General features: G+C 38.5%; 1 protein-coding gene across 4 annotated transcripts; it reads right to left on the bottom strand.

Annotated features, from left to right (window-relative positions):
* Positions 1 to 23,854: 23,854 nt before the first annotated feature.
* Positions 23,855 to 56,828, bottom strand: LOC134527390 (uncharacterized). 4 transcript variants are annotated; one of them, XM_063360044.1, is made up of 5 exons: positions 56,775 to 56,828; positions 45,131 to 45,495; positions 38,560 to 38,627; positions 24,959 to 25,169; positions 23,855 to 24,677 (listed from the first exon to the last, which is right to left on the bottom strand). In XM_063360044.1, the coding sequence occupies exons 2-5, from the start codon at positions 45,461 to 45,463 to the stop codon at positions 23,994 to 23,996; spliced, it is 1,296 nt and encodes a 431-aa protein (XP_063216114.1). In that variant the 5' UTR covers positions 45,464 to 45,495; positions 56,775 to 56,828; the 3' UTR covers positions 23,855 to 23,993. The 4 variants fall into 4 exon arrangements, with proteins under 4 accessions (XP_063216114.1, XP_063216112.1, XP_063216111.1 ...); XM_063360042.1 differs by lacking the exon at positions 56,775 to 56,828 and adding an exon at positions 56,579 to 56,690; XM_063360041.1 differs by lacking the exon at positions 56,775 to 56,828 and adding an exon at positions 53,577 to 53,625.
* Positions 56,829 to 72,089: the final 15,261 nt, after the last annotated feature.

Below are 72,089 nucleotides of genomic sequence, written 5' to 3'. Positions count from 1 at the left end.
ACTACCGGCCTTACACTCCGCCCCGGGGGAGGGGGCAGCATCACAAACCAGCCCGCCCAGCCGGTCCGTGCAACAACCGCACCGCGAGGAGCATCGCGCCGCGTGGAGCACCGCGGCGGGCCACAGGGTGCCCAAGACAGTCGCCCGCCTCGCTGTCGCTACTGCCCCACTACGGAAAACCAATGACACAATGTGTGCCCGACACGCGAGGCCATCCGGCTGGCGCGAGGGGGGAGGCCGCACTTCCGGGAAACTCCATCTAGGGAGCAGTGGCATCGCTGGCCACTGCACCCCTACACTTTATCCAGCCCCCCACACGTGTGCGCCAACACGGCCACCAGGCCGCGGTGACGCCCCACCCGAGCGCACCACGTTCCAGGACATCGGGGAGCAACACCTCCCTCCAAGAAGCGAAGCCACTCATCGGGCGTCGGCGTCGGGGTCGATCCCACCTGCGTCTGCAGCAGTCGTCCAGCCGCCGTCTCACCCCCCTAGCACTAGTGAGGACGGCCCGCCTCATCCGTTTGGGGCCCGCCCCAGGTCGCCGGTGAGCGACGCCGCCCACCAGACATCGGCGCCGCCCCCGCCCGCAGCTGCAGAGCCCGACGAGGCACCGCCCTGTCCATCAGGAACCACTGGAGATGGCCCGCCTCATCCGTTTGCGGGCTGCCCTAGGTCGCCGGCGAACGACGCCGCCCACCAGGCATAGGCGCCGCCCCCACCCGCAGTTGCAGGGCCGAGTCGGGCCAAAACCCACCTGGGCCGAATGGGTCAGAGGCCGCGGAGCTGATCCAGATCCCAGTGGAGCTGAATGGGCATTCCATAGCCGTGCTAGTGGACACCGCAGCCACACACACACTTATGTCGCAGCCCACCTCATTCCTGAGGGGGACCTGGTGCCAGAGAACAACACCATCCAGCTGTCCACTACTGGAACTAGCATGCTAACGACTGGGCTTTAGAGACATTGTGAGCTGGACCAGCACCCTGGTTGTGAGGGACCTTCGCGATAACCTGGGGCTACCCTGGCTGGTGCAAGAGGACGCCACTGTTAAGGTCCACGCAGGGAGGATCCATGTGGGGTCCAGGGTCCACCGAACTGTATATGGGCGGAGAAACACCCCACCCCCTTCCCGGGCCGAACCCCCCCCCCCCCCCCCTCTTGATGATCTCCGCCACAATGTTCCCACTGAGTACCACAGATTGTTAGAGACAGTCCTGGAGCAGCAGCCCCCGGTGTTCTCCGCGGCAGACCAACTACGCCGCACCAATGTCACAAAGCATTGCATCCCCACCATCCCTCACATCCCGCCTTACGAGAAACCATTCAGGTTTAAGCCCCGTAAACTACTTGCCATCAGGGAGCAAATCGCAGAGATGTTGCGCGATGGCATCATAGAGCCTAGCGCGTCCCCATACAACTGTAGGATCGTAATGGCAGACAAAAAAGACGGCTCACTTAGATTGTGTTAATTTCATGCCAATCAATAACCTCACCATCCCCGCATCGCCATTCCTTATCAACATCTCAGATGCCCTCACGGGGTTAGGATTCGCCCGCATCTTTTTGACACTTGACCTGAAGTCGGGGTACTGGCAAGTCCCGGTAAGCCCCAAGGATTGCCCCAAGACAGCGTTCACGGCACCCGATGGGCGGCGCTTTCAGTTCTGCGCGATTCCATTCGGGCTGCAAGACGCCCCCGCGACATTCCAGACCATGATGGTCCGCGCCCTGGACAGGTACGTTGGCGATTCTGCAGGCGCGTACCTGGATGACGTGATCATCAGGTCTCGGACGTGGGAGGACCATGCGCACCATCTCTCGCTGGTCCTTGAACGACTCGCAACTCACGGACTCACATGCACGCCACACAAGTGTTACATTGGCGCCCATGAGCTAGAGTTCTTGGGGCACATCGTCAGTGTCGAGGGCTGCCGCCCCATCCCCAAACAGCTAAGCCTCATTGACAGGAAACAGGCGCCCAGCACCAGCAAGCAGCTCCAGAAGTTAATGGGGCAGTTAAACTGGTTACGTTCATTAATTCCCAATTTCGCCACAATCACCGCACCCATGACGGACCTTCTCTCCCCGAAAACAAAGTTCCGGTGGACGGAAGCCGCGGACCAATCACTCATCCAAGTGAAGCAACAGTTCCGTGAGTGCCACAACCAGTCACGCCTGGCCCCAGACGAGCCCATCTTTGTCCAGACGGATGCCAGCCAGGACGGTATGGGCAGTGTTCTCTATCAGGTGGGTGATGATGGGGAGCAGCGGGTAGCAGAGTATGCAAGTGCCAAGTTCGGCCCCGCAGAACGATGCTATCACGTGAACAATCAGGAGTGTCTCGCGGTGGTGTGGGCCCTCAAACGCTACCGGCATCACCTTGAGGGGAGACCATTCACCCTGCGCACAGATAGTCAGTGTCTGCAGTGGCTGGAATCTGCCCAGGGACGAAAATCGAAGTTCACCTGCTGGGCACTCATGCTCCAGGGCTTCACATTCCATGTCGAACACATCCCTGGGTGAGAGAACCAGCTGGCAGATGAGCTGTCCTGTCACCCAGACCCCGACACCATCTTCCAAGACATTGAAGGGTGGGATGACCTGATGCCACCGTCCCACCAGCCAGCTACCGGTCTAGCAGCATCACCTCCAGCGGTACTCTACGTCATCGGACGAGCAGATCCCACGGTACAAGCGGAGGCATGGCTCACCCTGGCCACTCTGGTAAATCATGTGAATCTGACCCAGCAGGATGACCCAGACACGCAGCGCAACCTGGCAGCATGCGGTGAACGCGCCCTCCCACACCAGCACAACCTGGATGGGGTCCTGCAGATCAGGGTGCCGGGTTACATGGACACCTGGCAGATCCATGTACCCCCCACTGCACGACAGCTGGTGCTGCAGTATTTCCACAACTATGACCTAGCAGGCCACCCGGGAGCAGATCAGACCCAATGGGAGATCAGGAAGCTGTTCCATTGGCCAGGCATAGCATGGGATGTCTGGGAATACATGTGCAACTGCCAGTTCTGCCAGCAGCACAAGGGCCACCGGGCCGATGGGATTGAGCAACAGCGCCCCAGGTGGCCGGAGGAACCATTCCACACTGTAACCCTCGATGTCATGGGCACCTACCCTCGCACGTCTTGGGGCAAGCGGTTCATCGTCGTGGTCATGGATGTGTTCACACGTTGGTCGGAGGCATTCGCCGTATCCAACGTACAAGCAGGGACAGTAGCAGCCCTACTGGACAATGAGGTCTCCCGTTATGGGTATCCGAGAGTGTTACTAACGGACAACAGGACACAGTTCTCAGGACGGCGGTGGAAGGCCGACTGTAGCAGGTGGGACGTAGAGCTCCAAACTACCCCGACTTACCACCCCAGGGCAAACACGACGGAGTGTCGCAACCAGGACATAAAAATCCAGTTGCGCCTCCATCTGGGGGAAGACCATTCCGAATGGGACCTCCACCTGCCCAAGCTGCTCTATTGCCTGTGACGGCGGACCAATGTGGTCACGGGCCACACCCCTGCTGAGCTTCATGGGCAGAATCTCGCCCTACTAGGGGAGCTCCGGGTCGCAGAAGCAGCAGGAGTAGTCACCTGTCCCCCTGTCACTGACTTCAGAGAAGATGCATGGAAACACCAGGGCTCGATTCCTAGCCACGCGCACTCCACAATCACCAAATCCATCGACACCATTGGAGCCCGGGCAAATGGTGTATGCCCGGTGTCACCACCTGTTGTCTAGCAGAAAGTGCTACTGCACAGGTCTGAGCCTCAAATGGGCCACACCTCCAGAGGTACTGCGACGTCTAGGGCCCAATTCTTACTTGATCCGACTCCCGAACGGTAGATCGACAAAGATCCACCGGGATCTCGTCCCACCCACAGGTGCCCCAACTGTCCCAGTGGGGGACAAGGACAGTGTAAATGACCAGCATACATCCACTGCTCACCCCACATCCCCAGAAGCTCAACACCCACCCAACAACCATTTGTCCCACATCACCATCATATCAACACTTAACCACCCCTTGTTCCACATCCCCATAAGCTCAACACCTAACCACCACTCTTACCATGTCCCCATCAGACCAACACCCATCTACTGCTCATCCCATGTCCCGTTCGAGCGGCACAACTTTGCGCGAGCTCGAGAGCCTGATGGATCGGCTGGACCCAGAGGGATTGTCCATAGAACTTTACGATGGGAACGACCCAACCCTGCTCAACCCCATGTCGGATCCGCAGATCACATTCCCTGATGGAATAGATGACGACTCCCAATCCAGTTCACCAGGATGGCCCAGCTGGGATCAACCACGCTGGCCATTGGACGCGAACCATGGCAGTTCAATGTTAGCGATGAACATGGAGGAGCCATTGCAATCCGAAGCCGGACCATCTCAGGAAGGGTGTCCATGCAACACGCGGCAAGTCTTGGTGGAACAGGGCTGCTAGAACAGCCCCAGGGCAACGGCAGTTACACCTAGCGGCCTAACGGGAGACAGGGATGAAGTCGAGCCGCAACAGGAGAGTCAAGGGGAGTCCAGCATCCCAGGGAAAGCCCGACACGAGGGACTGAGGCGCTCTACCCGAGCCCGTGTAGCCCCACGACACCTGGTGGACTACGAGTTGGAGCACCCACATGAGGAGACCAACCAACACCACACCCCGATGCACCCCACCTTCATGTAATGACCCTCCTCCCTTTGGACACCTGGTACATTCTCCCCATCATTGCCAGCCAAACCCCGAGCACAGAACCCTCTAGATACATTCCGAACATTGGTGGGGAACAGGCGCTGAGGCAATGCGTGTGACATGGGGCTTCGAGGGGCATAACAGCCTCAGTGAAAGGGCGGCATTTGACGTCGTCCCAAGTGCTTCCTTCGCTCGCACAGGTCGTTATGTCCCCTAGTCGCCTCACCAGGGTGGGGGAAATAAAGATGTCGGTATCTAAGATGGCAGTCTCCTGTAGATGTAAACCAAATGGCAGACATGTCAGAATAGAAACAAATTACTGTGAAATCACATCCAAGATGGTGGCCACAACGAAAATGGCAAAATGCTATAATGAAAAATGGCGGCCATAACGAAAAGTGCAACAGTGACATCATACACATTCAAGCTGGCGTAACGAAAAGTGCATTAGTGAGTGTGATGCTCGATTTAAAGATGGCGGATACAAAATGGCCACTGTGACATCAGAGGTAGGTAGGTCGGTCGGTCATTGACCCGCTCCACCGGCTACCTCTATCTGTTGGCCTGATTCGCTTCCTGCGCTTTGCTCGCGAGTGCCCCAGGTGGCACACGCCTGCCAGTCATAAGGGTAGTCACCCTTCACGCAGCACCAAGGCAGAATGCGTCTGCACACCATGGAACTTTCATTCATTATTTCACAATAATTGAATAGCAGCAATAGTGTCTTTTAGAATCCATTTCTATTTGATATACGTAACGGCCCCCCCCCCCCCTAATCACTAAATCGGTACCGCCAGTCGCTTAATAATTTTAATTGGCTCCTCCGGTACAGATTTTTGATTCACATAATTTTATTAGCTAAAACAGGCCTCGAGTGTTCCTCTAGGGTGGCGATTGCGCCTGTTGTCTGAGTGTATCATTAGTTTCCTTTGTAATTTGTATGTAATTAAGGTTGGCAGTCCGTCGAGCATCTTTCTTCATGTTTTAGTGCTTTAATGTTATTTTCCAGGGAACGTTCCGTGTTTTTTTGTTCTACGCCTGCCGTGGAAGGGATAGGCTCGTAAACTATCTGTAATTTGGGTTACCTTAACAAAGAGGACACGGTGCACTGAGATGATTCCCTGACTACAAAGTTGAAAGGTAAGGATGCGGTCAGCACTATATATTATGTATGTACCATCACTAAACCCATCACAACAGGTGTGGTGTTTATTCCATAGGTTAAAGCAGCCTAGTTCTTGTCACTAGGAACGCTAGTGCACACATATTATAGATGGCACTGCCACCATAGTAGTTTAATTTTTATCTGCTAGAGTGTAGTAGTACTTATTACCATGGCATCCACCATCTTGACAACCTATAATTCTAAATTTAGAAATTCGAAAAAATCCCAAAAATCATAGAAAAAATAATTTATTAATGTACTGAATTATAAGCATGATACCCATCCTTGGTCAGTGCAAAGAGTAATTAAAACTTAATATAATTGTTTACATTCTTTTTCCCCATTACCTTTGACGTCAGCCGGGGCTTCGCCACATGAGCCTGATCATCCTCCGTTCCTTTTCCTACCCGGCATTTGTATCGTGACGTACCTAGCCGTGTGAGATTTAAACTGCGCGCCACGAACTACAGCAAGAGGGCGCTTAGCTGCAGTGCGCCGCACCCCTATATGTATTAATAATTATTGTAACCCTTTTCTTTTCGCCCCAAAATAGTGTCACGACGGCTATGTATGCGAGTGCCTTTTGTTTCATTTAATTTGTGATGTTTTTGTAATAAAATACGTGCAAGCACGGACACGGACGCTCCCTAGCGGTCGACGACGGAACTAACATGTAACTTGTTTAAACTATTTTTTACCACTTAAGTAATAATTACAGACTGTCTGGTCGTGGATGTGTATCTGGTATTCTTATAAAGAGTTCATATTATTTTCTATAATAACCCGGGGCACACAATAGCTAAGATGTTCAACGGTAATTGTGTTCGGCGCGAAGGGCGCCATGTTGCCTGCCGCAAGCCCCTGTCTCAGCCCAGTCTCCTCCTTCAGCCGGCCGAGAGCAGACGTCTCTGCAGATACCCCGAGGACATCACCGTTGTTTCACCGAGAAGTAGTTCTGTTAAGTTGATTTATTCAAATAGTTATCATTCTATCCTCGGGGCCTCTCTCGTTTGGAGAGACTGTTTAATTAATAATTCTTATACTCTCTGGAGTTTTTAGTCATCCGTGTAATAAGTAACGACTTGAGGCGACCACGTGCGTGGTTCGCCTCCTCACCTAAATCGATTCGTGCCTCGGGCGTTTTCTATCAGTATCAAGGAAGGATTGTAAAAGGGCGTGTAACATGAGTAAATAAAACCAACTTAATTGAGTCACGTGTCTTTGTGTTCGGGGGGGCCACGTGGGTCCTTAACCAGTCAGCGGCGTGTGGGACGCCCTAAGAGCCCACTGCGGTTAATTAGAAGCGTGCCCGATGCTGAGAGCGGGCTCGGTCAGGAACAGGTGCTGGATTAAACATCAGGAGGGCTAATATCTCGCCCCACATGTGCCACGTAACGCCCTGAGTTAGAGTTTCAAGCCGGGTCCACGTGCCCACTCACGTGGTGGCGCCCACTATTTCCACCAGTAATTCGAACCTTAACATCAGTACGCCCTCACCTTTCATCGAGATTACTACAAGCAAGGACACTATAAAACACAACTGTCCGATGAAATAAATACCTATGTTACTATAACTATACCTACTATGGAGGCCTTCTTTTTTTGTTATTAGATATATTTCAAATAAGTAATGTATTTGTCAAGCGTATAGACCAAGAGTATTTGAACCACGAGACCACCTTTGGCAACATGTGTTATATATTTCAAAGAAATATATAGTAACATATTTCAAGCAGACAAGACAAGTCTCCAGCTATCAGACCTTAAGTATTGATATAATCTAATATAAGAAAATAGGCCAACTAAGCTCTTTTTTATGCTCACTATAGGATGAAGAATTCCTGAAAAATACTTGACGCATACAAAACCAAAAGATTTTGATTCTATAATATTCAGATATTACTAAATACTATACAACATAAATTTAACAAAAAGGGCATAGATAAGCACTAACATTCAACTAGGTATAATGTAATTGTCAATACACGGTAGGATACAGAAGCATCCGGCTCCAAATGATAAAACAGCAATTGAATACGTCAGAATTATTCTACAATAGATTTTGGCTTAATGGCTATGAAGCTACCAGACGAGCCTACAGAACTACAAGACTACAACAGCCATAATCACAGTATAAAAAAGCAAACTTTGCATGATTTGCTCTTACTGTAGAACCAAGAATCCCTGAAAAATACTACATACTACCCATACTACAAGACCAAGAGTTTTTTATTAATTAGATATTCAGTCCAAACTACAGACACGACTACACACATTTAACGAAAAAGCCAAACACCACGCAAACTATCAACTCAATAGGATACTATCCCATCAGCAGTATGTAATACTACAGACTTGATTATTCACAGGTAATGAAAAGAACATATTCACACAAACATTCAACTCGGTAGGCTATGAGGCTATGATCCCATTGGTACAATATGACAGACTTGGCTACACACATGTAACAAAAAGGACATACATACGCACGAACATTCAACTCAGTAGGCTACGACTACGTCAATAGGATATAATTGGTTGCAGGACACTATAGGATTTGGCTCCTTCTGCTCCAATGGCTTTTTCACTAACTGCTCAAATTGCATTTTGGCTACATCTGACTACAACATTGGCTACGAGACAACAACTGGCTACAATTGCTCCACATAGCAGCAAAAGTAAATTTATCTTGTGCAAAAAAAACTTGTTGCACTTAATTCCAATTCTAGCCAACAGTTGTCGCTACATGCTGTGTTGAACAGACAGTCTGTTTTATGTAGGATGCGGCATGCTCACTCTTTATCACGAGAGGAGGGCTTCGCTAGACCTCAAGGGGAAGGAAAATATGTGCACATGATGTGTTTCTCACTATCTCAAGACATAGTACCTAATAGACTGAGTAATGAATCTTGCAAAATCCATTTCGGTGAATATATTAAATATGCAAGCATAAGCCTAAATGTATTCACTATAATGGATTAGGCAAGTTTCTATTGGTTTTCTCACACACAAACCTACACAAAAACACACATACCTACAAACACATTCACCTACACATACACACCCACACTCCCGTAGTATGAAAAAACAGCAGTTCCCACAATAATGACTGGGATTTTTATTGACAGTGATGACTGAAAACTATTGTGGCTGCAACTTTTTAGTTTTGTGGTAAGCTGAGAAAATTGGGAGAAAACAAACGATGTGAGCATGTTACAATGACGTCCACAGAAATTGAGTCGAACTACTGTACAGAACTCAATTTTGAGCAAAACTTTCATTTTTATTAATATACTGTTACATTTTACAAACTTGGTAATCTCTCCTCGGTTATAACACTTTAATATCAAAACACAATCACAAAAGATATATTAACATCACAAAAGATATATAAACGTTATTAAATTTTCTCTTTAAATACTACTATGAAAATAAAACTATGCTAGCAAAAAGGTTTGCTAAAGTGAACAGTAACTTCACATATCACATTATCATATAAATTTATAGGGCTGATCGGTTGACCGAATTTTCGGTTCGGTTCGGTCATTTTAGTAAAAACCGAAGCCGAACCGAATTCCCAGAAAAAACCGATGATTCAGTTTTTATTAGGGCATTAAAAACTAACTTCAAGTATCTACCAAATAATGTATTTAACATTCATATTGGATAAGAAACGTACCGCTTGCATAATACATCAAAACACATTTAAGACGCATGCTAAGTTTTTCACTATAAAACGTTTAAATCATCTATTCTCTTAATGTTCGCCATTTTAACCATGGGATAGTAAAGTCTAAGCGTTTCTTACAGTTCACTATTTCCTATGTTTAACGTCGGAAGTTTCTGTCGGAATACTACTATTTTCTCTTAAATATATGGTTTTTTCTTATTTAAAGGATATATCACTTCCGTTACTAAAATAATATTTATTTAATTCCGGTTCGTAAGCTAAAACGGTAGAAGTTTCGTAGCATTGCTTAGTTCCGTTCGTATTCTGCAGGGCGCTCACGACGCATGGCGTCACTCAGTTCTATTTTCACATCACAGAATGCGCTATACGTGCGCTATGATCGATTAGTTGCCTTCCAAGTTCCGTTCCAAATGGCAGTTGGAGAATGAATGTGCATGTCGTCAGATGTAGTTTGTTTACTATTCGCGCGTGATTATTGCGGCTTTGCGTCGTTATAGTCTAGAGTATTTGATTTCTCGTAAAATAAAAATTCTTTTTTGCCACTACGTCTTGGTAATTGGAGGCAACTATGAACATCTGTGACGAAGGAATTAAAAATAATACCGCCCGTGTTCCGCAAAGATGATGATGTTACGCACGTGACGGAAAAAAAATCCTAGTAAATACCGCATACTAAATATGAATACTTTACTTGTGTATTTTGAAAATATGGTCATTATGATTCATTCTGCCTTTAATGCACTGGTAGGTTAAGACGTTTTCTTGGTTAAGACGTTTGTTTATGTTGGCTTGTCCATTAACTCCCGGCATAGAGGCTACAGTAGGAAGTTTTTATTTGTATATTGCTTTTAATCACATTATTGCTATTGAATTTTATTCCAGTACATTTCATAAATTCAAATTATGTTTGCCACAAATATCCTCAGTTACGAAAAGTAGTAAAAGAGGTTAAAAGGTCACGAAAAAATAGCAAGTAGGTAATGAGAATTTTTTATTAGTGAATATGGCGCCATGCAGTCATGTCTACCACGTCTGCGCACGTACACACGTACACAGTATTGTACCTTGAGTTTTCCAGTAGTGGTCTCATTTCCAAGAGCTTTGCTAGTTTTTTTTTTCATGACGATAATTAATATTCATGGTTTAATAGCCCATACAGCCAGACGTTGTCTGACAATCATGTTTAATGGAACATTTAAAAATAAATAGGGAAACTTTTTTCAAAGGTGGGAATTCTTTTCTTACAGCCATACAGGTTGCATTTGTTTACATTTTGACGCTCGTGAATGTAACTAGTACAAGCTGACCGAAAGTAGTTTCTTTATTATTTATTGTTACAAATTGTAGCAAAACGCAAGGATGGTAAGATAATAGTAACTCTTTTTACAATGACTGAACCAGAAAAAGAAGTTAACATCAATACGCCCGGCTGTTCCACTTGGGGAAATAAAGTGGCAATCTTTCCACTTTTTAAACAGCAAAATAAGATCAGCATATATGACACATTGAAGAAAGATGTCAATAATGTTCTACAGAGTAACCTTGGCAAGATAAAACCATTGTCTTTTACTACAGACATATGGACTAGTCGGTCCATGGACAGTTTTATTTCGCTAACATGTCACTTCATGGGGGATGATTTTGAGATTCAACGCTTGTGCTTAGGAATGTCGTGTTTCCATGGACCAAAAGATGGAAAAGCAATATGCGAAAAGCTAAAAGAAATTGTGAACACATGGCACATGGATCTTGAGGACAAAGAAATTCCTGTTTACATAGTTACTGACAATGGGCCAAATGTTGTAAACGCTGTTTCTCGTACTGCATGGATAGGTATTTCTTGTTTTTCCCATACACTGCAATTAGTAATTTCAAGTGCCAGAAAATACACCACAGGTATGGAAGAAATTCTCAAGAAAGCACGTCGTATTGTTGGACATTATTCCCAAAGCAGCCAAGCAAGAAGCAGACTCCAAACAATTCAAAAAGCTTTCAACGAACCCGTACTTGAAGTTGTTCAAGATGTTCCTACTCGTTGGAACTCTGAATATGCTATGCTTGAGCGCCTTTGTAAGCTGAGAAGTTCTATAACTGCTGAACTGGCTTCTGCAGAAACCAACTTAAGGAAACTGCAAGATTCTGATTGGGCTCTTCTGGAAGGTTATGTTGAAGTGCTGGCACCATTTGAAGAAGCAACTCGGGAAATAAGCAAAGAACAGTACCCAACATCATCATGTGTTATCCCCCTGCTAGATGGTGTGAAGGATAAACTGAATATATTTCTGGGTCAGGAAAATTTCAAAGGCAAAGTCTTTGCTGCTAATCTGCTAAAAGAACTAGATTCACGTTTTTCAGATGTTAGGAAACAGGAAACGTACCTATACGCCACAGTTCTTGACCCCAGATTTAAAAGTGTTTTATTTACAAACGAAGAGACCAGTGAAGTTACAAGAGGCTTGCAGGATGAGACCAGTGCTCTCCAAAACAATGATTTGGAGTACTCTGTAGACATTTCTTCGGATGAGCAGGAAGGAAATTCTGTCTGGGATAGTTTACGACGTGCTGCTAAGGTAGCTTGTAAAGAAAACCATGAACATGATGAAGTTACAAACTATTTAAGAGAGCCTATTATTAAGAAAGGTAATCCCTGCGCGTGGTGGGCAACCAACAAAAAGAAATACCCAGCACTCTCAACTCTTGCAATGCGGTATCTTAGCATCCCTGCGAGCCAGGTTTCTAGTGAACGAATGTTTTCAGCAGCAGGTAATATTGTTACAATGCGTAGGGAGTGTCTTAATCCTGACACCATTGAGAAACTTGTTTTCATTGAACAAAACAAACAGTACCTATCTCATCTCAACAAAAAGTGACAATACTCTATGATACAATACTTGAGTGATTCTCTGGATTTGACTGATATGAAAGTGAATGTGCCTGCTATAAAACTGAATTTGTATTCAGGGTTATGTTCATAAATGCTGTGATTTTTTATTGTTACTTTTACACACAATTAAGTAACATTTGGAAGATACATTGTTTTTATACTTCTCTGTTAAATTTATTTAGGGGTCTGACTGAAATGATAGTGAAGGTGATTCCAAGGTTTTCTCTTTATGAATGTTATAAATTATTTTTTTACATGTGATACTTGTAAGTTTCACTGATTTTATACTTATGTCTTAAATAGATTTAGGTGTTAAACTCAAATGAAAGTGAAGCTGGCAACAAGGTTAATGTAATACTAATTATTAATGTTCTAAACTGTTTTGTTCTGTTCCTTTTTACACATATGGTTGTTTCAGTAGCATATAAACTTATTTATAAATACAAATAGTAGTTGAAAATAACTTTTATATTGCTGAGAAAGTGACTCCCCTAAGAAATTAAACTTTTGCAAGATATTGCAAGTAATCAAATACTATAGTGGAATTTTTTTTGGTATGACAGCTCAAAGAAAAATTTTGAAGTAGTGACCGAACCGAACCGAAAACCGACATTTTTAACAAAAAACCGAGCCGAGCCGAACCGAACTGAAAATGTGGGAACCGATCAGCCCTATAAATTTATAAAATCATAAAATGATTTGGATGCCAACACTAATCTGACCATAACCGAAAAAATGCCAGTGTCTAAAAACAAACAACACTTCAGTATAATGCTGAACTGTTTGCCATATCATAAACTGCAACAACGTATCACAAATACTTAACTACAATGACTAATACTAAGAAACAATACACAGCCAACAGCAATGCATCCACTAGGAGCAGTAACCATTGAGGAGATACAACTGGATGCGAAGCATACTCCAATTTGTTTTAGGACAATTATTTGGGAAGTTCGAGACATTTACACTTCCTTCACTTGAATGTGTTACAAACACTGGCAAATAATGCCACAACTCAGCTAATCAGACACAAGGAACTGGGATAATATATTAGTAAAAAAGGAGTGCCTGTACTGTACAAATAAAAATATATTTATTTCAAGATCACACAAATCACCACAGCCATCATATTTATAAAATACTGATATTTCTCTACCTATCTAATTAATAAAAGTCTTAAAAACCAACAAATCCCACATCCAAATATGTACACAAAATGCAAGAAATATTATATTTACAGATATACAGTCAACATGGTTCCCACTCCTTTTAGCTAAAAAAATTCAAGCACTTATCGAGCACATTCAAGGACTTTTTCAAAAATTTCAAGGACCCAAATATTATGAAAATTTTAGTACGTATATTTTGAACACGTGCAGATTTTTTTTTTTTCTTTGTCTATTACTTACAAACAGCTTATCGGAGGAACAGAAACATTTCAAACTGGCAGAGTTTAACATTATACCGAACTTTTATCAGAACAAAAACATTGATGACACCATAACTGCCGGTAAAAATAGTACATAGAAGATATCTTATCGTATGCCGTCGAAAAACAGGGCATTAATCTATGTGAAAATATTTGAACGTACCATAAATATCGTAAAATTAAATTGCGGTGCCCCACTTTTAACTTGACCCAAATAAATGCAACGTAATTATAACTCTTGTAAACAGCGTAAAATTTTTATCAAGCACTTTTAAGCACCTAAATGTTTTTTCAAGCACTTTTAAGGGCCCTTGATTACTTCAAACCATTTCAAGCACTTTTCAAGGACTTTCAAGGAGCGTGGGAACCCTGAGTCAACCTTACTACAACTACGGTTCACAATGTCCAGAAAAATTGTACTTTAACATAAATACTATTGGTTTTTTTTTATGAAACTGTAATCATACTGGTCCATAACATTTGTCTGAAATCTGTCAGCCCTATGGTCATAGCATCATAGGTTTGTTTTGACCTTTCAACTCTAGTGTCACCCTTGTGTGTTGCCGGAAACAGTATGGTGGTTCTACTCGTGGGGCAGTCAGGTCAAGCTCTCGATGCTCGTTTCGAGGAAGAGTCAGAGTAAACTGCCTGCTAGTTGTGCTCGGCAACTTCCTTCTGAGTTGTTTGTAATGTTCAGTGCATCATCATTTTTAGGACAGTGAATAACTTCATTATTACATCACATTAAACTATGATCATTGTGCATTAATTTTTATAAATGTGTTTATTTTTATACGAAACAAATATTTATTCACAATTGTATTTTTCAAGAAGTCTGATTTTGTGGCAGGTTTAAAAAATTCCTCAAATTGTTCTCTTTGCCTATATGAGTGTTAACAAGTGTTTCTGACCTAGATTCACTCGCCACTAACCCTTACAACTCCTAGGGAACAAATGAGCCAATTAAAGGGCAACATTTTCCCAACCTTCATCTGTTGACAGCTTGACAGGCTCTAACTTTTGACAGAGTAATGTTCCACTGCTTTGCAAATGAATGTTCTAGACGTGCCAGTTTGCAAATTCAGTAAAATGTTTTCTTTAAATTCTGGTTTTCAAACAATACCGAAGGCTGTGTTTTAATTATAAATTTGATTTTGTTTAGCGTTGATTACGAGCAAACTACTTACATTAAACATGTTATTTCATTATGATATAGTGTCAGGCAAATTGGATGATACTAATGGTAATAATTAATATGAAAAACAGCTTTTACTACTAAGAAACTTAAAAAAGTAAAGTGGTAGTACAGACATAAATAGTCACTCACACAGATGGCAAATAGTGTTAATATACGTATTTACTCGCACATAGGTCGCCATCGCAGATAGGTCGCACCCATAATTTGAGGTCTTGAATTTGGTATTTAAGATTCCCCCCATATAGGTCGCACCGGTAATTCATTACACATACGCATTGCACCACAGTAAAAAAAAATTAAAAAAAGGGCCGCAAATTCATGGAAATTTATCGTCAATAGCGCGCCGTGCACGCAGAAAGGTCATTGTACTCAGTCAGCTGCTGTTACGGCACGCCGGCTGGCTCTCTTTGTTCACTGAGCTGCGCATGCGCAGTATAACTCAATCAACGCTTCGCCCAGACTCGTGACGTTCCATCAGCAGCCAGCCAATAGATGCGAGCTTAGCGGAAAATATATAAGCTCCACCTCCCGTGTACCAGTTTTGTCCAGTTCTAATACCAGTTTATTGGTATACGTACCAGTTTTCTAGCTGCCGTGACATGTTCAAGTTTACATTCATCTTGATGTCTTGATACCAATAATTAATTAATTATGATCCCCAGGAATAAATTGTTAGTTTCAAAAAATGTGTCAACTGTACAATACTTCCGAAATTATAAAATACGTATAAAACAGTTACCAAGACTCCGCTCATTTTATCTTGTGAAATTTGTCTCGTACCAGTATTTCGGCTAAGTTGTGACATAAATACAGTATCAGAACTTAACAATCAGCCTCGTTTATACATTCATGAGTTTACGTTTTTCCCTCGTGCATTTTAGATTGTCTCCTGCTATAATTACTCGGACTTTTACACGCCTAGGCTTAAATCATTACATGTTTATAAATAAAAGCAACTTTTCATGTTATAAAATATGTATATTTTGCGATTTAAAATGTTCATTGCCGACTATAAACGTTACGTTTTTCACAATGTTTTTAGGCCTACTAGCTAATCTTATCTACTCTTAAAAGTACCCACGGTATTTTCTGGTTGTTTATGGTTGTTACGTGACGTAAATAGCGGGATGGATTCGATTTTTGAGACATAATTCGCGTGAAAGTATTGTATTGGACTAAATGGGAACTAAACGGGACCTGAAGAATATAGTGCAAATAACGGGAAAACGTAAATAACGGTAACGTTAATAAGGGGTTTCGCTGTATGTGTACATTGTAAATAAATTTGCCTTTACCTATATAAACTTCTTTTTCGCATTTTAAAACAAAATATTGCAAAAAATATTCTTAAAAATTTTTAAAAATTTTTCTTCACATATAGGTCGCACTTCATTTTTTCCCCATCAAATCTGGTAAAATTGCCGCGACCTATATGCGAGTAAATAAGGTACCTATATACATTGATGAGCAAACTGAGAATAACCATCACCCACCACGTAACCAATGTACAGATGTGACAGACCATCGTGACTCCAGCCTTCCTTACAGCACACGTCATTTTAGACAGTTTTATATATTTCCTTAAATGTAAATGGTTTCATCATTACAAATTATGAACTGAATACACAAAACAATGCAGTAAACATGCTTACTACTGGCACTTTTAATATGTGACAAGAAACACATTTGGTTGAAACCTTAAAGTAAAACTGCAAGATAATCTATACTAATCATTTAATAAATACTGTAGATGTTATGTAATGCATAACAATTTCTTTGATTGTATGTATCAGGGTGGTGACAGAAGTTCTGCCAAAAAATTTCCTAACATTTTCCAGAAATATTTTACATTACAGCACATAAATTGACTAGAGTTTTTTAATTACTATGTGAGTTAATGATTTGAAAGCAACAATCCATTAAAAAAAAACAGTTGGTAAAAAGAAAACAGGATGACATGCTGGTGCCAACTTGTTTAGTACTAATCATAAATTCAAATATTGTAAGAATATGTTACATTTTTTGGACTAATAATTTATTAGTTGAAGACAAAATAACACAAAACATTATTCCATGCTATAAAAAGAGTACATATAAATTTGAAGTAATATTTATTGTGTTTATGAAATATATATTTTATTTGAGTGAGTTTTAACATGCGGTATTAACATATATATACTGTTAGCATTGCATGGCACAGTTCCTTTGTTCATACAACGTTGAAACCTTTCCCAATGGAGGACCAAGCAATCAATTGCGATATAGATTTGAATCCAAAGGATTGTCTACAACACATCACCACACCAGTTCTGCATCCCACAACCACAATTGTGTGCACGGCACACCCATTGTTCTCTATAACGTTGCAACTAACTACCAAAACTACTCACACCATGTTCCATATGAGACTAACTCTCAAAACCCAAAAAAATTAAAAATACAAATGACACCCGGTAACGGTATCCTTGAATGTTCAGTGTCACCAACCACTGAAAGGATTAGTCACTTCCTACAGACCATTTTAAACCTAGTTTATACACAACATACCACCCAAAAAAAATTCTAAAAATTGTCTATCAACTACTGAACATACTGTGTTTTCTCGCAAGTACGAAAAGTAGGGGTGCGACGATTATGTGTAAAAAAATTTTTTGTTAGATAAAAGTTATTCATAAAAAAAAAAAAATTCATGGAAAGTACGTTTATTTAAAACGTGAAGTATAAAAGAGCACGCCAAGCAATTTAAATTAATAAGTCATGCAACAAAAAACCTTTCAACTTTAAATAGAAAAACAAAATCTGTGATCCAAATGCAAGCCGAACGAACGTGTAACTATCGCATAGTAAGTACACACACTACGAAAGAGTGCGGGCTATCAAATGTAGTTAACTCGGCACTCGACAGAGAGCGCGCATTGTAAGCACTTGGCGAGATATCGATATTCAGCTACGTGTGCACGCTCTATACGGAAAGCAACATAACCAAACAATGATTGCAACGAGTGCCGACTACATTTTTGTAAGCGGTACACTGCGGCGACGCAGACAAACGTTATAACGTTTAAAAACGTCTTTAAACAAAAATTTACACATCAGACAACTACGTATTTCCGTTAATTAAATAAGTAAGAGGTAATGTCCGAATAAATATTAAATTTATTTTTTAAATACATCGTTTTACATGAAAAAAATACCCACACAAAGCGCTCAGAATCTAAGAGCGGGACCAAAAACATCACGCGACGTTTACGCGAGAGGTTTTTTTAAATCCAAATTTTGACGCCCAAAAGTATGGGTGCTACGATTATGCAATAAAAGAGGGTACATCTAGACAATGTCATTATGTACACCCTCCGTAGACAATCACAATTTAGGAAGGTGACATAGCTTCACCACAGGCCTCTTGAAAAAACCATGAGTAATTTTTATGTCAGCTCCTCAAGAAACTCAATCTTTTCCTGGATAAAGATTCTCACCACGACAGAGTTGCCACTGAAATGGTGGAAAATTATCTTACTTCAACACTACAAGGTCTCCAGTGTAAAGGACTGTGGCCCTGGTTTTCCTCTTCACTCGTTGCTGGAGGATATTAAGATACTCCTTAGACCACCACAGCCAGAAACATTGAACAGACTGCTGAAGTAGTTAAGTTGGCACTAGGGTCACCAGCGATGGACATTTGAACTTTGCGCCTTGCCTTGAGGAGTTTGCCCACGATGAGTGACTATCCCCACCCCTTTCCCGCTCCATTACTTTCCCCTGAGCATGCGGAATAATCGTTTAGTGCTAACTTATGGCATTGGCAAGTGTCGAAGCTTCTTTGTTGCCTCTGAGCTGGCAACATCTTCGTCAGCTGAATTAACTTTGGTTTGCTGGGTCGTAACACGAGGGTGGCGAGCAACATGAAGGCGTTACAATCTTAAATATAGCTTCATTCTTTTTTAAATTTGCTTTCGGCCCTGCTTGTTGAAATTCCTTTTGGCATAACGATTCTCTCAAATTACAATTTTAGTAATGGGTTCAGTTTGACACAAATATGAGTTAATTAGGACTTGTGATGAGCCAGGGTCATTTCTGCCCTTGTAACTTGCTTCTAAGCATAGCTACACGTCAGTTGCTTGGAGCTTGTGTTAGCACATTAGAACATGGCCTTAATTTCCTTGTTTTGTGCTGCATGGCTCGCGCATGGGCATGCCAGGCATTTATTTTGGTATGAAGTACGTGTTACACGTTGAGGTCATGCATGATAAGGTTCGTTAAGTCGGTTTAGCTTTGGCGTAATGAATTTTATTTGTCTGTCCACATTTAGTAAACGCATAGTTATTAAGTTGTTCTTGTCAGGAAAGATTCCAGTTACATGTTAAATATAAGTTTTACGCACACACATGGCTTGTGCAACACCAAGGTGTGCCGAAATCTTGGATCATGGGCCTGAATAAAGACGCTGTCGTAGAGTGCACGAACATGCAAAGTTGTAATTTGGCATGTAATGCTATTGAAGTCAAAGACTTGTATTTCTTGTGTCAAATTATTCAATTTCCATCTAGTCGTCATAAAGTACGTAATTTATGATTAGTAATAATTTTTGGTATGAGCGCACACTATATACATAAATTTTGTGTAAATATTTATTCATGCTAAATAAGATGGTATAATAACATCTTGTAATCAAATCCATTTCTATGTTATACATTAGTTCGATCCTCCAACGAGGTATCTTCTTTGATGTCAAATAAGCAGCTTAAGTTTCATTTACGGAGTTTTGTAGTCAGTATTAAATTTTGTAATGCATTTCATGTGTGTGGAAATAACTTTGTACTGGTAATGCAAAAGACTTGCTATTTTTCTATGGCAATATTAAATGCTCAACATTTGAATTTTGCCATGTGGTTCCCATGTTTCTAATGCTAATAGCTGCATCTTTGATTAATTACTTTTCTTATAAGCAGACACTTACAGAGAAGCCCACATGCGGCTTTACCTTTTAAAATGTAAAGGAATCAAGAGAGTTGAGTCAGCGGTGAGAGTGTACAGTCGTGAGTTAATCATATTTCAGCCCCCAATCCTCTATGGTTTCAAATTTTTGTGGCATGACCCTGCCATTGTATTTTATTTTGTATATATTTGTACTCATTTTCTGTTTATTTTAGTAATGTTAGTTTTATTTAATAACATTTATAGTTTAGTTTATTTGTTAATTTAATTGTAATTACTTGTGGTAATTTTGGTTCGTAAGATATCAAGAAGGCAACTACTTTGAAAAGACTGGAATGAGCTAGAAGCTCAGAGAAACAGATGCTTATTTTAGCTTAAGTTTTAAATGGTGGTGTTATTTATATTAAGTATTTTTTGGGGAGCATAGACACTTTAAACATTTATTCTTATTTATTTTTGTAACTATGTGTGCATATAGAAAATCTTAGAATGTGTGAGTGACATTCATGCATGAGCACGCACAAAAGTGGCATGAAGCGCAGCCAGTGTGTGCGCATGCTGACACTGGGCTGTCTAGCTGAGGCAGGTCACGGCCGCTGCACGATACAGGTTCCGAAGGTGTATGCGGTACGATGCTGTGATTGGAACGTTAAAAGAAATAGCGACAGTGTCTACAAGGATGTGTGTTACGCCGTAGCGAATGGGATAACAGAATGTTTAGCCAAGTGATGTTCCTGTAGTTTATGAGTCGCGCAAGCAAGATTTCCGCGTGGAAATGTAAAGTTGCATATTCAGCAGTGGAATCACACCATGCTTAGCTACTCCTGGGAAGATGACTATGAAACTTGCTCGGAGTATTTATGGACAACCTTACATCCTTTATGTTTTGTTTTCTTTTGACTTATTTATCAGTAATCTGCTTGTATGTTTACTTTGGGCCCATACCCTGTGCGGCCAGAACCACAGTAAATGGTCAGGCGGTATTTTCAGAGAATTTTAGAGTTAAATGGTTATGAAACCGCCGACAGACGCAGTACCAACCCGGGGATGGCGACAGAAGTTGATTGCTGCTAGATACAGCACTGACTTTCAGTTGATGCAATCCAGTTGCTTCATTAAAAAGTCTATAAAGTTTGAAGATGGTGGAGCTACGAATGTCTCCCCAATCATGAAATGGGCATGAGTCAGGACATCAGGATCATTAGGATCAGATGAGATAGCGTACAGTGGGCGTGAGTTCAAGACTGCATCGATTTGGTCAATTAAGGTTGTCAACTCTTCAAAAGTCAAAAATTGCTGACCAAAAACTTGTATCAGGTCGTGTTTAGCTACCTTTAAACTAGCTTCCCTAATTCCCCCAAAGTAGGAGGGTTTAGGTGTCACTGAAAACCCCTGTTTGACAAATTAGTAGCAAAATTATGTGAATTGGTTGGGTGTCCAAGAAGATGTTCAATCTCTGAAAGATGATAACATGCACCAATGAAGTTTATACCACAATCACTGGAGACATCCTTGCACAAAACTTTCCTGGAAACAAATCTATAGAAAGAATTAAAAAAAAAAAACATTAGTCGACAACAAAGAAACTACTTCCAAGTGAACCGCTTTGATAGCAAAGCAAATAAACAAACACAAATAGTATGCCTTGAGTATGGGAGCATTTCGAAGTTGAGAGCCTTTAATTTGGAAGTGAACCACCAAAGTCTAATCCAAACTCTGAAATAGTCTAACCTCCTACACCCTATTAGCAGGAAGACTGCCCATGATGGGCTGAATATGTTCAGCACTGAACCGCCAACACCTGACGCATTTGTGAATTCTTCACTTCACTATGCTTCTTGCAGACAATATCCAATATATGCTATGTACCTTCTGCCAGTTCTGTTGCAAGACCACCATTAAGACATTGTTTGTGGTAGTAGTCTATAATAATTGTTATGTGATCTTCCTTGGGCAGCAAGATTGCATGTTTCTTGCCAAAACTCAAGGATGAGTCGTCCTCCGACTCTCATGATGCCGTCTTTATCTAGGAATGGGTCAAGAGATCTGAAGTGGGGGGGAACAGCTTCTGCCTTGGTCAAGGTTTTCAAGGTCAGTCTTGAATGAATCTTGTTGAACTTGCTTAAAGTTACCGTGCCGATTTAAGTTTGGCCGGTGTCAATGAGTCAAATTCACGCTTCACCTTAGGGCTCTTGAGGTTGGAAACAAAACGCAAGATATATGCCAAAACTCTCAGCCAATTTTCAATGAACTTACTTGTGTGGCCATTGATATTACTTCTGGTCTGTGTTTTACTCTGGAACATTTTGAGGGGTGGTGATAATAGTTGGTCCTTCCTCCTCCCTGCACGCAAGCCAACTGGGTCCTTGCCACCACTGATGACCAAGCAACTCCTTAGACATTAAAACTCTTGATGCATAGCTAGCTGGATTGTCATGAGAAGTTACATGTCACCAGCTTATGGGTATCTTACACTCTTGGAGTTGTAACACTCGATTATCCACAAATGTCTCAAGATGATGAGGTAGTGTTTATATCCACAACACAACAACTGTTGAATCACACCATGCAGTGACAGTTGAATAGATATGTTTATTGGAATATTTTTTTCAATAACCTTAAAGAGTTTTACCAGCAAATGGGCCCCAAGAAGTTCTAGACATGGAAGTGTGACTGTCTTGCACGGTGTTCTACTCTTGTCTTGGCTATTAAATTGTTGATTCTGACTTCAGATCCATTCCCCAACACTCTAAAATATACTACTGCAGAGTAGCTCTGATTATTCCTGGTTTTCCCTGTCTGTAACCACCCTGACAATGCATGTACTTGTTCAGTCATATTGCTAAATAATACCATAAAATAAACTCTGTGAAACTGTAAAATACAAATAAATTAATTTAATACAAAATTTAACTTCTTAATTTGTGCAGGGACATTGGTCTACTTTCAGAATTCTGCCCTTGGTAAACAGTTTCAAAAGTAACATGAACACAGATAAAACAAAGATATTTTGAACTAGTAAAAAAAAAAGTCATGCAAGGTTCACTACTTAAATTTCTTTGACTTGTGGTTTGTATGACTTCGTCTCTGATTATCATTGAGAGAGTATTCATTACACAGAACCCCTCACCCCAAGAACCCAAGAACTGCCTACTATGAATGACGTAAAATAGCCATAACTTCTGAAAAATAAAATTAATTCTTATTTTAATCAAGCTTAGTCTAAGACAGAGAAATAATTAAAGACAGTTAGGTACATACAATTTTGCAGACTTAAGAAGTAATTGCCTCCAACCTAAAGTAAGGAGTGATTTTGGGGCACAACGGAAAATAGAAATGAAGATGGTTGACCAAGGAATCGAACCTAGGTCCTATGAAATGTGGAATCTTTACAAAGCACAAGCACAAACTTTATTGTGCAACCAAAAAATTAGAGGTTTTTCTTCAAAACGTATTCAAGTAAAGCAATTTTAACTCATCATCACTGCTTACGCATCCAAAATCTTGATGCATTTTTGTAATTCTCTTTATGTAAGAAAGGTTTGAGTGCAATAGCATGTCCTTGAATGACATCATATAAACTTCCATGTACTTTAATAAACAATTTAGATAATTGTATTCTTTGAGCTTTGTGAGAGGTTATGTTATAAAGTATTGGCAATATACTTATATACACTTGGTTTAATTTTTGTACACTAAAAATAGACAAATTGCAAGTGAACCTATGCTTCTAAATGTGATCTAACAATATTATAACATACAATTTTAATAGGCACTTTTTCAAACCATATGACTTATTTAAGGGTGAAATTTTGGTAGTGAAATGACACAAAAACCAAATACAATTCATTTATTTGTAAATGTGTGATAAGATTGTTTAAAAAAGGTCTGCATCACATAAGACAAGTTTTGATACTTAGTGGGACTTACATAAATCAACCCATTACCAATAATTCCATATATGACCAGCAATCAGAGGTACCCGCAATCAACCATGTGCTTTACGTTGTTGCATAAGCGCATTCTGCCTTCGCGGTGCCTGATGGGACGCACCACCAACACTGTCTCCAAGGGCACTGCCTGATCGCCCTGCAGCTCCGTGCACACGGCGTCGTGCTCATCGAACAGGGAAACAGGCACGGCCTCCAGAGCGATGCCCAGGCCGTACTGGGCGTACAGGGTTAGCTCTCGGAGCAGCACGGCCAGCGGGTACACATCAGGCCTGGAGCCCAGCTCAGTGAGCGACCGGGCCAGGGTGTCATGGTAGCCCCGCACCAGCGCATCGTAGTGCTTCTCCCGCAAGTCTTGCAGCGTGCACGAGTAGAAGAACATGGAGAGATCCAGCGCCGGGGAGCTACAGCGTGCCAGCTGGAAGTCCACCAGCTTGGTATCCAGTGGAATCGTGCCTCCTGCCTCGTACCGGCACATGAGGTTGGCCGTCCACACGTCCCCGTGGCTGAGGACACCGTGTGGCTCCCGGCTGTCTGCCACCAGCTCCGCCAGGTGGCAGTACAGGTCCCCTGCTGTGAACTGACACAGCTTCTCCTCGTAAATGGAGCCCGGCATCTCCTTGGCCATGGCGTCCAGTGCCACGTCGATCAAGTCTCGCATCAGGTTTCCGTACCAGGGCTTCAGCTCTGCCTTGTAGAAGATCTCCTGGAAACAACACCTCCATTCACTGCCATTCACAACCCTCATTAGGGACAAGCTCTGAAAATATGCTATTTACAAGTTGGTTTGTACATGTCATCTCCAGCAAAGTCATCAGAGACGATGACTCATGAATAAAAACAGAATGGGGATGTTGGGGATACCATTGAAAAGATAAATCAGAATGACTGGACCTGGGACGTGAGCCTGGTCCATCAGCACCACACTTGGGCAAGTGGGCCACGGACATGTATGCTGCACAACATCTGGAGGGGGGACAGCCGCACCTGCACGCTGTCTGCCACTTCGAGGAACGCTCCAGGGTCCTGATCACGGAGAGCCAGTGACAGGGCATGGAAACGAGCCAGGGTCGCTAGGATCTTGAAGCAGTGAGCATAGTCGAGACCTTCCGAGCGGGGTGGGATTTGGTAGCCATCTGGGGCCAAGTCTTCCAGGATGATGAAGTCATTCTCCCCATCCGCCAGCGTTTTGTAGCACCTGGAACACCCACCACCACTCAAATGATGCATTGCACCATATGCTAAATATATTTACATTAAGGGCGCGGTTCAAGTCGAAAAAATCGTCACTGTTCCGAAACATTATTTTGCGGTCGTGATGTCATTAGGGGTCTCAAAGCGATGTCCCCCACTACTCCGCGCGCTTGTATTTAGGCTAGGGCCGGTCCCAGCGCGGTTTCTGTCGCGAGAGAGTCGTCGAGCGGGGAGATTGTATTTCTTCTATCTTTGGCCTTGAAACTGGCGCTCGCGAGCTCTGGGAAACCTCCCTTTTCCCCTCGTCCATGAGTGCCTACCGCCTCCGCGCAGCGTTGCCAGACTGCTCCCTCCCCTCCCAGGGGCGCGCGGCCGGCTGAACGCGAGGATGAGGCAGCGAGTGGACGGGACAAACAATATATCAAAAGCATTATTATGAAAGACACATTATCTTACACTACGATTATATTCTCACTATCCTTTTATGTTGATTTGCAAGTGACGGTAGACATTATGTATTTCATAGCCAAATATTCGTTGCGTCGTCCATTATTTCCCTGCCGCTGTCACTGCTAGTCATTCTGTTCGTAAATAACCTTTAAAAATAAACTTCACGAAGGTTTTTAAGTTACAATTATGTACTTTAATTATCCTACAAAAATTTTACATATATCTGGCGGCACATTATATTTAGTGTCACATCATGAAACAGTATAAAAACGAGTAGAAACTAATAAGCGAATTAAACAGCCCCATAAACATACCTTCTGATACAGTTAGCGGCTACATAAATATTCTATTAGACATGTTTTAACTTGAAATGCCTCTTGAGTCTTATGCAAGTACACTTTCAATAGGTAGTACGTATGCCACATATGAGAATTTCGCAAGAGCAGTATGTCAAGATCCAATATACAGTATGTATATAAAATATATATATACATACATATATATATATATATAATATTTACACTATCATACATGATTCATGAAATGATCACTGTGAAAAGAAGGGCGATTTTGATGGGATAAAATTACTATATAAAACATACTTAGTATTAATTATAGAAGAATATAAATTGAAACTGTTACCATTGTTAAAAAGTCTCCTTTTATGCCAACCCAATTCTAACATATCAAAGTTGCAATTTTTGCAAAGTAACATTTTGGTGGTGTGACAAAACTCTTCGCAGTACATGACATCACTAAATAATTATACAAAAACTTGAGTGTGACTACATACTAAAATATAAAACACTAGTAATTTAGCAGTTATAAATAAAATTATTAGTAAAAAGAATGTAAGTTACAATCATTTTATTACAATGTTAAGCAGTACAAAAATAATTAAAGAAATACAGTACATAGAGTTTGTTTAATAACTGTAAAATATTTAGATTTTGCTGGCTGTTATTAGTGTTTTTTTTTATTTACATTTTATTTAAGTACAACGTTTTTCCCACATTGTCATCTTCAGTGGCAGTACGCAAATAATATATTTTATATTTAAACCACGTTAATAGTATTCACAGTAATAGAGAAATTACAATGGATAAGCAAGATAGAACATGATTCAATCATTTATTTTATTACATATCAAGAAATAAATTTTGAGAAATAACAATCTAGTTTTAGTTTCCTGATTATCCCAATCCCACTCTGTTTAATGTAATTGGTTGGTCACATTAACTTTCAATGCAATACCGCAATATTTACACATTCAATCCATTTAAAATCCAGAGTGCCTTGTTGTGTAAATATTGTGCAGGAATTCAATACGTAATATGAGCTAAAATCGACATGAGAATGGAGGTGGCAATAATATAAGGCAGCAATTAATGTCCAGGCATAGACGCAAATCATAGGCCCGATGAAATTAGTAGTATTTACCAAGTTACCCTGTATTAATTTACAAATTTCGGAACAATAAATGCAAATAATTAGAAACATATGAATTAATCTACAAAAACAAACCACATCAAAATACTCACATTTGCAACAAAAAAAAATTGTTTTCTCTATAAGTACCATAGCACGCATGCGGAACAGACATTGGAAAAATGTATACACAGCACTTCAAATTATTGTAATACGCAAATCATGTTTTGCAGGGGACCAACATTTGTAAGATGCAATGTCTTAGTAGGCATGGGCCAGCCAGTAACATGGAGACAGATGGTGTTACAATCTCACATGGAAGCATACATAAGTCGGATATTCTCCTGAATAAGATCATCAGGGCCGGATTTAGAGGTCTGGAGGCCTCGGGGCAACAGAGGAGCGGAGGCCCCCTGGACCCAAATTATTTTCCAAATAAAATGAAACATTTTTTCAGTCTAGTTTTCCAATAAATAATTTATTTTGAAATCAAGTAGATTTTCTTAGTATTTAAAAAAAAAACATACATAAATACTAGTGTTTACTTGTCGGAATTTGAAAGATTTTTTTTCCGAAGTCTCTATTGTGGGGGCCCTCCGTTTGTGGGGGCCCTCCGTTTGTGGAGGCACTCCGTTTGTGGGGGCCCTCCGTTTGTGGGGGCCCTCCGTTTGTGGAGGCTCTCCGTTTGTGGAGGCTCTCCGTTTGTGGGGGCCCTCCGTTTGTGGGGGCCCTCCGTTTGTGGGGGCCCTCCGTTTGTGGAGGCCCTCCGTTTGTGGGGGCCCTTCGTTTGTGGGGGCCCTCCGTTTGTGGAGGCCTCGGGGCTCTCGCCCCGGTTGCCCTCCCCTAAATCCGGCCCTTAAGATCATGCTACAGCTGGTGCTACTGACCCTCCAAATACACAGTAGTTGTCACTGGCCATGTTTGCGGACCCACATTATGGTTCCAAACGTTCTCGTTGAATGAACAGTCTAGATGCCTTGCGTGTTCACTGGACTTGGCTCTATTCTGCATAAAACGCGAATGGGACACATGTTAGGCTACTGCGATACAGTGCGTCAACCTTTGTTGTACGAATACTAGCGCCATTCGCTCATGCAGTATTTTTTGTATGTTTTAAGAATTGAGTTTATTTTAACTGCTTGAAATAAAGGCTAATAAATAAATTACAAAAAAACAAACGTTTCAGTGTTGCAGAAACAAAAAACAATTAAGGTTAATTACTTTGGTGGCTTTTTCTATTGTAGGCAGATAGTGCATTTCACTTCATAGGCCGTAATTTTTAACTTTGAATTCCGAAAATATGAAAAGAGTGATTCACTAAGGTAACATTAATTATCGGTATAAAAAGTAAAACGAAAAAGTTCTGCATGAAAAATATTTTAAACACTGTTATATTTAAAATGGTCAAATATCCATTATCTTGACAGTAATGAGTCAGTGTCAAAGGTATCATGGTAATTTATTACGACTGAAATAACAAGTACCTATTTCACAAATATTAGCAGAGATCAAAAAAAAGTATGCACAGTCTGCTACTAATCAAGTGTGTAATATCGTAAATGCTACAGGAAAACTGACAGAAAGCCATTTATAAAAGTGGGGATTTCATGTTTAAAAAAGAGGTTTACATCTCCCGACACTGAACGTCACGTTATGTCTCATCCGAAAATCGGACGCTTAGCAAGTGGTAGTTTAAGACTAATTTTAGAAACTGAAGCCAGTAGTATATTGGTGTGATTACTTTCCTTTTAAGTCATGGAAACATTACCTTAGTTTTAATTACAGTAACCTTCAAAACATTTTATTACTAATTTTTATATTTTAAGCACAACATTTCCTGTAGAATTGCCTCAACGAAAATCGTGAATCATTTAAAACAGTAGCTACTACTATAATAGCTGTGAAGGTGATACGGGTTTGATTCCGGGTCGGGTAAACAATTTTTTTTTTTCAATTGTCCTAACAAAGTTGTTGGTCGGCTGGTTTTCGCAAGGAACACAATTTTTTTCTCCCTTTCGTTCAAGTATTCCATGTTTGCCCCATTCATCACACATCTTAAATATAGCTGCTGGTCCCTTCCAACTTCCAATCAATAAATTACTATGTGTGTGTATATATACACACACACTCAATTATAAAAAGATTGACTGTTGCTGTTATCGTGAGGGGAGAAATTGAAATGCCATGTACGTGCTGCATGTGGTGAAGCACGGAAGTGTTTCATAAAATTCAAACCAAACAATATAGAATTATGTATATATCATACTTATGTATAACAAAGGGTGAGATATCACGCGAGGCAGACATAAGATAGTGCGCACCGCCAAAGTGTAGGATGTCGCAGGAGAAAATTACTTTGGCGAGGGGAAGGAACAGGCGGGCCGAAACGACACAGAAACACGCACAACTGCAGCTCGTCGCGGCCGTAACAATATAATATTGCACTCAAAATTTTTTAAACAGTCAGTAACTTATCGCAGTTTCTTCGTATTTTGCAACTTTTAGGTGCTCAAATAAGCAAAAAATAAGTAAAATAAGCTTTTGTAGTCAAAGGATACATCAGTTTGCAAAATGTTTACATAAATTTGTGTATGGTAGGACAGTACATATTTTTTTTTTCAAAGTGTTCAGTTAGGAATTATTTGAATACTTTGCACCAGTTAAAACTAACTCCCTATTATGGCCTTGACCCCTCTCCCTTCGGTAAATGATATTACCATACTATTACTTATTGAAAGCGTGATCCGCCACGAAGGCAGGTATCGACCCGAGAGGCGTCGGGGAGAGAACCACTGCCCTCCAAGGTTATCTACGTGATATGTTTCTGCGATGGTTTCGCTATTGCCTTCCGCAGTATGGCGTGAAGAACAAACACCACAACAGCTCTGGCCGAGCCGGGATCCGAGCCCGGGTCCTCGTGCACCGCAGGCCGGCGCCTATCCCACACTGGCCGCTGCCATTCAAGTGTTCACATTTATACAGTTCTGCAACTATTATTAGTTTGATGAAGTTAGAATTCTGAATTAAATAAAATTTACAAACAAGAAACAAAGGTCTCAATTATATCCTTCATTTTTTTTTTTTTTTTTTTTTTTTTTTTTTTTTTTTTTTTTTTAAAGAAAATGTGTTAATCGCGAAAACAATAAACACTGAATATTTTGAGCAACTGCAATTAACTTACGTGAAAAACATAAAACAAACACTATGTTACCTAATTCTATGTTAGCGTAACAATAAGCATAACTAACAAAACTGTTTATAACAGTGATGCAAGCGGCGATTGCTCAACATCTTGAGTGTTTTCGTCATTTGATTTTTCAATTTTCTTATTCCGAAAGTACAATTCTCTTGCGACAGCTTTCTTTGATTTCTTCAACCGGTGATATTCTCGTGAAAATGAACTAATTTTTACATTATTAATTAAATCAATCAGAGACTAAATTTGCAAAGCTTGTTTAGTCTCCCTCACAAGGTAACTATTCAAAATACGTTATTTAAATATATATGTTATAATAATAACTGCAGAATTAAAATTGTGCTAAATATCACATTTACTGCAAAGCAATACGGCAACAGATCTCAAAAAACCCGTTCCTCTCTCTCTGCGAAGACACAAAATTGGACTTGGCAACACTGAGCACGGCCTTCGCGGTTTGCTAGTAGTGGCGCATTCTTTCGGTGCGTTTCGAAGTACACCGGAACGCTGCCGCGCGCGGTGCACAAGTATTTCACATGCCATTCAAAATCTATACGGGCTACGTAAACCGCAAGTACCAATTAAAAATCTACGGGATTTCCTCTTTCAACTATGTTAAGTATAATGTGTTTAAAATGTGTTTTTCGATCAAAAAATGTAGTTTTCAAATGTTGATTAAATGCTACTACAGAGAAATAAATTATTTTAAAACTTTAATATAATATTCCATTCAATGTTTAGGAGCTAATTCCGTACGAAAAAGTGATTCTTCTTATAATATATTTTTTTTTATAGTTTCATTTGTTATTTTAAGTTTTCTTTGAAATTCTCATGTATTACAGCACATATGTTGCATTATAAATTATGGCAATTTTTTCACATTGAAAAAAATACTAACCATTGGAACTCCTATTATACTTTTTAAAATAACCTTTATTAATCTATATACATGAATACCTTTTCCAGTAATCATATTTTAACACCAGAAATTACAGATATAAATGGTGCCAAATTGAAAATTCTGTTCAACCGCGCCCTTAATAATACTATTGTGAAGCACCAATAAGATTAACGGTTGCCACAGTAAAGTCAAAAACATTTTAATTAATTATGTGTGGCTTTCTATGCCTCTTCTACCGTCACTTCTTTTGGATTGTATCCCTCCTCTTCCCCTCCTATCCCTCTGCACCTATGAAGTGGCATATGCCTTGGGTATACAGTGTTGGGCAGCTCTGGACCAGGGTTCTGTTCGGTTATGTCAGTCCTGGGAAAATTTTTCTATCCTTCAATCGGCCTGACCCTAGGCAGCAGGAGCAATGACTTACCATGGCTAATATTTTAGTAAGTTCGTATATCTGTGATAATTAACATGCAAGGTGGCAACACAAACGTATTGTAACATGTAATTATCCTATTTCTTCTTTTTATAATTCTAAATTCCTGTTTGTTCTGCCTTCTTTAAAATTGTGTTTGGTTTTAATGAAGTGTGCTGGAGCATATCCTTTTCTACATTGGTGTTACTTGGTCTGATGTACATCGGTACAGCCTTGCCAAGTATGGGCATGTACTGACAGCATAAAATGTTTTCCAATGATTTAAATATAGTTTTTCTCTGGGCTGCTGCACCGGGGTTCCCTTTGGCTTTGTTATCCCTTGCTAATTATTTTGATAGCTGCCTTATTGTTAGCAGGTTAATGTAGTTATGTGTTTATGTTTCACATATAAAGCCTGTTTGACGCATTCATTGAGTGGTTTGCTATGTCACTGCCTTAACTGTTATAGCATTATCTGCATAGGTTTTGCCTCTAAAATTTGCCCTGAGCCATTTGGTCGTGTGATCTGTATTTTATTTAATATACTGCTTTATAATATGTTTATGGAATTCAACATGTGTGATTGAACATCTTGTCTTTGGCCCTATGTTAAAATTAAAACCCTTTGATCATTTTATGGTCTTAAAGATTAAATATGCACTGTTCCCTTCTGCTAGTATGCTTTTCTTTGTATGTATAGCTAAATTATTTTTGCATTGCTGTAAGTGATTTGAAGAACACGTTTTGTGTGTCATTTCTTGTAATGAGTAATTTCTTACTTTAGGTCTAAATGTATGGTCTGAATACATATAAATCTATATAAATGGTATATCAGTTATGTATAAAGTAAATGCTTTAATGTTCTACTCTTGCATCGGTATCATTTGTACCTCAGATTTTGGTGCTTTCACAAACCATTTATTTACGACATATTTACCATTAATTTACGACAATCCTCTTATGATTTGGGATTAATTTTATATTCAGGATGCTACGTTATTACATAAAAACTTTCTAAAATAAATGCAAAACTATGTAATAAGATTTTAAGAAATATGTGTTACAACACTAAGAGACTTTTTTATGGCAATTTATATTTAATTTTGAGACTAAATTTTAAAATTTTGGTCATATTGTTTATATACAACGAAAGGTGTTAAATCTGGCATCTCTAGTTCAGCACATTCTGTAATCAGCACCAATCAACAGTCGTATTTCAATTTTTCCGGGTGGATTTGGCTGTGAACCTTGGTCGCCAGGTTGTACAACTGCACTGCCGGCATTTTCATTCCCTCTGTTACTGTCAGTTTTCATTTTAGTGCACAGTTTTCTTGTGGGTTATATTTCACATTTTCACACTTCGTATTCACGTAATCGCTAATCCAACATTGCTGTGGTCCGGAACCTGCCAGAGTAAAGACCTTTCATGTACTAGGTAACCTAAATAGAATGGTTCAAGTAATATCAAATTTTTTATGTAAATATACCATTGATGAATGTGTAAATTATTGGGTTTGCAATGATCTGTAACATCAGTTATGGCAACCAGATGGCATAAGTGGCACTACCTTGATTGTAGCAACATTGTTGGGTGTGCAAGAGGCAGAATACGTTGGCTCGCTTATAAGATATTTGAATGTCACAGTGGCTTGATATTCGAACAAATGGCCATGTGAGGACACCCATAAACATTAGCTATCTTAAAATGCACATTCATAACTACACAATTTAGGTACACATGTAAAATTGTGCACATAAATCTAAACATAGGTCTGAATACGAAAAGAATTTAAGAATGTGTTGAATGCAGATGGGTATTTATGTTTCTGTATTTTGTTTTCAAACTATATTTTTAGGAGTGTGAAAAGGGCTAAAATGTGAATTTTCAGAATAATTTTTAGATATTACATGCCTGGTAAAGATATTTCTCCGCCATATGTCATGGTCACTGCTCAAATTTCATAGTTGTTTTATGCACGAGAATACTGTGCCAGTTCAGAGTCTTGCGCTTAGAGGAAATACTGTCTAGAAACAACAGCCAGCGTCGCACTTACCCCGCCTCACTAACACAAGTATACTCCTGACTAAGTGGGCCCCTTAAGGCTATGAGCTACTCAAATAAGTACAGTAAAATCCCGCTGATGCGACCCCTCACAGTTTACGTTAAAACAGACTTATAAACGGAATGGTCGCAATAGAGAATTCGAGCCAATTTTTACCCCACCCCCAAATATATCCAAATACATAAAATACTCGCGCTAAATAAATTCGCGTCACGCGAGTTCGGCTATGCTAGCCGGCTGGTGGTTATTTTCGTTCAAAACGTGGCAAAGGAACTTGTGTGGATCAGGTAGAAAACATTCGGCTATAAACGAAAGATATAAGAACAATGCTATCCTGAAATGCTGTGACATATTTTTGGAGTAGATAATCACAGCGACAGACCAACAATATGCGCTCCCGCCCTTGCCGTCAGCGATGTTTATTTTGACAGCTCAAGCAATTATCTTTTCCACATCCCTTCGCAGCGTAAAAAAAAAAGAAGAAAAAACACGTTGGAATGCAGACGGAAAAGTAACTACAGTATGCAGTAAAATAAATATATTTACGGCCCTGCTAAATTTTTCTATTCAATAAAATTCGAGGTATTAGTGATTTTTCAGCAGAAACTGCTGTGTGACTAATAAACCAATTGTATCAAATAACTTAAACTTATAAAGTATTTATTAACGGCGAAGGACAGTCATATAAGCTCATAAAAATATTTATTTTACCGAGAATGGACTATACAACCTGGCTTTTGTCGCACGCTGTGTGGGAGGGGAGGAGGATGCTGACAGTTTCTCATGCAGAAGGTTGAAATAAGGGAGGGAATGTGTTGAAATGTTAGTTGATAAGGGGGAGGGGGGGGGGGGGGTGTTTTTACATGGTTTGTGGCTCTGGGAGGGATGAGCCTTGAAGAATTAGCAGGGGATGGGAGAAGTAAGCTTCACGTCACGTCACGTATGACTAGGGCCACGATTTTTTCGCACAAGCGAAATAACACGAAATAAAACGATATTGAGAGTTAACACCACCGAAACGCGAAAAATAGAATACGTACCATATAAACACGAAATGCATTACAATAACATCGTTAGATGCCAAATTTTTGTTTACGACGTTTCTTGGATCAATTATCTTTGTAGGCGTTTCAAACACACTTCTCCAATATACAAATATAACAGAAGATTTTAATATTTCATAGTTTTTTCACGGATAATAATCTTCCTAGTTTTAGGTTATATCAAACATTGAAAATATTTGGTTATATACGCACGTTAGAAAAACAGTGCCGCCATTATGCGAAGATTGTGAACAGACACCGTTAGCCAACACGCAAAGCGCAAATACAATTGTATTGAGCGTAATAATTTTCCGCGTGCGTTTCATAACGTAAGTTAAAAGCTGGGAAAAAATTTGTCGTTTTTTGACTAAGTAAATGTACTGCAGCACCCGAAGCTTTAAAATCTTTATGACGTGCAGCGCATCGCCAGTGTAAAGAGAAAAAAAATATTAATGTTTCGTGTATTGGCACGATTGCATTAAACATTATTTTTGTAAAAAAAAAAAGTGGTTTACAACGTCCGTGACTATACTTTTGCCGTGCTGAAATTTAGATTTAGAGTTATATTTTCATTACATTTTACAACATTTTACGTTCGTTAAGTTTTCGTGGATTTTTTTCTCTGTGTTCCTGTTTTAGGAAGATGTAGCAACATCGTGTAACAAACAAAAAAAATGCCTAAAAATAAACCAACAGTGGCTGCACGTGCAGCAGAATTTTCAAAAGAAGGGTTTTATGTGAGTGACGGTAAAATACTGATGTGTAAATTTTGCGACTGTCGTTTAGAGTTTGAAAGGAAAGATACACTAAACAAACACACTCAGTCCGAGAGACACAAAAATGGGAAGCAAAGGCAACAAACTTCAAAACGGCAGCTTTCAATTTATGAGGCAGAGCCAGTGCTAAAACGAGCCAAGCAACAAAAAGATGAATTTGTACTGGAAACAGTTGAAGCATTTATTGCTGCTGGAATTCCTGTTGAGAAACTGGACAGCTGCAAACTTAGGGAATGGCTAGCAAAACATGTCGGTGGTGCTGGTGATATACCTAGTGCAGACTGGGTAAGAAAAAAATATATTCCTCTTTTAAGGGAAAAGAAAGAGGCAGAGATCAGAGAAAAAGTGGCAGACCAGAAAGTCGTAATTATGGCAGATGAAACCACAGATAAAGCAAATAACTGTGTGTTCAATATTCTTTTCCAGATATTGCAACCAGGGGCAGAACATAGCATTTTACTTGGAGCATCATGTGTACTTGAAGCTGCAAATGCTGTCAGCTGCTCGAAAGCTGTGATTGACATATGCACCAAGTATAAAATCAAAGAAGAAAACATAGTTGCATATGTAACTGACGGTGCTAGATATATGACCAGATCTGCAAGCACATTGAAAGGTATATTTGGTGAACATGTGTACCACGTGCAGTGCTGGGCACATAAAATCAATCTGGTAGGGCAGATCTGGCAGAACAGTTTGGAGGATTTAAACCTGTTTGTGATCAAGGTAAAAAATGCTTTTTTGAACACACGAAAGAGACGGCATGCTTACCTCAACTTTTTGAGGGACAAGAATGGAGAAGATAATGCGAAGATGTTTCCACTGCCCATTGTGACACGATGGAACACGTGGTTTCATGCTGTTTTCTACCTGGCTGACCACCTGCATAACATTGTTAGCTTCTTCGAACAACTGAGTGAAGAAAATAATGCTGGTGTGAAATTCATAAAGGGACTGCAAGAAACTGAGATACAAGCCCTGGAAGCTCAGTGTGTGTTTGTCACTGAAAATTGTGCCTGCTTTGTTGACACAATAAACTTCTTGGAGGGATCCTCCTACCCAACTGCCCACCTCCTCTATTCAAAGCTTCAGAAGCTTCAAATTTCATTGGAAGTTCTAACAAAAGGAATTTTTCCAGAGTGTGTTGAAAAGTTACTGAGCAAAATGAAAAGTGTTCAGTCTGCAGCCTTGAAAGAACTGTTCAAACAGACATCACAGCTTAGCTTACTAAAGCTACATGATTTGGTCTCAAGTGATCCTTCTCATGCACTTTTTCGTGATACTGATGCCCTGCTCAACCCCAAAAATATTGGGAATGTGAGTATAGAAGGCAAAAACTTCTCCAAAGTGGTTGATTCTCTACCGTTCCTACAAAATGTGCCAAGAACTGCAGTGGCAGCAGGTTATATGTCCCTTCAAAAGCTTGTAAACATTGAACTACAAAAACCACACACAGACAATGTAGACATAGTGAACCTCATGTGTCAACTAAAATGTGACTTTCCTGAATTTGCTGCAGCTGCACTAAAATTAATGTGGATACCAACATCAAATGTTGACACTGAAAGGTCATTTTCTAAATATTCTGTAATTGTCAGTGACCGGAGAAGATCTCTTTTGCCTGAGAATGCAGAACTTTTAACTATGGTCGCTTTCTCATGATTTGTGAATAATGATAACCAATATAAAATACTGCCACCTATATATAAATGTGCCTTTACCAAATATGAGAAGAACAATGTCAAAATTATGTCCTAAGTTATGTTTATCGTGTTTTTATACTTGCTTTTATACACAATCTACACCGTTAGTATTTATTTACTTTGAACAATGTTTTAATTAACTTTAAGCAAAAATTGTAAATATTAAAATAAGGGATTATAATTACATTTAATATCACTGTCCTTAAATCTTCGAAATAAATCATAAAGACAATACAAAAGAAATTTGAATTTTTATGACGATAAAGACGAAATCTCAAAATCTTTAGGACGAAATTTCCCAAAAAATAAAACCGTAAAATCTTGGCTCTACGTATGACGTCAAGCCGCCGCTACCGCCAGCCTGGCCGGATGAGTTTCTTAAGCTCTCGCAGAAGCAATCACAGCGCGGGTAAGATAACATGACAGCTGAGACGGCTTTTCGTGCGATAGTGGACGCGCCGAGCTCGGCTAGACACTGCCGCGTGGATAGCCTAGAGGGGTGGTATGTGGTATCTAATTTTAGCCGTCTTTTGTATGCCTGCCTGCTTACAGTACAGCTCCCGCCAAGATAAACGTGAACACATAGCGCCCAACAAAGTGTAACAGACTTGTTTTTCAGCCGATTTTACTCAAATTTTCGACTTTCTCTGCTTAAATTTTTTACGGTTTCTCAAAAAACGGTCGTATAAACGGAATGGACGCATCAGAGGGGGGTCGCATCGGCGGGATTCTACTGTATGTGTCATTAATTATTATTTTTTTTAAATTTGCATTCTATTATTAAAGTGATTGCTAAGTTGTATAATAAAACATAAATCGGTCAATAGACTCACGAATATAATATTTTTAAAAACACAAAACTGTAAGTAATATAGTTTTCAAACACAGGTTAAAGAAAAAACTCAACAAAGTAAAGTCTATGTATAGTTGAACATCCACAGTTAGAAAAGCCAAAATCTAATGAGGATCACTGGATATATATACACGTACACACATGCATGCACATGCATGCATGCATGCATGCACACACGCATGCACGTGCACACACACACACAAACACACACACATACCTGTACATGTGGTATACGTATAGGCATACAGGCTGAAGTAGCAGATTACCACAAAAAATTAAGTAAAATAAATCTATTGCAAATAAAAAATGCTCTGTATTTTGCAAAACTCCCGCATACCAATTTAAATGACAGGACGAACAACCATGTTTTAACACGCTTCGAAATATCAGGATGCCAGGCAGTTTTGGATATGCTGTAGCATACTGTATTTTGTTTTTTTAAATTACTATGAACCTACCACCACCTATAAAATTCAGTATCTCATACATCATATGCTAGAGAGAATCTGTAATGTTATATAAGCACTGACAGCAGGTAGCAAACTTTAATAATTCCTAACAAAATTTACCTCGGAATTTCAGTAAACGGATGTTCTGGCTTCAACTTCTCTTGGAATGCTAGGAGTTTTGGCCAAGCCTGAAAAACATTTATTGTATAGGTTTGTTGAGCACATACTAATCTCAAAAAAACTGAAATATTTGATCCATTCACATCATATACTTTTTAAAGGACAGCAAATTATGTTTTAGTATTAATGTTTCTTGTGATATAGGAACTAATAATCCTATACTAATCAAGATATTATCATTCAAAATATCTGAATAAGTTGTATATATACCCAACTAAATACTCCTTAAAATTAATTTAATTAGTTAATTGTAGTCAAAAGTGTAAAAAAATAAAATAAAAAAAAAAGGAAATCTATAAAATTATTTTTAAAAAATCCTATTTTGTGGGAAATCTCTGACTGTACTGTAAATTCCATTTATGTGGGAAATACCCATTCTATGGAGAATCCTCTTCCTGTGGGGAAATACTCTTTCTGTGGTCAAGTCCCAGTCAGATGTGCAGATTTGCTGGACTTCAGTTCTTTGATGTTATAACTTTTCTGGTTCAACATGAGTGAAAGAAAGCGGGATGTTGTATGTCTTTCATCTGAACATGCTGACAGCCAAAATAACTAATATAATAATTAAAAAAACCTGGTTTAAAACAAAAGAATCTGTTTTAAGCTAAAAAAAACCAAGGTTTTTTTTAACTTGATTTTTTTCAAACCCTGCTATTTGGTGATTCCCCGGTCAGAGAATGTTTCTGTCTCTTTCTCTAATACGGGATGTGACAAAGTATTCTTTATCATTTCAGCACTCTTTTTCTTGCTTTTCCAGAAACCACTGTCCTATGTTCCAGAAATGTCACCAACACACGATAAACACATACGTAAAATTATAATTACAATGAAGCGGCCCGCCACCTCGTTTGTCGCTACATCACAGCCTTCCCACCCCTCTCTCCTCCTTTCCCTGTGAGTTTGTTTCTCCCCTCCTTCTCTTGTCAGCTTCCCCGCTGAAGCTCTCCGACCGCAGCGCGCTCTATGCGAGGCTTTATAAGCAGCCGTCCGCTGTGCCTCGGCCTCTTTAGCTTAGCATACTTTGAGCTGTGATAAGCATGTGATCAGTTAGTTTGTTAGGCAGTGACGGCGCCGAGGGAGAGACTGCTGTGGTTTGATTTTTTGTTTGCTCGCACGAGATGGCCGTGTGGTAAAGTAGCTACAGTTTGCTCCGAGGATCCCAGCGTTTAAAGTAATCTAAAAGGTAATTGTTTGCCATCATGCAGGTTTGTCTTCGATTGGCTGCTGGGACCTCGATGGTTCACCTATTCCAGGTTCTTGTCCCTCTTTTATGCCGCGGTTTGCATTGCCGTCTGTTCATGCCTATTGTCTCCTGATGTCGTTGTCCAATATTTTTTAAGCACCATAAGTGCCTGTGTCACGAGTTGCCTGCCTGAGTGACTTTGCTATGCTTTTGTCTTTCCTATCTGTTTCTCGCCACGTCTAGGGTAAGTGCTCCCTCGGGCCGTGCACTTGTTACGTATGGAGAGCTCGTGGTTCGCAGGAACCTGTAAACGGCCATGCCGGCCTTGATATCTAATCTACATGTTACGATTCTTTTATTCTTTTTTAATATTTTCTTTTGTAACTTGCTTGTTGTAGCTCCGCGCGGAGCACATTGGTACTCTATGTAATATTTTGTTAGATCCTCGTATAATTTCTAAAGTAAACCTAAATTCCTGTATCATGTATGCGTGCTTCCTATGCACGTAACTTGTATCATATCACAGAGGTAGTATTCGCTGGTGTGCTATGAAGTGCTTCATTATTGGGCAACGCACATGTTATTTAACTTAAAATGTGTAAAATGTATGACCGTTTAGACTCATGAGAGTTGAGGTTGCATCATGAATTTGTCACATACTTAATGAACTTTGGCTGCGGCCTTATTGGAGCATATGTTGGTGAAGAAATTATCTGAACTTAATTATTGGCCTCTTTTTGTATTCTTGTGGAACAGCATAATCTCATGTTGTATTTTGTTATGTAATTTGTGAACGTTCATGGAAAACATTTATTAAAAGAACACAATTTGATTACACGTATTATTCTTATTCTTCCATTTTATAGTAATCTTATATATTGTTTTTACAAGACACGCTCTGCTAGGTACCCTTAATAGAAAGGGTGAAATTATACAGTTCAATACTGATATTTCGGAGTTGTAGGGACCTGTCGAGCGCCGTGTGTAGCTTGGTGTGAATAGTTTGGTGTTTTGTAAACTAGTTTGTAAACACCACGCTGCAATAAAAGAACATTTCATGAAACAAACATTGAAAAGTACATTTACATAATAAGTAACACGGCCAGAAATGTAAAACCCAATTATGGTTAAGTGGCTTTTCTAAAAAAAAATTATTAAATATCAAAATTAAGTATGAATAACTAGATCACCATAACCTTGGACCATATAATCAGCTGACATCCTGCCTTACTGAAAAAATATTATGTCCTAATAATACTGTTACGAACGTGAGAAAGGCCGCGACACATGCAGGTGCACAGCTGGCTGACATCATGTGGCCGCCACAACATGAGACATCCGCGCGCACCAGGGTTGGCGCTTCCCCTCCCTCCAGTCCTCAGCTCCCCGCGCGGCGCTGTTAGTTTGACATCCGAAACCTGACAGCTGCGGAGTTACGCGAGCCGCCGACACGTGTTTTGAGAGATTTCTGCCGTCGGTCGGGTCGGCACGGAATGACGCGACAAGCCCCCAGCCGCGCTCGTGATTTCTGGAAAGTGACAGAGAGGAGAGTCAGAGAGAGTTCAGACGGGAGCTTTCCCGCGGCGAAGTTTCTGGGGCGATAGTGCCACGGGTGCAGCAGAGTGGCGAAGTCCTTGGACAGAGGTTTCAGGGCAGGAGTCGGGAGTTTTCTTGCGGCGGAGTTTCCGGGCGATAAAGCGGCGAAGTCCCTGGACGAAGGTTCCAGGGCGAAGAGTTCAGTTCCGGGTGATAGTGTCGCGGGCGTGGCGGAGTTCTGAGCGAGGCGTCGAGTGGGATCTCGGCGAAGGGAGCTGCGGCGACGGAATCCTGCGACGGAGGTCCATGAGGGGTGCTGCGGCGAGAGTTGCACCAGAGGTGCGGCCCAGCGAGCTGTGTGGATTGTGAGAAACGAGTGACTGGGGAAGCAACATTATTTTTAAGTGCAATTGATTATTTGCCATTTTAGAAGATTATTTGTTAGTGACATAAGTAGTGGCCATCAATAAAACTGTGTGATAAAAATCTATAAAAGGCTATCCTTTACGAACCCCCATAAATCGTAACAATACACTGCAAAGTTGGGAAGGGCAGGGGTCTGCAATGCCACAAGATTAGCAACACCCTATGCATTCTGACTCGCAGAGAACATTCATCTCTCAACAATTATGTTGTTGCTGAGAAACAAAAATATTTAGAAAATGTATATTCTTAAATGTAAAAATTTATGGTAATGTCATTTTGGGTAAAGGATTTTGGACATGTATATAGGGATAACCCATAGCTTAATTTCAAATAAATCTTTGACACTCGTAAGTTAATATTTATGCAAGTTGTAGCATTGCAGGCCCTCTCCCTCTCAACATATAAAACATTGCCATAAATAATTTCATTAGGTTTTTTTACCATTTTCAGTACTTAGTTAAGTATCTGTTTCTATGTAAATAACAGCTAATTATAATAAGGCAATGTGTTGTTTTGCTTTTATTTCATGTTATTTGTTGTTTGTAAGTATGTCTGTTAATTTACTTAATTTAAACTTTAAAGCTGTTAAAAGTTATTATCTACTTGGCTGGTTGGTTAAGTTTTCAGGTGTAGTCATGTATTTTTCTTTCCTTGTACTGCTATTATGCTTTGTTTGAAAGCATGATGATGCAATGTGATGGTAAATCACATCAGGTTAGAGTGAGAAAGAGAGAGGTAGTTGATGGCCTGAGTGTAAGAAAGGGACAGAAACAGTAGTTTCCCACTTAGTGTGGGAACTCGAGCGCTGATGTATCATCGGAATTGGAAAGAGACAGAGAAGGTAAAGCTCCTAGTGTTATGTACGCACAGTTTTTCATTCCTTGTAACTTGTACTTTGATTGGCTGATTTTTAAAAGTGTGTCTTAAGCTTGTATGTGAATGGTAGTGGGGGACGTTCTCCTTTGTGGATTGAGGTAGTCAGGTCGGCTGAAAGGTTGCAGTTGGGCGATGGCTTGAAATTACACAATTTTGTAGTTAATAAGCAAATTAGGCAGCTGTGGCCTGGGCAATGCGGATTTATAAACATTTTTGGACATGTTATTTAGAATCCTTTGGCTGCAGTTGGTGTTAAGCCCATAACAAGGCAAACGTGAGTTGTTCCTTGGTTGTTACACGTATGGAAGCCCTTGGCTTGTACCTTGAGTTCGCATGGAACCACAGGATTTGATAGCAGTGATAAATAACATTTTCATCCGAGATTTCAGTACCATTTTTAGTCTGAATTGTTTTCTTGAGACAACAAACTTTTTTTTTTTTTTTTAATGTTTTGTGTACAATATGTAACAGTGTTGTGGTCAGAAGATGGCCATTATGCTAGAGTGAATTTTCAGTCAAAGATTATAAAATGCAGTCATAATCAGTCATTGTTCCTGAGAGACTATTTTCATCAAGGATCAACATTTGTACGAACATTTAACAGTATTTTCGAACCCAACAAATTCTTTAAGTGTGACGACATCTGTTGTGTCCCTCCCGATCCCTAGACCCGCTGTTGCTCATCACCGTCTTGTCGTGGCGCGAGTGCAACGAAGTACTTCGAGTGTAAGAGCTGGTGCAGCGAACGCACACGAGCGCGGCGGCTGGTGCGGTGAACGACGGTGTCATTCTGTTCCTTGATGTTAATAGAATTGTGTTTATTGCTTGATGCTTTTAGGTATATATCATTTACTAACTGGTTGGAAGAGTATTTGTGTAATCTCTTTATTCTAAGTGTGATTACGTCAGCGAGTTGACCCGACACCGTACTGTTTCCCGTGCATCTCGTGCGCCCCCCTCCCCTGCTTCCCGCTCGCCGTGTGCCAGCATATGGGAGGCAGTCTTGGCTCGTCTCTCCTCCAGGACGGACACCTCTGAGTGTTGCTCCTCGCTTCGCCGTTACAGAGTTGCAAGTGGCTCATCGTTTAGCACAGTCGCACTCAGCCAGTGCCTTAACGACATTAAACGCGCATACGAAATACCCTGTGAACTTAGGGTTCTTCTGACGTCATGCAGCCATTGTGGTACAGACTGAGAGACCACGCATTCGCGGAGGTATGATAGGAAGCCGTGCCATAGTTCCTTGCATTCCAAGTTAGTCGGACAGTTATAGCATCAGGACTACTGTACATAGTTTTGTGGTTATCCACCTCTAGGACCAGCCCCAAGTGAGTATCAAGGGCAGTTGTATATAATGCTTTGCAGCCTATCTCGAAAACAGTTACAGGAAGCCCCCTCCCCATGTTCGTTTGTACATAACAGTTTTGTTAAATACATGTTAAGTTATAGACCTTTTTCCCTCATAGTGTATCGTGATTTCAGTGTCCCCGTCAACCAACCCAGGAACGCTCAGTAATCGGTCAGGACTCCCTCCAAACGGTTCGAGCAGGGAATCAAACCGGGAAGTTTCACTACGCCGTGTGTACTATACACATTTCCATTAATTAAAGGTGCGCTGGAACGCGCTGGCGCCACCCGGTTTGGGTCAGCTCACTGAAAGCACCATGTATAGTGCTTTGCGGTCTATTAAATCGAACTACAAACAATTTGTAAGCCTATACTTCCAAATGGCATCTCAAGCGGCCAACAGTCGAGGGGTTGCTGTTGTCCTGGTCCCCTGTACTAAGACATATGGTGAGGAACCTTTTAATCCCTGAGTTTTCATGCTAGCCGGCACCCACATCACGATAGAGAACCATTCATTACAGGGGTCAGAGAGCCAGGTGTCATCAAATGTTTTTATGTATATTCAGTTCTGATAAGTTGAGAGCTAGCCGGAGGTTTGGATTATTACAAAATCTGAAAATGTAGAGTAAAACAGGAGAAAGTTTTCATGCTCAAATGGTAATACTACATAAGCTATTTGGTAAGATACCTAGTCACATTTTAGTGGTAGGTACTCATTTTAAATTATACAGATCTGCTATAAGTATTTTTTATTCTCTTTGTCACATATAAAATAAATGTTTGCTAGTGTGTTTACTTGGATAAATAAACTATAAAATTATACTTGCATGACAACTAACATGTACAGAAATACTGAAACTGTCACATGCATACCACAAGTTTTAGATGAAACAAATGTGAACACAGACTGTAAAATGGACAAGTTAGTAACATGAATACTGGAAGGAAAAAAAAAAAGAAGACAAACCTTCAAAACACGAACATGCACTACATATTAAGAGCAATACAAAACAAATTACATTTACAAAAATAATCAACGTTCAAGCACAAATATACTGTTTTTGCTAACTTACGATTCCCTAACGTTGCTTGCCATCATACTCAAAAGGATATAAAAAAAATTAAATTCTTCTTCTTGCTTACCTTCTCATAGAAAGCAATTTCATTGGCAAAGAACTCGACGGTCCTAAACGTCTTCCTCCGACAGATGTTTGGCGTCAAGCCTTTCACGATCAGCGAAACGGAGTAATTGACATCGCCAGAGGTGGAAGAGCCTTCCAGCACGATGCGCGACACACTGGACTGATAGCTGTCTCCCTCGGACATCATGGCGGGGCGGACCTTGTAGCCGGACACGCACACGTCTTCACGCTTGGCGAACATCCGCAGCACCTCAAGCAGCGTCTCCTCCGTCAGCTTGACTGAAATGTTGCTCAGAGCCCGGCGATCGCTCTCTCCTGCCGCTGGCGTGCTCATTGTGCTTCCAGATGAAGTGTGAACATAGGCTCCTGTAAGTTATTGAACACAGTCATTTTATACAGCAGGCGCTTGGTAAACTAATAGTCACTCTGCTTTCCCGTAAATAAAATATATTCCTAAGTGGTGATCCTGGGTGCCCACACAAATCTGTAGAAAAATTTTCCTTTACTCTTCCATGACTTTTCTTAACCAAAATATACAAACTTTACTGACAAATTTTTAAAAATAATTTATATATTTTGCAATATTCTAAAAGAAATAAAGACAACCTGGTCTTCAACATCGCTATAGCTTCACTAGCGCAAACAAAACCTTGCATACACCAATTTACAGTGTGTATGACTGCATCTATGTTTAAAGTCTGAGAGATGGCAAACCAAAGCATGGCATTCATCCCTCAAATTACTATCATTCAGGAATTCCCATGAATTTTCCAGGTTTTAAAGTAAATTCCCTGACTTTCCCTGATCAATTTCACCTTTCGTGACTTTATAGAATGTGGACACCATGTGTTCCACACTATGGACCATTTGATTTGATACATTAAGCTCGTAATTGGGCTTTCACCCGGTGGCAAGGAGTCTTCCCCTTCCACTCACTCCCCCTCTCCCCTCCCTAACAGTTTTCTCCCCAGATACTTTGGATCTCTCACCCATAACATTTCTTCCTCCTGCCTATTCCAATCCCACCGGTTTTCCCAAGGAAAGCATTCTTATCTCTTTCTGTTCGTCTCCATTTCCTCTGGAACTTCCACTCATGATCTCTCTGTCCTTTATACCCACCTCTGTGTCCCCTGGTCCCCAGCTGTCCCCATCCGACCTCACCCTTTATCACCTTAAAAGCCTGACAAACCTTACCCTTCTCCTCCTCTAGTGGTAAATATTTACTTGGGCGGTATTTCCGAAAAAAAATGTTAAAAATCCGAAAATACCTTTATATAATGCTCTTCAACTTCCTCTTTTCATTAAAAGCGGCGGAAATCAGAAATTCCAAATACTTTAGGAGATATCGAATTTTTAAATTTCTTCATATGTAGTTGAGCGGTATTTGCGAAAAAAAAATGTTAAAAATCCGAAAATACCTTTATTATATGCTCTTCAACTTCCTCTTTTCATTAAAAGCGGCGGAGATTAGAAATTCCAAATACTTTAGGAGAAATCGAATTTTTAAATTTCAGCACAAAACCAGCGCATTCCTGTGGCGTGCGTGGACCATTGTTTCTTGTTTACGTACGAGTATTTTTTTTTATTGGATAATGATGTCACGTGATTGTTCGTGATAGGCCAGAATTCAAATTAACTAATACGTGATTATTTAGTTCAATTATTGTTTAAAACGGTGTTTAATTACCGCCTCCAACTTAAGTGAGTTTTTAACGTTTCTAATTTTAAAGTCTTATTTGTTATTTTGATATTGTTGCGCAAGTAATAAGTAACAAAAAAATTTACCTCAGTTGTTACTGTACATCCTTTGTTACGGGTTTGTTAGGTAAGGTCAGTTACATTATAAATAATTTAAAACTAAGGAATAATTAAAATTAATTCACATTATTTTTAATATCACCTTAGTTTGAAAGTATTTATAATGTAACTGACCTGACCTAATCGACCATTTTAGTTTACTGTTCACCCTTTGTCCGGGTTTGTTTGGTCAGGTCAGTTACATTATAAATATTTTAAAACTAAACAGCCATTAAAATTAATTCACAAAATAATTTTTAATGTCGGCTTAGTTTGAAAGTATTAATAATGTAACTGACCTGACCTAATCAACCATTTTATTAATTACGCATTCACGATTCACGTATTCACGTCTCACGAACACACGGCAAAATAACAAAAATGGCGCCGCTCGAATGGTTCCACAGGTCTTGTATTGCAAAATTAAAAAATTCGATATCTCCTAAAGTATTTGGAATTTCTTATCTCCGCCGCTTTTAATGAAAAGAGGAAGTTGAAGAGCATATCATAAAGGTATTTTCGGATTTTTAACATTTTTTTTTTGCAAATACCGCTCAACTCTAATGATGAAATTTAAAAATTCGATATCTCCTAACGTATTTGGAATTTCTTACCTCCGCCACTTTTAATGAAAAGAGGAAGTTGAAGAGCATAAAATAAAGGTATTTTCGGATTTTTAACATTTTTTTTCGGAAATACCGCCCAAGTAAATATTTACCCTGCACTGCACCTTCTCCAGCTCCGTTATCTCAGTCACTAGGTAGGGAGGTAATTATCGGACATCACTGCTTTTTAGAACGGAAAGAAAAATCAGAAAACATCGTTTTCATAAACTACACACGTCATTAAATTTACCCTGAAGGGATGGTTTCTTAATCCATCCTAGTCTGTGAAAAATAATAGTTTATAGCTTAAATTACTATACCAACATCTGGCATTGCGGCTTCGTGGAACAAAAAGTAAATAAAAATGTAAAATATGTTTTTCAAGTACTAGAGACGTCCCTAAAATTACCTTGAAAATATTTTCTTAATTCCTACTGGTTCGTGAAAAATAACAGTTTAAAGCTTACATTACATGTGTTTTCAAATTGCTGCCGCCATTCATTGTTTACCTGCGATAGTGTATCTGTTTGTTTAGCACAACTATAGCCAACTATGGAAAATTCAAAATACGCTAATTCTTTCGTTTCATATATTGAAGTTTTTCCCTGGATCCTGGGGCCCTATTCTTGACGCTGCCGGAATAATTCCGGTAGCGGAATGATCCGCAAGTTTCAACCCGCTAGACAGCTAAATGTCTATTCTTGAAACTGCTACTGCTGCTACCGGAATCAACATTGTCGGGTTTATGAAATGTCTTTATGGAAGTGTGGCAACGTTCACTATTGTGTTGACGTCACTGGTAGAAGGCCAATCACAACGAGGGAAGGACCATTTATTATTAAAAGTTAAATTTTTTCTTTATACTTGTATCTTTTCTCTGGATGATGGACGTGGAGGTTATGTAATATGTATAATAAATACAAAACTAATAATTAAAAATTAATGGTATGGCTTATATGAAAAAAAATCGGGGAAATATATTGTGTTATGAAATGAACAACTTTATTTAATGTTAGAAAAAGTACTACAAACATACAAATATTTGCGAAAATATTTACAAATTCATGTGTTTTTTTAAATTAAAATTTACAATAATTCTTATCCCTTAAAAGTACTCGTTTTTTAGTTTATTGTTTCTGCTTACTTGATAGAATTTAAAATTCTTATCACTTAAAAGTAATCGTTTCTTAGTTTGTTTCTGCTTACTTTGCCGCAACTTTTTATGTTAGTGTAAAATTTGAGGTAAAAATAAATTGTATGCGGTGTTTCTTGATTCAGCAAACAATTGTGAATGTGCACATTAACTGCAAGTCAATACAAAATTATAAAATTTTATGAACATCATCTGGCAATTATATCATGGTGCGGGGGGAAATGGGTAAAAGTTCCGTATTGCGTATCCAAGTTAACATGTGATCCTGTTGGCATGATCCTGTACACCTGATCCTGTGGTACATGATGCTTATTTTTTTAGCAGTGGGCAGGCGCGTAGCGCCGACGCATTTCGCGCGACAGCGCGAAATGTGAAGTTATTTATCATATATGTAATTTATTTTTTACATCAGGTTTCGCGCTGTCGCGCGAAACAAGTCGGGGCTACACGCCTTCCCACTGATAAAAAAGATAAGCATCATATAACACAGGATCAGGTGTACAGGATTATGCCATTAGAATCAAAGGTATATCTGGATACACCTGGATAAGCAATACAGAACTTTTAATAAAGTTTGTTATTTTTTGGTGTAGGGGCTTCTTTAAAACAATCTTATGAATTTATCAACAAAATCTTTCAACTAGGCCTATATCTTCTTTCATCATTTATTTAATAATACTTGTGTGGGTTTTCATCGGTGTGTGTTGTTTTCAATCATATTATTTGCGGGGTAGGAATGTTGGCTCTGTTTGCAAGATAGGGAAGGGTAAATAGAATAACCTTTATTTTCACAATCACTAATCACTGTGGGAAATTCATATATAAATGGACTCATTTCGAGTACTTTTCAATTCCGGGATGGATGTACTTTTAACGAATACATGTGCATAATCTAACTACCACTATAGTTTTGTTCCATCAAAACATGACACACGATTGCAATATTTGGTGTCAAAAACGAATTAGGTAATATGGAAACTATGTTACCGGTATTGTATTTATCACAATATACGTCAAATAAACCACAAATTTATACACAGCAAAAATTTCAATGTTTTTAATACTAAGTAGGTACCATATTAAGTACTTAATGGAAGATGGTAAATATAACTTTCGTAACGTAATATTTAAATACCTGCCATTGCAAATCACACAAACAAATGTAATAATACTTAAAACATTAAATATTAGTTAAATTGTTACAAAAGTTTTCTCGCCACGCACACAGGAATTTTAAGGTTGAAAGCATCACATGGCGTATTTTTATCTGAATAATCACATAACATAATGAGGCGAATAAGTTATTTCTGGTTTTAAATGAAGTAATCTAATATAAGTATATAAACACACGCATTATTAAACGAGATATGTAGCTAACCTAAACTAACCAAACATACAAACGATTTAAATATTTTTCAGAACCATAACAGAGACTCCATTTTGGACAAATCATGGTTTCAAAGAATAAAAAACGCTCAAATCTCTACCGGAATTGTGATTCCGCCAGCTCACGAGGTGGCGGAATTAATCCGGTAGATTGTGACGTAATTCCGATACAAAATTCCGCTAGCGAGTGTTCAAGAATAGGGTTTAGCAATTTTCTGGTGGAATCAAGTAATTCCGCTAGCGGAATTCTTCCAGCAGCGTCAAGAATAGGGCCCCTGAAGGCTTGATCCTAATAGCATGATCCTGTTGGCTTCATCCCGTAGTACATGATGCTTGCTGTTTTAATTCAGTATGTCAAAAGATCCTGTACATAAAAAAATTATCATATAATATTGAATTATGATCTAAGTCAAATAAAAATGACTTTTTCAATCTACAATCATAATTCTTTCTTATTTCACAATTTCTTTTAAGTGCAAGATCTTCTGATGTACCGAACTAAATCAGCAAGCATCACGTACCACAAGATCAAGCCAACAGGATTATGCCATTAGGATCAAGCCTTCGTGATCTAAATAAACTTGGATACATGAAACACCAGCCATATAAAACACAGAATATATGACGGCTGTAATCAAAATATTCCATGGAAAAACTACAAAATTCCATATGTCAACTACTTCAGTGCACAGAACATATTCCTCACAGAAAATGAATGACTTTACTAAAGGCCCTGTCACACTGTCAAATTTTAGCTTCCAACACCTTCCAATATATTGGATCCAATATCTTTGAGGGTTGTGACGTCACGTTAAACGTCACTATCGCAGCCATGTTTATTTGAGAGATTGAATGTCTAGAGTTTCCTTCAAATATTTTACGTATAGGACTGGTTCTAAAATATGTTGGATGTTGGATGGGATCAGCCAATCAGAGTTATCTAAAATAAAGCGGCCGCTTTTGTTTCCGTTTCCGAAGTGTAATAGTTTATATATCAGCAATGGCGAATGGGAAATAAATGCAGTAATTGAATTAATACTATTTTATTTCCTGCTGGAATAATTGTTATTGTATATTTTCCTCCAATTGAATCTGTATGTACGGAAGTGCAGGTTAATATATTTGACTAAAAGAAGTTACTGTAGTTTTGGAATATTATGGTCCTTAAACCAGAAAACATCTTCTATTCAACTTACGATCATTATTTGATTGCTATACCAGTTGTGCTTATGTTCAGGTATTGTTGATACACTTAATTAAAACAGCAAGCATTGCGTACAAAATGTGCCATCAGGAATGAGGTATCAAAACTAGGATATGCATTTCGGAACTTTTACCTACAAATCCAAATGAATAACACCTAAAATAAATTTTAAAATATTTCAATTCAGAGACTTAATGTAACTAAAATTATTTTGGCTTACCCAATCAATCTTTCTTATAAGTCATTGTTCTCCTTATTTCACAATAGCTGCTACTCTGTAAGTATATTGTCTGGAATTTTCTGGAATATAGACTCATAATTTCCTGACAATAGATGGTACTGACTTATGTTAAAGCAGCATCTCTGAGTAAGCAAGTAGCTCTGGTGATTTGCAAGAAAGGCCTAGAAATATTAAAATTCTGCCTACGTGTTCAATTATTATTATTTAAGTTTTGAAAGTAATACCATTTTTCGTGAATGTAAATATTTGTGTAGCAGATCCTTGTCAGTAAGCCTATACTTCCCAGGCTATACGAAACAAGCATACCTGGTCTAATATCTCGTTAAAAAATTATTTTAAAGAGATAATGTGACTGAGGTGAAGTTAGCTTAAAGGCTCAGGTTGAGGTTTGTAACAGTAAATACACTTAATTCAAAATAAAACAAAATTGCCAATTTCTAAACACAGCAAAAATTAACACATTCACTTTAAAGTATACGAACAATTTTGATGAAATACAAGTGAAAGTGTCCATACAACAGCAGCTAGTTTGGTGAGAAAATAAGCAGGAATGAGAAGGGATATGCCTACTTGCAGATTTACATTTAATTATATGTTTTATTCTTACTAAACATACCTTTAAATATTGTTTTTGAAGAGCACTATAAATTGCACTACAAATTTCAGGTACAAATTTTGAGATGGTGTTGTGTGGAATACTTGTAGAGAACATAAGGGACTTAAATGATTCCCCTGTCGCCAAAAATCTTAATGTAACTGCCAGCCTCTGCTTTGCTGGTATAGACTGGCACAAATGAGTATCCTTCTTTGCAAATCGAGACTCCACAATTGAAAGAAGAAGATCAAAACTTTCAAAATCCATTATTAAATAGTTCGGAAATGAATCGGCATCTTCGTATCGAAGTTCATGACAAAAAGGGGTAAAACACCTTTTGTTTGCCGGGAAAGTATCCACTGTCTCGTTCACCATCTGCGTTTCCTTTTCTTAGATTTCTCTTCTAGTTTACTGAGACTTGCTACAATTGCAATTACAGCTACAGCTTTTGAAACACTTTGATGCTCTTAATGCAAGCATTGCAAACACCTGGAAAACGTAAATTTTAAACTGTGTATGATCACAATATACCTAAATTGGAATATAACCTACTTAAAAAAGCCTGTGTTCCTTGACCCAAAATTTGTTTTTGATTCTAAATACTGTCATTTACAGTTCTCTACAGAATGTTTGGTAAAACGAGCTCACTCAAAGAAAATTGATAGTGTGAAATGACTTCAAATATATTTTACATTGCTTATCAAATAATATTGAATACAATATATTTGAAGACGTATTTCATCCAAAATCACCCTTCAAATTTTGTTGTCCAATTTATTGGATACAATATATTTGACAGTGTGACAGGGCCTTAATTCTAATTTTTGGCTCCCATTAGACGCGTTCATTACAACGTGACTCAAAATAGTACGTACTTTAAATGCAATGTAACAAAACCAACATTTTGTAATACAATTACTTATTCTAATAAAATATAAAAAAAGGCATTAAAAATTCTTTACAATTGAAATAAATGCATTATTTTAACAAATTTCATTATTACAGCACCTACATTGACTAACATTCTCCAAAAAAAATTTTTTTAAAAAATAAAAAAAAAAACACACTGCTAAACAATGAATGTTGGCGGTTGCGTGAATGCATAGGTATTGTAATGTAAGCTGTAAACTGTTATTTTTTCAGAAACCAATAGGAATTAAGAAACCTTCATTTCAGGGTTCCGTTACTTCAGGAATGTCTCTAGTATATGGAAAACATATATTCCTATTTATTATGGGTAACTAATGAATGGCGGAGGCAGCATAAAAGCACAAGTATTGAATGGCGCAGGCAACATAAAAGCACAGGTATTGAATGTAAGATTAAAAATTTTATTTTTCTTCACAAACTATTAGGAATTATGAAACCATCCCTATGGAGTAAATTTATGGAAATGTGTAGTGTGTGAAAACCTTGTATTCTAATTTTTTGTGCATTTCTAAGAAGCTGTGATGTCCAATAATTACTGGTAGGGGTCCGGTCCACAGCAGCATACTCCATCACTGGCTTAACCAACTGGCAGTATGCCTTCTTCCTTACTCTCCTCCCTGTAGTGTCCTGCTCAGCAATCACAGCATCCTCCACCCCTTACTCACCACCTGCTGAACATGTTTTGCCCATTCCAGGTTATTGTGTAGGGTCAACCCTAGGTACTTATAATCGTCTGCTTCCTTTATTGCCTGCCCCTTCCAGCTGTACACTTCCCTCATTACCTTCCTTTTTCGTATGAATCTAACCCCTCTTCTCTTTTCAACATTCAGTGACATCCCATTCTCCTCTGTCCATCATCCCAGTCTACTCATGTCACCTTGCAGATGTACCCCTTCCCCCAACACCTCATACACCATGCAATCATCCGCAAATACACTTATTCTGGCCTCCGTTCCCTCTCCAATATCGTTCATCATTAATGTGAACAACAGGGGCCCCAACACACTCCCTTGTGGTATTCCTGACATCACTTTAACCTCTTCAGAACCTTCGTCTCCCACCCTCACCCACTGTCTTCTATCTTTCGGAAAATCTGACCCAACCTACCACCCACTCATCCTCTCCCAGCATCTCTACCATCTCCATTAGTCTCTTGTCGCATACCTTATTGAATGCTTTTTCAAAATCTATGAAAATTGCATCCATCATATGATTCCCCCCATCCACTCCTTCCACCAAATCTTCCAGCAACCTCGCCATCTATGTTTCATACGAGAACCCTCTCCTGAATCCATGCTGTCTATCATCCACCCAACTTAGATCATTCATTACTCCCACTATATACCTGCCCACTAGCCTTTCCATTACTTTCCCTAAACAGGACATCAGGCTGACTGGTCTGAGTTCACCGTGCTTGTCTTATCCCTACCTTCCTAGTAAATTGGTACCACTACCGCTTCTTTCAACTGTTTGGGCAATTTCCTCTCCTCTAGGGATTGTTGGAATATCACCATTAAGTATCTACTTACCTCCTCACCCCCCAACTTGAGGTGGCTGTTCCCTATTCCACCCAGCCCAGCTGCCTTCCTCCCCTACAAACTCCTGACCCCCTTTTGTACCTCTTCCATCTGTATCTCAAACTCCTCCTTTGTACTGTGATTGCTACTTTCCAACCCTTCCATACCTCTCCCCTCACAAATACAGATAGGTACTGCTCCTGTAGCAAATTGGCCTTTTCCCTGTGCCCTGTAAATTCCTGGTACATCTATTCCCTCCTCTCCCTTCAACCTTTGCAAATACCTGTAAAGATCCACCCCATTAGTTTCTTCCATTAGCCTTTCCATGTACACATCCCTTGCCTCCGTATTTTACCCTAAAAACATTTTAAGTTCCTACTAGATTCTGAGAAACTCACATTTAGGCTATAGGTGGAGTGGTGTATTTACAGTAACATTACTTCCCATTTTAACTAAATGAGTGTATCTGTTTTGGTACTACAGTGTTTTCTCACATAATCGTCACACATTTTATTCTATAACCAAGTTTGAAAAGTAGGGGTGTGACGATTATGCTGAATTTTTTTTTTTAGATAAAGTTATTCATAAAAACAAAACCCATTCATGGAAATTACGTTTATTTATAATTAAAGTATAAAAGAGCACGCCAAACAATTTAAATTAATAAGTCATGCAACAAAAACCTCTCAATTTTAAATAGAAAAACAAAATCTGTGACCCAAATGCAAGCCAAACGAACGCGTAACTATCGCAGTACATAACACGAAAGAGTGCGGGCTATCAAATAAAGTTAACTTGGCACTTGACAGAGAGCGCGCATTACATGCACTCGGCGAGATATCAATATTGGGCTACATGTGCGCGCTCTATACGGGAAGCGACATAACCAAACAGAGAGCGTGCGTTGCATGCACTCGGTAAGATATCGATATTTGACTACGTGTGCGCACTCTATACGGGAAGCAACATAACCAAACATTAATGATTGCAACGAGCGCTGGCTACATTATTGTAAGCGGTACACCGCGGCAACGAAGATGAACAGATGAAGGTTTAAAAAGTCTTTAAAAGAAAATTTACACATCAGACAACTTCATATTTCCATTAATTAAATAAGTAAGAGGTGATGTCCGAATAAATATTAGATTTCCATTTTAAAATACATCGTTTTATAAGGAAATAATACCCACACAAAACGCTCTGAATCTAATAGCGGGAAAAAAAAAAATTTGCAACGTTTACGCGAGAGGTATTTTTTTATCCAAATTTTGACGCCCTAAAATATGGGTGCAATGATTATGCAAGTGCGACGATTATGCTTGGTCAAATGTGAATTTGAATTGATATCAAAAAAGGTCCAGCGCATTATCAGTATTAGTATAAATGGTGTAGTGTGGTTTTGTATTAATAAGGAAAATAGTAATGTAGGCCCTACAAGTAATCTAACACATGTTTTCGTGATTTTAGCTATAAAACAAATTAATAAGGTATACTATGTAGTATTGTAGCTGCAGTCTGTAGTTTCTATAGTGATGTAAAATTAGTGATTTACTAGCACAGCCAAGATTGTTTTCTACAAGAAACATCCCTGATTGTTGTCGCCACCCTGTTGTTTCCTTGGTAATAGCTACAACTTGAACCTAGGTCAATTTCCATATTTATATGTGAAAATACAATATAACACACATAGTAGTCATCCATTATGGTTTCTAAACAAAATTATTAATGCAAAAAATTTTCCCAAAACAAAAAGTGCAAATTAAAAATTTTTTTTTGAGTCATTTCAGCAGAAAATATAAACATCCAAAATTACTTAAGGTATACCATAAACAAAGGCATGTTATTAGCGACGCTTAAAGAAAACGTTTTAATACAACTATATTACAATTGGTACTGCGCCTAGAAAAAATTATACCACCATATTTTTCTATAATGACGTCAGTTTAACAAATTACTACAGAACAGCAGAGCTAACCTAACACACAGTTCAGACGTCGTTAGAGTAAAAGAATGCAACTAACCTGATTTAACAATAGTTTAATCGGTTTTACAGAATTTTAAAATTCGTTAACCTTATTAACAATTCTTTATATTCACCGACACTAGCGAAAACCTAACCAACAAAAAAAAAAAAAACTAAAAATAATTTTCAGATAATTTTAATACCTGACGTAACCAAAATACTAGTACTTTATTTACAAAATGCAAAATACTGACCACTGTATACCCGCAGAATTATCGGCAATATAAAAAGCACCGGAGTCAAAATTATGCATTAGGACAGCAACAGCAACAGACGCACACATACATTGTGGCCATGACAGTTTTCGCGTTTCAAAAACATTTACCCACACATAAAATAGACAAAATGTAAAACCAAATACAACTACGAAGTCATAAAGACAAAACGTAAGGCTAATTAATAATATTAAAAAAAATGCATTTTTAAACGTAAAGTTAAAATTATTTAAAAGTCAAATATGATATATATTTTAAAAACTGGCATTATATTATAACAACTCCAGGACTCATACCCAATATTGGCCGAACATCAGCCATGTACCAAATGAAAGCTGTAACATTTCTTAACAAAATATACTTTTCAGAATTTTTGTCTGGGCCGACACTTTTAATGCCGACGGACAGCAACAAGATCGCGCGCCCTGTTTGCCTTGCAGGCAATAGCTTCACCCGCCCATTACAGGCCCTGAAAAAACCATTTTATTTCTCCGTTTAAAACTGAAATATAAAAATCCAACAACAAGGTCCTAAACGCAAGATATGGTGCATTGTATTTAACTAAAAAAAAATAGTATTTATTATTAGTATTCTTTAAATTATTTAAGGTCAAAGAAGGTACATATTTCAAAAACTTGCATTTTATAAAAACGACTCCAGGACTCATACCAAGTATTGGCCGAACATCAGCCATGTACCAAATGAAAGCAGTAACATTTCTTAACAAAATATACTAATCAAAATTTTTGTCTGGGCCGACACTTTTAATGCCGACGGACAGCAACAAGATCGCGGGCCCAGTTTTCCTTGCAGGCAAAATATTTACCCGCCTATTACAGGCCCTGAAAAAACCATTTTATTTCTCCGTTTAAAACTGAAATATAAAAATTTAACTACAAAGTCCTAAACGCAAGATATGACGCTTTGTATTTAACTAAAAAAATAGTATTAATTATTAGTATTCTTTAAATTATATAAGGTCAAAGAAGGTACATATTTCAAAAACTTGCATTTTTTAAAACGACTCCAGGACTCATACCAAGTATTGGCCGAATATCAGCCATGTACTAAATGAAAGCTGTAACATTTCTTAACAAAATATACTTTTCAGAATTTCTGTCTGGGCCGACACTTTTAATGCCGACGGACAGCAACAAGATCGCGCGCCCAGTTTTCCTTGCAGGCAATAGCTTCACCCGCCCATTACAGGACCTGAAAAAACCATTTTATTTCTCCGTTTAAAACTGATATATAAAAATCCAACTACAAGGTGATAAACGTAAGATGTAGGGCTTTTTATTTAATTAAAAAACTTAGTATTTGTTAATAGTATTATTAAAATTATTTAAGGTCAAAAAAGGTACATATTTTAAAAACTTGCATTTTATAAAAACGACTCCAGGACTCATACCAAGTATTGGCCGAATATCAGCCATGTACCAAATGAAAGCTGTAACATTTCTTAACAAAACATACTTTTCAGAATTTCTGTCTGGGCCGACACTTTTAATGCCGACGGACAGCAACAAGATTGCGCGCCCTGTTTTCTTTGCAGGCAATAGCTTCACCCACCCATTACAGGACCTGAAAAAACCATTTTATTTCTCCGTTTAAAACTGAAATATAAATATCCAACTACAAGGTCCTAAACGCAAGATATGACGCTTTGTATTTAACTAAAAAAAAATAGTATTAATTATTAGTATTCTTTAAATTATATAAGGTCAAAGAAGGTACATATTTCAAAAACTTGCATTTTTTAAAAACGACTCCAGGACTCATACCAAGTATTGGCCGAATATCAGCCATGTACTAAATGAAAGCTGTAACAATTCTTAACAAAATATACTTTTCAGAATTTCTGTCTGGGCCGACACTTTTAATGCCGACGGACAACAACAAGATCGCGGGCCCAGTTTTCCTTGCAGGCAATAGATTTACCCGCCCATTACAGGACCTGAAAAAACCATTTTATTTCTCGGTTTAAAACTGAAATATAAAAATCCAACTACAAGGTCCTAAACGCAAGATATGACGCTTTGTATTTAACTAAAAAAAATAATATTTATTAATAGTATTCTTTAAATTATATAAGGTCAAAGAAGGTACATATTTCAAAAACCTGCATTTTATAAAAACGACTCCAGGACTCATACCAAGTATTGGCCGAACATCAGCCATGTACTAAATGAAATCTGTAACATTTCTTAACAAAATATACTAATCATATTTTTTGTCTGGGCCGACACTTTTAATGCCGACGGACAGCAACAAGATCGCGCGCCCAGTTTTTCTTGCAGGCAATAGATTTACCCGCCCATTACAGGCCACGAAAAAACCATTTTATATCTCCTTTTAAAACTGAAATATAAAAATCTAACTACAAAGTCCTAAACGCAAGATATGACGCTTTGTATTTAATTAAAAAAATAGTATTTATTATTAGTATTCTTCAGTGGCGTAGCGTGGGTGGGGCGGAGGGGGCGGCCCGCCCCGGGCGGCAGCCCGCGGGGGCGGGTCGCCGGTGAAGCTGGTTGAGATCTGATCTATCATTCATTAATTACATGTGTCAGACACACTATAATGTTCCATTTTTATCTAAAATTTTGTGCACCGACTATTTTTTAATATTTATTTAAAAGAAAAACTGCGAAATCACTGACAGAGCTCTTTATAACGTTTGTTTGTTTACATACGAACGGCAACATCGCATCACGCCGCGCCGCCCGGCGCGCGATAACCGTGTTGAGCGGCACTCCTTATTATGTTAATTACTCATATAAAATCTTTTGTTTCACGCGTCGGCCCGTCTCGATGCCTCTCTTTCGCACTCATTGAATTTAGTACTACGCATTGTACTGTAAAGTTTGACCTTAACCCAGGGCAAACCAAACAACTTCCGCAAACCGGGACACAGTAAAACTCCTATATTGCCCCGTACCGCAAGCGCAGGTAAACCCAAAAAAATATTAAAACTCAAACTAATAGCAGGCTTAAAAAATACTAATAAGGTTGCGAACAGTGAGAGGAGGCAGCAAGTTAAAAAGACGCAAAATTTATATGACAACATTTAATAAATATATATATATCATAAAATCGTTTCATCACAAATAGGCGCATCCATCATAAAATACATGCCCTATTACTACTTATAAAAAAATAGCTATATAATAATACTAAAAAAATACTTTAACAATTCCCCCAAAAAAATTATAATTTGATCATATACTTCGGAGCTCCGAAAATTAAATATAATTACCAAAAAGGCATTAAAAATATATAAGAACATATTAATACAAATACAAATATAGATACGCACCGGGCGTATCACTGCTGTAAATACCAATTAACATAGGCGAAATCTAGAAAAAAATTGACACACCTTAACATGCAAATAAATATACCAAAAATTTATCAAATTACAAATTATGGGTTTACAAGCCCTTCTCAGTTAAGTCATTTTCTAACGGTCGACGCCTTTTTTCTTCTAGGTCTGGCAGGGATTGGGTGAAACACGCTGAACGTAAAATCCCAGTTTCAGTTTTATTAGTCCGTTAATTTAAATCCCAAAAATCCACAAATTATAGTTTCGCGCCAGGGGTCAAAGGGGCAATCCTTGTATTGTTTTTCTTGCAAGCTGTTTGGCAATTCAGGCTCTAACTTCGCATCTGATGAAGGATTCAACAAATGGTGGAAGCTAAATACAAGAATAGGAGACCATAAAAATAGCCTGGGCCATGAACAGAGCTTCTTGAAATGGAAGGAGTTGGAAGTTCGCCTGAACTGTAAAGCAACCATCGATCAGAAAGAACAAGAAGTTTTCGAAAGTGAGGAGAAGAAGTGGAGGGATGTACTGTACAGGTTGCTGAATATTATCCAGTTCTTAGCCAAACAGAATCTGGCCTTCAGAGGACATCGAGAAGACATTCGAGGAGATGATAGTGGCAATCGCGGTAACTTTCTGGAGTTAGTGCACCTCCTAGCTAAATACGACCCTCTTCTAATGGAACACCTGACAAAGATAAAGCTGGGAGCAAGAGTCTCAGTTTCGTATCTATCTCCAGAAACCCAGAATGAATTTATAAACTTACTGGGACAGCAAGTTCGATCCACCATCATCTGTCGTATTCAAGAAGCTAAATATTATTGCGTAATCTTCGACAGTACACCAGACATCTCCCACAATGACCAAATGAGCCAAGTTCTGCGATACGTACATATCGAAGGAGAAAAAGTCGCCGTGGTAGAATCTTTCATTGACTTCTTCGAACCAAAAGGAAAAAATGCAGAAGATCTCAGCAACGATATAATCGCGAAGATAACATCAGACGGACTGGACATACAGAATCTGAGAGGACAGGCTTATGACAATGCTGCCACAATGTCAGGGATCCACAATGGAGTTCAAGTCCGGATTAAAGCACTGAATCCGAAAGCTATATTCGTTGCATGCACAAACCACTCACTAAACTTGGCTGGGGTACACGCTGCTTCTGAATCAGTGGATTCCGTGACGTTTTTTGGAACTCTGGAGAAGCTGTTTGCCTTCTTTTCCGCATCAACTGTTCGATGGAACGCTTTGGTTGCCGTCACAGGTCAAGCAGTAAAACGAGTCACTGAAACGCGCTGGAGCGCTAGACATGTAGCTGTCAAGATGCTTAAAAATAAGTTTGAGGTAGTTCTTGACGTACTGGAACAATTAACAGATTCATCTCAAACTTCCGAAACAAGATCGGGAGCCAGTCTTCTCCTGACAGCCATGCAGTCATTTAACTTCCTAACTTTTCTTGGCTTTTGGGCTGCAGTGCTACCTGAAGTAGATGACGCACAGATTTACCTGCAGCAACGAGGACTAAGTGTGGATAAGTGTGCTCAGAAACTCTGCGCTTTGAAAACCCTCTTAGTGGAAAGTAGAGACCGTTTCGTGCAAGAAGCAATTGACTTTGCTAAGACTCTCTGCGAAAAACTCGGAATCGAACTCAAAACGAGAAGAATTCGCAGGAAAAAACGCATGCATGGCGATGAATCTTCTGAAGATGCAGCTTTGTCTCACGAACAGGAAATCCGTCGAGAGATTATCGCATCATTCGACAAGATCATTCAAGAAATGACGACTCTATTCCAGCAAATTCAAGAAATATCGGACAAGTTCGGATTTTTGATGCCAGCGAAACTTTTGGACAGCAAGTTCGGGGATCTTTCCCGTGTATTAGAAGTCATCGACAAGGACGAGTTTCAGATGGAGCGGAAGCGTCTTCAGCAGTTTGTTGTTGTTGCCTGTTCTGAATCAGAGGAAGATATAAGTTGTAAAGGACCACTGGAGCTCCTCCAGTTCATTCAAAAACTGAATCTCGGAATTTCGGTTCCAAATATAGTCATCTTGATTCGTATATATTTGACTTTGACGATTAGTGTTGCCAGTTGTGAAAGAAGTTTTTCGAAGTTGAAACTAATAAAAAATTACCTCAGATCTACTATGAGCTCCGCTAGACTATCAAACTTGGCTATATTGTCAATTGAACAAGAATTTACTGTTAATATTGATTTTGACAAAGTTATTTTTGACTTCGCTGCACATAAGGCCCGTAGAATCCGCTTGTAAAACCGCTCATCCTATTTTAACTTCAATATAAGGTACCTCATTGCATGTGAAATTTAATTTTAATTAAGCACCTATAGAATGGGGGCGGCAAAATAGGTCTCCCGCCCCAGGCGCCGAGATTGCACGCTACCCCACTGGTATTCTTTAAATTATATAAGGTCAAAGAAGGTACATATTTCAAAAACTTTCATTTTATAAAAACTACTCCAGGACTCATACCAAGTATTGGCCGAATATCAGCCATGTACCAAATAAAAGCTGTAACATTTCTTAACAAAATGTACTTTTCAGAATTTTTGTCTGGGCCGACACTTTTAAAACCGACGGACAGCAACAAGATCGCGCGCCCTGTTTTCCTTGCAGGCAATAGCTTCACCCGCCCATTACAAGACCTGAAAAAACCATTTTATTTCTCAGTTTAAAACTGAAATATAAAAATCCAACTACAAGGTCCTAAACGCAAGACATGGTGCATTGTATTTAACTAAAAAAATAGTATTTATTAATAGTATTCTTTAAATTATTTAAGGTCAAAGAAGGTACATATTTCAAAAACTTGCATTTTATAAAAACGACTCCAGGACTCATACCAAGTATTGGCCGAGCATCAGCCATGTACCAAATTAAACCTGTAACATTTCTTAACAAAATATACACTTCAGAATTTTTGTCTGGGCCGACACTTTTAATGCCGACGGACAGCAACAAGATCGCGCGCCTTGTTTTCCTTGCAGGCAATAGCTTCACCTGCCCATTACAGGCCACGAAAAAACCATTTTATATCTCCTTTTAAAACTGAAATATAAAAATCTAACTACAAAGTCCTAAACGCAAGATATGACGTTTTGTATTTAACTAAAAAAATAGTATTTATTATTAGTATTCTTTAAATTATTTAAGGTCAAAGAAGGTACATATTTCAAAAACTTGCATTATATTATAACAACTCCAGGACTCATACCAAGTATTGGCCGAACATCAGCCATGTACCAAATGAAACCTGTAACATTTCTTAACAAAATATACTAATCATAATTTTTGTCTGGGCCGACACTTTTGATGCCGACGGACAGCAACAATATCGCGCGCCCAGTTTTCCTTGCAGGCAATAGATTTACCCGCCCATTACAGGCCACGAAAAAACCATTTTATTTCTCGGTTTAAAACTGAAATATAAAAATCCAACTAAAAGGTCTTAAACGCAAGATATGACGCTTTGTATTTCACTAAAAAAATAGTATTTATTTATAGTATTCTTTAAATTATATAAGGTCAAAGAAGGTACATATTACAAAAACTTGCATTTTATAAAAACGACTCCATGACTCATACCAAGTATTGGCCGAATATCAGCCATGTACCAAATGAAAGCTGTAACATTTCTTAACAAAACATACTTTTCAGAATTTCTGTCTGGGCCGACACTTTTAATGCCGACGGACAGCAACAAGATTGCGCGCCCTGTTTTCCTTGCAGGCTTCACCCACCCATTACTGGACCTGAAAAAACCATTTTATTTCTCCGTTTAAAACTGAAATATAAATATCCAACTACAAGGTCCTAAACGCAAGATATGACGCTTTGTATTTAACTAAAAAAATAGTATTAATTATTAGTATTCTTTAAATTATATAAGGTCAAAGAAGGTACATATTTCAAAAACTTGCATTTTTTAAAAACGACTCCAGGACTCATACCAAGTATTGGCCGAATATCAGCCATGTACTAAATGAAAGCTGTAACATTTCTTAACAAAATATACTTTTCAGAATTTCTGTCTGGGCCGACACTTTTAATGCCGACGGACAGCAACAAGATCGCGGGCCCAGTTTTCCTTGCAGGCAATAGATTTACCCGCCCATTACAGGACCTGAAAAAACCATTTTATTTCTCGGTTTAAAACTGAAATATAAAAATCCAACTACAAGGTCCTAAACGCAAGATATGGTGCATTGTATTTAACTAAAAAAAATAGTATTTATTATTAGTATTCTTTAAATTATTTAAGGTCAAAGAAGGTACATATTTCAAAAACTTGCATTTTATAAAAACGACTCCAGGACTCATACCAAGTATTGGCCGAACATCAGCCATGTACCAAATGAAAGCTGTAACATTTCTTAACAAAATATACTAATCATATTTTTTGTCTGGGCCGACACTTTTAATGCCGACGGACAGCAACAAGATCGCGCGCCCAGTTTTACAAGCAGGCAATAGATTTACCCGCCCATTACAGGCCACGAAAAAACCATTTTATATCTCCTTTTAAAACTGAAATATAAAAATCTAACTACAAAGTCCTAAACGCAAGATATGACGTTTTGTATTTAACTAAAAAAATAGTATTTATTATTAGTATTCTTTAAATTATATAAGGTCAAAGAAGGTACATATTTCAAAAACTTGCATTTTATAAAAACGACTCCAGGACTCATACCAAGTATTGGCCGAGCATCAGCCATGTACCAAATTAAACCTGTAACATTTCTTAACAAAATATACTTTTCAGAATTTTTGTCTGGGCCGACACTTTTAATGCCGACGGACAGCAACAAGATCGCGCGCCTTGTTTTCCTTGCAGGCAATAGCTTCACCTGCCCATTACAGGACCTGAAAAAACCATTTTATTTCTCGGTTTAAAACTGAAATATAAAAATCCAACTACAAGGTCCTAAACGCAATATATGACGCTTTGTATTTAACTAAAAAAAATAATATTTATTAATAGTATTCTTTAAATTATATAAGGTCAAAGAAGGTACATATTTCAAAAACTTGCATTTTATAAAAACGACTCCAGGACTCATACCAAGTATTGGCCGAACATCAGCCATGTACCAAATGAAAGCTGTAACATTTCTTAACAAAATATACTAATCATATTTTTTGTCTGGGCCGACACTTTTAATGCCGACGGACAGCAACAAGATCGCGCGCCCAGTTTTCCTTGCAGGCAATAGATTTACCCGCGTATTACAGGCCACGAAAAAACCATTTTATATCTCCTTTTAAAACTGAAATATAAAAATCTAACTACAAAGTCCTAAACGCAAGATATGACGTTTTGTATTTAACTAAAAAAATAGTATTTATTATTAGTATTCTTTAAATTATTTAAGGTCAAAGAAGGTACATATTTCAAAAACTTGCATTATATTATAACAACTCCAGGACTCATACCAAGTATTGGCCGAACATCAGCCATGTACCAAATGAAACCTGTAACATTTCTTAACAAAATATACTAATCATAATTTTTGTCTGGGCCGACACTTTTGATGCCGACGGACAGCAACAATATCGCGCGCCCAGTTTTCCTTGCAGGCAATAGATTTACCCGCCCATTACAGGCCACGAAAAAACCATTTTATTTCTCGGTTTAAAACTGAAATATAAAAATCCAACTAAAAGGTCTTAAACGCAAGATATGACGCTTTGTATTTCACTAAAAAAATAGTATTTATTTATAGTATTCTTTAAATTATATAAGGTCAAAGAAGGTACATATTACAAAAACTTGCATTTTATAAAAACGACTCCATGACTCATACCAAGTATTGGCCGAATATCAGCCATGTACCAAATGAAAGCTGTAACATTTCTTAACAAAACATACTTTTCAGAATTTCTGTCTGGGCCGACACTTTTAATGCCGACGGACAGCAACAAGATTGCGCGCCCTGTTTTCCTTGCAGGCTTCACCCACCCATTACTGGACCTGAAAAAACCATTTTATTTCTCCGTTTAAAACTGAAATATAAATATCCAACTACAAGGTCCTAAACGCAAGATATGACGCTTTGTATTTAACTAAAAAAATAGTATTAATTATTAGTATTCTTTAAATTATATAAGGTCAAAGAAGGTACATATTTCAAAAACTTGCATTTTTTAAAAACGACTCCAGGACTCATACCAAGTATTGGCCGAATATCAGCCATGTACTAAATGAAAGCTGTAACATTTCTTAACAAAATATACTTTTCAGAATTTCTGTCTGGGCCGACACTTTTAATGCCGACGGACAGCAACAAGATCGCGGGCCCAGTTTTCCTTGCAGGCAATAGATTTACCCGCCCATTACAGGACCTGAAAAAACCATTTTATTTCTCGGTTTAAAACTGAAATATAAAAATCCAACTACAAGGTCCTAAACGCAAGATATGACGCTTTGTATTTAACTAAAAAAAAATAGTATTTATTAATAGTATTCTTTAAATTATATAAGGTCAAAGAAGGTACATATTTCAAAAACTTGCATTTTATAAAAACGACTCCAGGACTCATACCAAGTATTGGCTGAATATCAGCCATGTACCAAATAAAAGCTGTAACATTTCTTAACAAAATGTACTTTTCAGAATTTTTGTCTGGGCCGACACTTTTAATGCCGACGGACAGCAACAAGATCGCGCGCCCTGTTTGCCTTGCAGGCAATAGCTTCACCCGCCCATTACAGGCCCTGAAAAAACTATTTTATTTCTCCATTTAAAACTGAAATATAAAAATCCAACAACAAGGTCCTAAACGCAAGATATGGTGCATTGTATTTAACTAAAAAAAATAGTATTTATTATTAGTATTCTTTAAATTATTTAAGGTCAAAGAAGGTACATATTTCAAAAACTTGCATTTTATAAAAACGACTCCAGGACTCATACCAAGTATTGGCCGAACATCAGCCATGTACCAAATGAAAGCTGTAACATTTCTTAACAAAATATACTAATCATATTTTTTGTCTGGGCCGACACTTTTAATGCCGACGGACAGCAACAAGATCGCGCGCCCAGTTTTACAAGCAGGCAATAGATTTACCCGCCCATTACAGGCCACGAAAAAACCATTTTATATCTCCTTTTAAAACTGAAATATAAAAATCTAACTACAAAGTCCTAAACGCAAGATATGACGTTTTGTATTTAACTAAAAAAATAGTATTTATTATTAGTATTCTTTAAATTATATAAGGTCAAAGAAGGTACATATTTCAAAAACTTGCATTTTATAAAAACGACTCCAGGACTCATACCAAGTATTGGCCGAATATCAGCCATGTACTAAATGAAAGCTGTAACATTTCTTAACAAAATATACTTTTCAGAATTTCTGTCTGGGCCGACACTTTTAATGCCGACGGACAGCAACAAGATCGCGCGCCCAGTTTTCCTTGCAGGCAATAGCTTCACCCGCCCATTACAGGACCTGAAAAAACCATTTTATTTCTCCGTTTAAAACTGATATATAAAAATCCAACTACAAGGTGATAAACGTAAGATGTAGGGCTTTTTATTTAATAATAAAACTTAGTATTTGTTAATAGTATTATTAAAATTATTTAAGGTCAAAAAAGGTACATATTTTAAAAACTTGCATTTTATAAAAACGACTCCAGGACTCATACCAAGTATTGGCCGAATATCAGCCATGTACCAAATGAAAGCTGTAACATTTCTTAACAAAATATACTTTTCAGAATTTTTGTCTGGGCCGACACTTTTAATGCCGACGGGTAGCAACAAGATCGCGCGCCCAGTTTTCCTTGCAGGCAATAGCTTCCCCCGCCCATTACACGACCTGAAAAGACCATTTTATTTTTCCGTTTAGAACTCACATCTAAAAATCCAATTACAAGGTCCTAAACGCAATATATGACGCTCTGTATTTAACTTAAATAATTGGTATTTATTTTAGTGTATAGGGCTTTCCCTGAGACACGCCTAGGTCCTACCTTAAACTGGCTCCTTTCCCACACACTTTAGCTTAGTTTAACTTAGGTTAGGAAAACATTTCAATTGTCATTCGAGTCAGGATGTTCAGGGGGGTTTCTCCACGCTCCTGGCTGGCTTTAGACACGCGTAGAAAAGGGACGATAGTCGCAGTGTTGCCAGTTATACTCGATCCTAAAACCGGACGATTTGACGGCCGGCCTGGAAATAACTTCTCATACACTGCAGAGTTCACACATTTTTTAAGCACATTACCATGTTTTTCGCAATAATTGGGGTTAATTGTTTCAAAATAAAACAATAATATACCATGTCATGCACTTTTTTAATACACAGTATTTTAATAAATTTTCCCTAACACATAAACCATACACGCTGACGTCATGAGTTTCTCAAGGTAACCTAATTTGGTACGTCTCTGGAGTTATACTTAATTTATAACCCATTTGCAAGAAGTCAAATGAATCGGAAACACATTGTCGAATAAAATTAGTAAGTATTAATTATTATAACTGTGACATCTTAATTATGTTACTTAGATACAGTGTGCTATCTGTACAAGAGTAAAATTTAACGTTAGAGGTATGACAATTCATAATATTGTAAGTTTAATTGAACTTTTTTAATAACTACCAAAATACATACAAATTATACAGATTTTCCTAGTTATATCCACTAAGAACACGGATATTTAATCATATAATTCATTTATTATTTATAGGGGAGACATTGAAGCAAACATTTTCTTTCAATTACTATACATATATGTGTAAGTATGCATGTGTGTATATATAAAGTCCACATTCGGCATTATCAATATGTATGTAATTGGGAAATTCATACATTGGAAGAATTTTTATAACTTGCAGGGTTATGCGGGATTGTGTAAAAAAATATGTACCTAACAATGAAATGTGAGTATGTTAACATTTTCTAAATGAGGCTCAAAGATAAAGTTACGACACATTTTAAATTTACCTTTTTTGATTCAGGACCGTAGCTTATCAACTGTTCTGGTTCAGAAACTATCTTAATTATTACAAAGTACATCAGAATCCAGTGACGACCGGTGTATGAGCTGCAGCAGGGGAGTCAGTTTGCAAGCGCACTGACATTCACGACAAGCTTGATTCACCAATGCCCACAATGTCACAGAGGAGCCAGCAATTATCAACCAGTCTCAGCCACGCAGTGCGACGCTGCGTCTACTGGAAACAATTCTGAAGAGTTGGAATCTGCTGCATTCATTCGCTAGTCACCACAATAACAATACATTAGAATAATGTTGTTTAAATACTATTGAGACCTTGCATGTGATGGTAACGGGCCAGCATCTCGTTACCTGTATTTAAGGGGCGAGAACATATTAATTAGTTCTGGAAAAAAAATTCCCAAGAATTATTAAAATAAAGTACATGAAAGATGCTGTTAATTGTACACCATACAAAGTACATGCTGCATTTCAACAAATGTGCTTGTATGGTTAACGTAACGTTATATCAATGAGTAAATAGAAAATTTTATTCGAAATTTAGTCATTAGCCAACCCCAAGTGTGAAAGATATTCAAGCAATTGTTTGCAATGTTGCAAATATGTTTTAAAATGGTGCAATTTATGGCTTACTTTTTCAATTTTTCTTTGTAATGCAACAAGAAACAACTTGCTACGTCACAAAAGGCTCGCTCAGGAAGGAGGGTGCAACCTCTCTTTGGAACGATCCTCTTGTTCAATGTCAAATGAGCTACTTGTCACTTGCATTTGTTATTTTCCTAGTGTTAACTAAGAGGTTTCTTATATTTCCATGGTGGTATACACCACAACACTTTATATTTGTTCGGTACATTCGTATAAGGGAAACTGTAATTACATAATCCAGAGAACATAACATCACTTGGAAACCACACGTACTAAGTGTAAGGTTCTATCATATAGTTAAACAAGTTTGGCTGGCAACAAACACAACACATTATAATCGGCATTAAACGCAACATTCCCAGTCCATTGACCATAGTTCGAGTGCTTATAGAAGTTCTATATGAAACCAAATAAAAATAATTCTGTAATACTACTGTTATTATTCTCAAATGTATAGAAATATGATTGTTCCTTCTTGTAATGGTACAGAACACAAAGGTTTACAGAAATATTGTGTCACTTAACAAACATTTGTATTTTTACATATAGACCCCTAATTCGGTTCCAATTACAATTTATCTTAATCTGTTTTAGCACAATATTGAGCTTAAAATTTCTTATCCTAATTACACTTCTCAACTACCTATGCGGAAATCGGATCAAATTGTTTTCTAATAAATAAAAAATCGAATAATTAGATACTTCAGCCTACATAACACCATACAGTTTCTGCGAAAATATTTATTACGTACTCATAACACTTAAGAAAATGTTACACAAATCATTGCTTGATATTCATTCATTCTTCTGTTCTGTCAACTGTGAACATAACGGGTGAATCATCGTGAAGTTATATAGGTATCCTTTTGCGCACCTTTCTCTGTCACTGGCTAGCAATTTGTGACGTCACTCTGGAGATATTTTGCTAAAGTAGGCTATGTATACGGAAATGTACGTTAATCTGTGTTTTACATTTTGTTATAACGGCGGTTATCAACAAATGATGATTCTAATGGCAAATTTATTTCCATTCAAGTAAATCAAACAAGAAATTAGATACCTATAACTAATTTTATTGCCTCATTTATTACAAAATAAGTTTTTTTCTGTATTTTGTTTTGTCTCCGCTCAATTTAGGTTTCGAATGGACGAAAGCTACGATAGCATTTAATTTTGACAATCTTTTTTTATATAGCCTGAAGTGATTTTATTATTTATTTCAGTGAAATACATTCACTACACAAGTTTGGCTAAATAATGTTAAACGTTTGTAGCAGTGACACCAGTTAACTGTTGTTTGCCACAACCGTAATAAATTATTTTGTGCACTATATATTGTGTACTATATGTTGTACTAACAAAATACTATGCAGGAAAATAATAACGCGGTAGTTTAGATATGGAAAAAAAATCATTTCGCTGGTTAGTACAACCTCATCCGAAAAAAAAACCTTTATTTCAAAAATCAAGATTATATAATTAAAAATATGTCACTCTTGTAATATTAATATTGATTATTAAAAAATGTTGCATGGTTATTAATCGTTTCACAAAGCTTAAATATTTAAATTTTTCAAAAATTCGTACTTTTTATTCTGCAGTTTTAAATGCAAAATCTGCCACTCCTCTTCCCGGAACTTACCTAACACAATCTTTACTTCTCTACCTGCAGATTGTTATCCCTATTTCAAGTAATGTTAATTTTCTAGAGAAGGTTCTCCATTAAGAACATTTAATGGTTTTTTGAGTAACACCTATCCCGAAGAACGCCGTTAAGTATTTTTAATGTGGCTAACGTAACTTACCCAAACATTTACACCAATATACAGTATTTCAAATGAATATTGTATACAACCAATCATTCAAATAATTGAACAGTGTTCGAAATTAAATTACCTTATCCATCCAGCCATTCACACGATTAAACAATGTTTTAAATTAAGCTAACAAAACTTAACCAACCATCCTTAAAAGTATTTTAAAAGTAGCTAACGTAATACAAAATACAAAACCAATGGTAAAATACCGGTAATCTACCTCAATTATCTCAACAACTATTAGCAGAATCATCACACATAATTAAAGAATCTCAAAAAACATTTATAATAATTTTATGTTAATATTTTCATAAGTGCTTAAACTATGAAAAATTGCCAAAATAAATAGCCAAACAATAAAGCACGAATATCAAAACTTTGAATTTATATTTCGCCGTTTTTTGTTAGTTCTATCAACATAACATGACATAAATTAATAATATATTTAACTGAAAATATTTGGTTTGCGTTTACAACCGAAAATTTGGGACACGTTATAATTGTTCC

The sequence above is a fragment of the Bacillus rossius genome, chromosome 1, assembly GCF_032445375.1.
Source record: "Bacillus rossius redtenbacheri isolate Brsri chromosome 1, Brsri_v3, whole genome shotgun sequence".
Classification (NCBI taxonomy): Eukaryota; Metazoa; Arthropoda; class Insecta; order Phasmatodea; family Bacillidae; genus Bacillus; species Bacillus rossius.
This window is presented reverse-complemented; position numbering and strand designations above follow the sequence as displayed.

Excerpts from the sequence above, each read along its gene's own strand:
- LOC134527390 (XM_063360041.1), bottom strand. The coding sequence starts at position 53,610 with ATGGAGTATGCTGCTGTGGACCGGACCCCTACCA. Across the intron at positions 25,170-38,559 it reads CCGTTTACTGAAATTCCGAG|GTGCTACAAAACGCTGGCGG; the intron begins GTAAATTTTGTT and ends TGGGTGTTCCAG. Across the intron at positions 24,678-24,958 it reads AAGTGGCAGACAGCGTGCAG|GAGATCTTCTACAAGGCAGA; the intron begins GTGCGGCTGTCC and ends TGTTGTTTCCAG.